This window comes from Pyrus communis, chromosome 3 (genome assembly GCF_963583255.1).
Source record: "Pyrus communis chromosome 3, drPyrComm1.1, whole genome shotgun sequence".
In the NCBI taxonomy this organism is placed as follows: Eukaryota; Viridiplantae; Streptophyta; class Magnoliopsida; order Rosales; family Rosaceae; genus Pyrus; species Pyrus communis.
In genome coordinates this window covers 10581435-10653523 of record NC_084805.1, presented here as the reverse complement: position 1 = coordinate 10653523, position 72089 = coordinate 10581435, and the positions used below count along the sequence as shown (strand labels likewise).

Below are 72089 nucleotides of genomic sequence, written 5' to 3'. Positions count from 1 at the left end.
TAATAAATCGTAATCTGAGACAACACCAACCTGCATCAATAGTGAATAACCGCACAAATCAAGGTGTAAGCAAGCAACAAAAACTCACAAACACAAAAAGTTTCAGAAATTAAGACAATACCAAGTTGTTAACCAGAACAAGTAAACGTCTTTCCATACACCTTGGTAAACCAGTATCTTAATACAATTTTTGTACAAATGGAGACTCTAATCACATAATTTATATATCAAAAGGGAAACAAAAAAGATAAGATTTTTTTATCATGAAATTGATTAACGTAGGGATTTTACTTACAAGTTTCCAGTCATCGTCAATCACAGGAAAACCGGTGATTCTCTTCTCAACAAGAGCATCCAATGCTGCAAAAAGAGAAAAACCAATGAATCATCATCAGTCAGTATGTAAAGGGCTTGAGCTTCGAAAGCTTGAGGGTTTGAGCTCACGGCAAGATTCTACCTTGGCTGACGGGGGTGGAGGGCTTGACGACGTGCAAATGCTCCCTGGTAGTCATGAAATCGCCGACGGTGTAGACCCCATTTATGGGGACGGAATTGGCGGCGACGCCGGCGGCAGAGGAAGCGAGAACCAGGGGGCGCAAGTGGAGGCGACGGCGTCGTTTGGAGAGAGCGAGGAGAGGGAATCGACGAATGGGAATGATTGAAGGAGAAGACAGAGAAGAGGGATGCGGGAAAGCGATTGCGGCAGGGATTGAGATTGAGCCCGTCATTTCCGAGCTGAAGCAGCAGCTTTTGATGAGATGGAGCTAAAATCTCAGGCTAGCAAAGAAAAGTAATATTATTATAAGGTCGTTTTAACGCACCCCACAATTTTCTGAAAACACTCCACCACCAAAAAAATTCCTCTAAAATTTCAACTTCGTCCCTCATTCATCTAAAAACAAGCCCACATTCCCACCTCACCCCAAAAACAAAGGAATATATTGACATTGGCATGGCTGATAACTCCCGTTTTTAGTGCAACCTACCTACCCGTTCACCTTTATCACCCGTCACTGAAGTCGTCGACCTACACTGACCACTACGTCTTGGCCTACACCGAACACTACGTCTCAACCCCTCTTTGTCTCTATATCTAACAGCTCGAGTTGCTAAGTCAAGGAGCTTGTATGAATTAAGAGAGGTTTGAATTGCAAGGCAGAAATTTGCTTTGAAAGGGCATTGTGAGATATCACAAGAAGATATGACTCTTAGAAAACAAAAACAAAAAACAGCCAGACTTTTAATCAGAAGTATGATGCGGGAGAGAGAGAATGGTGCCATGGTGAGTGGTTTGGTTTGTCCACCCCTGTTTGTAGTTTGCCTGAGGTGTTGCTAGGAATAGTTAGTGTAGGAACCAAATCCGTACCACTATATGTGGAAGAAGTGCACAAATTCAAGCAACTTGCAAGACAATAAACTAGCAAGCCTAGGACCAGGGGAGGGGGTGTGCTAGCCAAAGTCTCTTCGATGGTCGAGTTAGTGAACAAATTTAGACTCAAGCAGTAGGCAAGAGAATTAAAGAATGATGGTTGCATTACCAAAGATGAACCATAGATAGGTGTATTTAGACTGTTGGGAGAGAGACTTTTTTAGGATATAATTCTTCTTCTAAGCTGAAAGAATCCCAGAGGATATCTAGAAGTAGATATTGCACCTCTTAGAACTTGTGATTACCTATGCGCACGCCAATTCTTAGATTGTAAGAACTAGATTTATAACGATCTGATTAAGTTCATATCTGAATCAGATCGCCTATCTTGTGGAACATGGTTCTCTAGCGGAGTCACTCGGACTTCGCCTATTGCTCCAAAACAGGGTGATGGTGGCACCATTATTCCGTCTTATCCAACTCTACTCGGAGCAAGTGAGTATATGACCAGACTTCTGAGGTAACAGTATTCGAATCAGCCTTACTCTAGCCCTGAAAAATCGTGGTCTCACAATTGCCCTAACTATGCATCAGAGTGGTAACTTGTTCCCCTTGAGAATGGATAGTTACTCATAGACCATGCCTCTCAGAATAAGCTAGAATACGTACCCTTTCGTCTTCTATCTTCATGCATTGATTCGATCCTTTATGGAGTAGTAAAGTCATTTTAGATTCAGACATGCAATTTCAAATGTTGCGCCATATATTATATAATGATGAACCTTTGTGTTTTTTGTGTGTGTTCGAAAAACAAGAAACTACCTCTTATATTCTTCACTAATTTTAACCATTAGATTCGTTGATCCCAAGATAAGTTAGTCTATTTCAGCTGGAATATACTGCTAAGTTTATTTTAATCAAATCGTTAAGCCTGTTAGAGTAAAACACATAGAACTTTTCAGCTTTTGCTTCCTAACTACATAATATAGTTTAATTCGTCAATCTTTTCGAAGTAAGTCAACTTCGAAGTAAAAAGTACTAAGGCAAAACACAAGGAAGCATGTAGGCCTAGGATAGAGCTCAAAAGCCCCAGTGACGTTGATTCAGAAAACGTCACCTCCCAAAGTTAGTATTTATAAAGATTCCCATCGCAATATCCAAAGTACCAGCTTATTTCGTTACCAGGTATTAAATATTAAACTCATGGAAAACCTTTTGCCTCAGACTTGCTATAATGCATTAATCGTATTAAGGATGAGAAAAAGTCAAATTATACATCAAATGGCCTCCAGATTTTAATGTCGGTCTGACATGTTTGAGTTATCTCGTTTTTTAATTCCTTTTGCTCTGTCACCTTACCCTAATTCTAGGTCAAAGGATTTCAATTATGCAACATGTAACCAAGAATGGGTCTCTTTCTCAATCCAAATTGCGTGCCCATCCATAGTGAATCTGAAACAAATGTTCGTTAGGGACTTGGTGACCTGCAAGTGGGTTGGAACTGCTTTTTGAATCCTTTTGTCAAATCATGTGCATTGGACCTTAGTATTTCCAATTATACTTAACTTAGTATGTTGGTATAGGATAGAAGTATTCGATAGGGTCAGAGTTCAGAGCCATCTTCGGATGATTTTTGGATCGCTCTTCCGACTATTCCTTTGAATGGTGTAAAGCACAAGTTTGAATGTTATAACCGATAACCTTTCTGGTTGTATAATCTTTACGAAGGGCGGATGGTGCACTAAACTTCAGGGTCAAAGCATTATGTGCTCGTGCCCGTAGCTCGCCAATCGTAACAACGCTTATTACAGCTCAAGTATCTTAGGCTGCTAACTGAAGCCCCTTAGAGTAGACTTTTTGACTACTTTGAATTTTTAGACTTGTAGTCATGCGAAGTTTCAAAGTTCTTCATTATCCTAGAATTTAGGGTATTCCATGTACTGGGATAAATCGTGTAAGAAACAACAAACGATGGTGAGGATTTGAAATCATCATTCCAGCTTTGGGTATTTTGTCCTGTGCATACATTTAATCATATATATAATAATTAAATAATTAAAAGTACTTATTTATCGGAGCACTACCATGGTTTGGACAAAGGTTGTTCACCCGTCGAATGAGCTTTCTTCATGTATGGGTATCCGGATTCATAACTACCATGTGGTGTAGGAGTCATTCAAATTTCTCCTTACTCTATATAGTATGCCATGTGGTGTATGTGCTTCTCCTTCCTATTGAGCATAGAGCTCATAGCCGATGGCATAACTGCATTGTATTCATAAAATAACTCGCCGTTCTCGGGTTTAGATAGAATTGATGCTTAGCCAATGTGCTCCTTCAAATGGTTGAATGCTTGCTGGCACTCTATCGTCCATTCAATCATACATGCAGCCCCACATAGTGCCTTGAAGAAGGCAAGCACCAGTTTATTGATTTCGATAAGAAACGGTTCTAAGCCGTCACACGAACGCTAAAACTCTAGATCTCCTTCTTTGTTTGTGGTGGTTCCATATTGATGAGTGCTTGTACTTTTTCTGGAATTGGCCTCTATCCTTCTTTGGGTCGCCTGAATCCCATAAACCTCCTGAAGTTGACCGCAAGGCACATTTAGCAAGGTTTATCTTCATTTTGTAGGCTTTAAAGATGTCAAATTCCTCTGTTAATTCTACCACGTGCTGGTTTTCCTTTCTGCTTTTCATGAGCATGTCATCTACATAAACCTCCACCGTTTTCTTAATGTGGTCAACGAACATTTGGTTGAGTAGTCGTTGGTATAAGCTCCCACGTTTTTTAGCCCAAAAGGAATCACGTTCCAACACTATAGTCGTCAGCTGGTTATAAAAGTCGTATTGTCCTGGTCGGCATGATGCATGTGGATCTGATTATACTTTAAGAAAGCATCGAGGAAAGTTACAAGTTCGTGACCTGCCGTAGCATCAACAAATCGGTCGATATGAGGTGGCGAGAAACTGTTCTTCAAGCATGTCCCATTGAGATCTGCCAAGCGCTCGGAAGTGAGCTAAAGCCCTGTCTCTTGCTCTTTCTATCCTGTAAGCCCCTCGCCTTTGATATCTTGTGGCCTTTTCTTCTTCTTTCTTGACTATCACGATGCTTGGTAGAGTGTTGCTGCTTCATCATGAAGTGTCTAAATCAGTATGCAACAACATAACCAAATTGTATGTGTTTCCCACAGACGGTGCAAAACTGTTAACGCTCAAAACTTGTAATTTAACAATTACATAATAAACCCTTGGTGGGCTTGGGATATGTACTGAAATGAAATGGGCTCAAAGATTTAAGTGATTCATCTCTCAAAACTGGGCTAAAACCACTATGTTGCTTGGATTATATTAATTTCAAGACTAAAAATAGCACTCGGCCAATACATGAACTCTCTCTCTTTTCATTCGTTCGATCCCAATACAGGGGATTCTTCCCTCTTTATATAGGCCCTCAATGAATCCCTTAGCCTTAGTTTTCTCAACATTGCATTTAATGTTACACCTATGTAGATTAGCATACTGACACATTTTCATCATTAACCATACATTCATTTGTGAAGTGACATGCGTTTACTTGAGATGGCACGGATTACCAAAATGATGCGGGTCAAGCGTCATGCTCAGATTTAGTTATCCAACCCTGTTTCTCCAAGTGCCATTCTGATCCTCGTTACATCCTTATCCTAAGTCTCTACAACTGACTATGAGTCGCCACATGGTCTGATTGACATTTTTTTACACTTGTCCTTTGAGACTTATGTCACAAAACTGTCAATCTGCCCACATGCCCTTGGCAGTCGGAAAGCTCTTCACATATTTTGGTTGAACTGAGCTCATAGGCGATTGACTTTAGTGCTCGAGGGTACCCTTTTCTAAGCCTATTGAGCCTTAGGCTTCTTAATCTCCCTTGGCTTTTTGTGGCCTTGTTTTTGGCCAGCGCTATTATATAGGCAAAAAAGTGCCCATCATTAACAATACCAGGACCAATTCAACTTAAACCCTAAAATCCCAATTCTAAATTCCAAAACAAACAATTATACAAAAAAAAATGGCCGTTTAGATTCGATTGCATACCATTTCCTTGGTATGTAAAGCTTGGTGGCAATTCCCTTCTCATTTTGCATATTGGCGATCGAGATTACGACCTTAGAAACCAAAATCGGACAAACACAAAAAAAATTCTAAGAATTTACACAAAGCCGTAAGGAAATTTGAAGATTCCTAAGCTGATATACCTAGGCCACGTTGAGTTGTACCTGGGTGAGAGAGCGCTACGATAATTTGGGATTTATTAGCCAGTTCCTAATCTACCACCCCAATTTTTCCATGTATCACGGACGGGTGTATCTACAAAATAGTTCTTTAGCAAGGACTTTTATCCTCATTGAAAGTCGTCCTTTTATAGCTGAAGGCTTTCAGCGAGGAAATTACTTGTAGTAGGCCCATCGAGGAATGTGTATAGCAAGGAATTGTTTCCTCGCATAAATGATACAGTGAGAGTGAAACTTCTTTGGGTAGTAGAGTTGGAATGGTGACAACTTTCTCGCTAAAGGGGTTGGAATGTGGTAACCAAAACCTTTTGACAATGTAAATAATGACATTCCATAACTTGTGCGAGGACAAAATTCCTCACGAAAATAATCTAATTTCTCGCTGTAAACATCTTTTGGTGAGGAATTTGTAGGTAGTGATTTGATAGGAGCATATTTATGCGATTTTATTAGCTTGTTTCTTTGCATTTATTTAGTTAGTTTCTATTTATTATAGTAATTTAAGCTATTTTCGAGTGTTTGTAGATCCAATTGGCAAAAGGTGACAAGAAATGGCATTTTGGAGCAATTTGGAGCAGTTTTGGGCTAAAATGGATAGCTTGTGTATGAAGCACAAGGAATGGATGTTTTTGGTGCTTACAAGGTGCTAGGAATGTGCAAGGAATCAAGAAGAATTTATTAAGGCTTAGAATCAGCTGAAAACAAGGAGACCTTATCCAGTCCTGTTTTATCTAAACCTTATCCAAACTAACCTTATCTTATCTTATCTTATCCTATCCTAATCTTATCCTACCTTAATTCCAGCTGTAAGGGGGAATCAATTTTACATTAAATCACCTAAATATCTGGTTCTAAAAGCCCTATCCCTTACCCTAGATTTGTGCCGCACAAGCTAACCCTTTCCCCCTAGGAATCTGCCATAGCACCCTAGTCCTTTTCCTTCTTGGTTTGTCCCGTGTAATCCTTCTCCTTGACAGCCTTTGCCATGCCCCCTATCCCTATAAATACACTACACATCTGCCACATAAAGAGAGAGCTTTAGAGAGAATTTCAGAGATAAAATATAAAGTGTGTTGTAACTTGCAAGGGAGGAGAGCTTGGAGCCGTGCTTGCCATCCGAGGCCCTTGGATTGTTGCAGCATTTCTAGGTGTATTATATCTTTAGTTTTTAGTTAAATGTTTGTTTTAATTTGGTTTTCAGTTATGATAAACATGTGGAACTAATTTCGTTTTACGTAGAGGTGAATTCAAAGCCATGAACATATGTGTGATATGAATTGATTACATCCAGTTATTGTTTCATAAATCGTGAATGCAATTTACTTATCTGTTTGATTGATAACTTATTCTTGTATGTTGATTAAGGAGGCCTACTTAGTTTGCATGCATGAATTTGATGCTAAAATATAAGGGAATTTCACCTAATAGTTATGAACTTATATTCACAAGTAGTAAAAGTCACTAGTCATGATTGTGTTAAGTAAATCCATGGCAGGAGTATCATGCAGTTCATAGTTACGAATGCCTTGTCAATGCTTATGATTTTCATAGAACTTAATGATCTTTGATATGTATCTCTATCATGCTGTTCATATAGGGAACTTGATAAGAATAATTTGATTGCGTTGCTGAGTCCAATTCAATGAAATTAGGAAAATCTGAGAGTTAACTAGTGTTGTTCACGATTAATTTGGGGCATTGTCATTCATGGTTTATAGGAAAAATAACTGGAAATCGATTTGTATGCATATGGTTCATGTGTGGAGAAGAATCCTCTAGCTAGCCTTTCACCCCTTAAGTCACCTTAATTTTGTGCAAGCTTTACTTAGTTCTGCAACTTATTAGTTTTAAGTCAATTTTCGTCAAAACACATTCCCCTTTAATGTTTTGAGTCAAGTTAGTCAATTTTTGTTCAAATCACCCTCTAGTTCCTATTTTGAGTCAATTTAACTTAGTTTTGTGTTATTTGAGTCAGTCTAGCTTAGTTTTGAGTTGTTTGAGTCTAGTTTTTTGTTTTTGAGTTAAATAAGTGTAGATTAGCATCCATTCTAATCCCCGGCCTAAAACAATCCCTACTTACAATACTACAATTGTCTAAAAAGGGTTTAATTTGTGTGCTAGTTTCCACCACATCATGATCAACATATTATTTCTTGCTGCATATCATATATTGTGAGAATGAATTTCCTTATTAATAAGTATCTAGGAGACACTCGTTTCCTTGTTGTAGCAAGCCTATAACCAGAACATTAATGAAGGTAAAATTCTACGATGTAATTTGAAGATAATCATTCTCATAAGTAACGCATTGCAAGAAGTTGGTTTCTCCCTATAACTGGAATTTAGTGCCAATAATTAATGATGAAAAATACAAAAAGATAATTCATATTAGTCCAAAATCAAAATAGCTTAGAATAATAATTAATAGGCTATAAAATCAGTTAAGCTTAGTGGTAACAACTATGAAAGTTCATATTATATTCACAAAAAGTTCACATATTCTAGCAAATCGAAAGGACTACTTGTGGAAGTGTTTTCCTGCCCTTCCATTATTTTGTGTAGGAGTTTCTCAAATTTCTTTTGGTTCTCCTTCAATTCTTTGATATCTTGTTTTGCTTCACCAAGCTCTTGTTTTGTTTCAACAAGCTCTTATTTTGTCATCACAAGCTCTTGTTGTTAAGTCTCTCAAGTTTTTCCTCTACATGTTTCTCCAACACAAAGTCTTCAGGAGAGACAAACTTTGAAGGACCTTTGAAGTACGAAAACTTGTAACCAAGAACCCCTAAAATAATTTCATCATCTGTCAATGTCAAAGTACCATCTAGAAAACTTGTTTCGTTTTTCATACCTATCATTTATTCCTATAAATGAAAATATTGCAACTTAATTGAATATACAATCAACATGTGTCTCCTAGAATTACAAAGTGCAAATGAATTTCGACTTCAAACGAAGGCTAATTCATTCAAGAAATATACACAAACATAAAAGGTGTATATATCATAAATAGAAATTTTGCACAAAAAAAAAAAAAAAAAAAAAAAAAACAGAAGAAGAAAAAAAAAAAAAAGAAGAAAATATCAGTTTGGCTCCTTCATGTACACAAATAGAAAATCTATAATGTTTAGCTTCTTCATATATATATATCATAAACATAAAATCTAAACAGAAAATATATACAAACAACATGTACATAACTAAGCTAAACCCACTTCAGTTTAGCACTTTCATCCCAACCATTTTTGGTGCTTTTGTGCACAGCCTCAAAGTAATCAATTGCACTTAGTTGCTTCCTAGTTTTGGCTTCCTAATACATGGCTCACAAATTAAAATTAACACCTTATTATCCACCTAGATTCTAGATTATAATTATGAAAAACACATCTTACAATCTCTTCTTCATAGGCCCTAAAAGATTTTGACCCTCCTTTATGTTGTAAGTCAAATGAGACCTATTAATTGCATTTTTATCTAAGCGTTCCTACATAGCAAAATAAATGTTGTGACTTGAAGAAGATAAACAACACACATGACAACCACAATTCAACTCATTAATATACACGTGTACCTTGAATTGAACACTCGCGTAACGGTCACAAAGAAAATTTCATTCCTCTTTACTAGTTACATCCTCATATTTGTTTTGTTGTGCCTTCTACATAGTTGACAAGGAATCAAAATGCTTCTTCAACTTGTGTCGAAAATCAGCAAACCACGTTTGCAATGCATTGCAGAATTGCAGATTGCTCACAAAATAGGTAAAGCATCTTCATAAAACAAGCAAGAATTGCAGATTGCTCACAAAATAGGTAACAAGCCCTATATTTCGGCCAAGCAAGGGAAAGTGGTTGAAATCAAGACACAAAACACACCTAAATTCTCCCATGGACGAATCAAGACACAAATCAAAGCCAAATCCATCCAAAGGCAAGCTTTGAAAGGTCTATAAATACAAGGTCCTTAGACAAGCATAAGGGTCGACAATTTCTACATTGAAGGGCCGAAATTTTCACAAAAGGAGAACCTTTACCAAGTCTTTGAAGACTAATATACTGCTAAAGCTCTCTTCGAAGACCGTATAACCAAAGCTGAAGCTTTCTTTTGACCAAAGCCGAAGCATTCCCTTGAAGAATCAACAAGCACTTGTGCCGATTCCTTCAAGACTTTGTTGCAAGCTTAAAACTTGTAACGACGTTCGATTCAAGATCAAGTCGCCAAGACCCTTGAATCAACAAAATCCCACATAACATCACATTTGCCGCATGTCATGCAAAAACCTAGAGGTGAAGACTATCCACACATTGTTTCAAGCTCAAAACTTGAAGCAGTCGTTCAATCGTTCGTCCGAGATCAAGTCATTGCGACCCTTGGATCAACAACCACACATCTACATCAAATTTGAAGACTGAATGAGAGGAAAATTGTAAACAGAGATTGTAACCCTACAAATTCATCAATACAAATCTACTTTGTACATGTTCTCGTTTCATTCGTTACAGAATTTTCGTGTTTACACAAATGTTAGGAGAATTTTAAATGGTATGCATTTCTTTACTCCAAAAGAAATGGTTCTATCCATTTTTAAACTTAAAAACCTTTTCAGATACATAGTTAGGGGCAATTGTGAGGTCATGATTTTCTATAACCGGGGTAAGACGGGTAGGAATACGAATACATCAGAGGTTTAATCATGGACTTAACAACTCCAATCAGACTGAGGTGCACAAATGGACTAACGATGCTACCATCATCCTATGTTCTGAAAAGGTAGGTGAAGTCCGTCAACTTCACTAAGATTGACATTCCTATATTCTTGGAGATTCCTACAATCTAGGGATTCATGTGCGCCATAAGTAATAACACTCGTAAGAGGATGAAATATCTACTCCTAGATATCCTTTTAGATTCTCTCGGTTTAATACGGATTCTATATCCTAAAAGAACATTTTCTCGACTAGTATAAAAATACCCTTGTAGGGTTCATCTCTGATATCGTAATCTTCTCATACTCTATTCTCTTGCCTACTACTTGAGTCTCAAATTGCTTACTAACTTGACCGTTAGAGAGCCTTTGGTTGGCATCACACCAGTGCCTAGGTTATCTTAAGCTTGTTTGTTTTTTTACAGGTAGTTGCATTTGTGCATCTCCTCCAGACATGGTGGTGCGCAAATTTGGTTCCAACAGAGAAGGAAGTGTAACAACCTGTCCCTAATTTTACTACTTTATTAATTGTAAAGGTGTGGCTTTATTTTGTGAGCCACTGGGGCCCACATCCCACTCATTCCCTCTATTCTGTGTCTTCCAATCTCCTGGACCTCTCTCTCTTTCAACTCTCATGTCCCTCACTCTCTCTCATCTTAAACTCTCTCTCTCTCTCTCTCTCTCTCTCTCTCTCTCTCACACTCAAACTATCTCTCTATCTTCTCGATAAGACATCATCGACGCCACTACCTTGCCTCACCATCTCCAACCACCATCTGACCCTCTGTGTCTCGAACCCAGGCCAAGACCATGGAGTCTCGATAGTGGCTAGGTCACTATTCATTGTCTTCCTCGATACGCTTTGGGTGAACTCTCAAGATTTCCATGCAAGGTCTCAAAACTGATGTAGGTTGTCTTAGATCACATTTTCATGTTATTTCTGGCCTCATTATAACATTTGACACAGAGAGACACCTTGGGAAACTTTTACCCAATTTTTCAGCAAAGGATCCGACAGCTTTCGAGCCATTTTTTTGGCTAACTAGCCACGGCTGGCCATGAGATATGTATATTTCTCTTCCTTGCATTTGTAGCTTTAAAACCATATATTATGCGTTGGTTTTGGTTGAGTTTTGACCCCTATCAAAGCCTCTAAAGTTTCAGCTTTCTTCCTCTTTGATCCAGCGACTACAACCCAGATCGGGTTGACCCGACCCAAAATAAAAAAAATAAAATAAAACAAAATAATATATCCAAATGTTGAAGTTCCTTTCGAGTGCAAATATAAGGATAATATAGTTGCACAAGTAAGGGTGTCGAACCATAGGGACTAATAAACAACTTAGTAAAGCCTTTGACTCTTACATATTAGCATCAGTTAATGACTCCTATACTTTAAAATTGGGGGGTTTAAGTAATTTTGGAAAAGAAATAAAGACAGAAAGAAAAGGGAAAAATTAGAACTATCTAAAAATAAACCTAATACATGAAATAAGTTAGAAACGTTTTTAGGACATAAATCTGACTTAAAATAAGCTAAGGCCTTCCCCTAAACATTCATGAATCAATGAGATGATCTTTTAACTTATCCATTTCAAATGCACAACTAAGATGTTCACATATCTAGAATGGCATATAACTAGATTGTATGAATCCTCACTTTCTTTGCATGTTAAATGCATGGCATATACATCAAACTTATATTTTTAGGTGCAACCTAGCATGGCGTATACTCAGATTTAGCACCTAGAAAATCATTAAGAACAAAAAGGATTATGAACATCACATGAGCCGTAGAACATGGCATTTATCCAAGATTTTCATGCAATCAGCTTGCATGATTAGTTCTAAACCTAACCACATGTTGCTAAGGAATGAAATAAGATATGGCAATCATCCTTATCATTCTCAACAGAAAGAAAACATAAACAAGGTAGCTAAGCTTAGAAATATGTGTTGAAACAATTGAGACAGAAAACTGATTCTACCTTGCAAATGAAATTTATAAACTAAAATTGCATCATAACATTAATTCAATCATGTCTAGTGCTGCAAAGCAGCCCTAAGTATCCATGACCTAAATTAAAAAATAACAAAATACATAAAAAGTTAGGAAAGCTAGAACCTAGAAACGGCTCAAGGTGGAGGACTCCTCCTCCTCTTTGATGTTGTGTATCTCCTCCTTTTCCTCCTTTAGATTCTGTGTATTTTTCTCCTATTAAAAGGCTTAGGAGTTTCCTAACATCTGACACATTTACATCCTTAAATTGACTCTCATTTATAGCTCATTACAATCAGCTTTTAGTATAGGAGTAACTGAAAACTAGTTGTTATCAGAATTTGTAATTGAACAGCTCCTCTTTATTCTGTCATAATTTCTTGTAGAAACCTACAAATTACAAGCTCTAAAGACCATGAGAAAGAAGACTTTCAGGGCTTTCCAACCATATATGGCCCATTTTCTAATTCATTCTTAGCACTTTGGGGCAAACCTCGCAAGTTGGCTGTTCTACAAGGGCCTTTTATGGCGAATCTTGGGCCACTTGTGGGCTATGGTCTGGTCTTGTACAAGTTGGGCTTCAAACTATCCATTCTACGCTTTTAAAATATTCAAAATAAGAGGATTTCTTCAAGCCCTTACTTTCATCTTGAAATACAATAGAAACAACAAAATTCCTTGTGATGCATAGAGATTTTACGTAAAAAACCTAAATAAAAGAGGGCATAAAAGTATAAATTTATGCACTTAACACCAAACCCAGATCCAAGGCTAGATCCAACCGTCCTAAACAGGATTTGAAATATTCTCTGAAATATTGCCTATGTTGGCTTTTAAGAATTTTTTCTGGGATTCCTCCTAGGCTAATTTCAATGCCTTGAGTTTGTTTTTTAACATCCATTTAGTGAAATTCCAAAGTTTTAACATTGCTAACCAGCTCGGTGTCTTGGTTGACTTTTTGGGTTAACCGTTGACTTTTTACGAAAATTTCTCGGCATCTCCCTTAGCGTATTTCAATGCCTTAATTCCAAATCCGCACTCGATTTTTCCAAATTTAATCGTTTTATGTGATTTTTACTAATAGGTCCCAATATTATGCTTAGGTGCAATTACTATCAGAGACTCCGGCTTTCCTAGTTCGAACGGCTGCGACCTTGCAAGTAATTGTGAGTGGATCTTTGCTTTTAAATATTATATATTTATTTAGTTTCCATTTATATATTTGATAAGGAAATTTCTATGTTACACCTAGAATAGATTAACGTTTATAAGAATTAGCGCATAGACGGAATTTATGAAATTCTTCTACGTCCTACGGGATACACTTGTATGCATATTATTAAGGGATGCCTTAATTATATTTACAACCATGAGTAGTATTATGTTGACTAGAATTAATGATCTTATCGTTGCAAGATCATATTTATGTTAAATGATCATTATGTGCTGCACTGGTGTTAGTACTCGCCCAGTGTTAGGGCCAGTCTTCACGTGTATATTCACATCACACCGTACGCTCACTTTGGATCCATTTTAGGTGCCAGTTCTGTCCTAGATTGCTATAGGCAATTAGGACTTGTATGTGATGCGCGTAGCGCCAATCTTCACGTGATTGTAGTACTAGAGCGTAAATCATTATTACAACCAGTCATGTTCATGTCATAATATCTCTACATGAGCTCGTGTGTCAGCATATGTCGATGAGCACTTGATATGATATGTTTGTTTAGGCGAGATATTGTGATTACCAAATTTTAGATGTTTATTTACAAAATATTGTGAATGATTGCAATTGGAGATATTACTATTTACAGTAAGTGTTTTCATACTATACGTAATATGTTATATTTGAAAACTATACTTGTTTTATGGCAAGGGATTATTACACTTTCGAAAAGGTTTTACAAAGCTTTATTTTTAGGCCCACTCACCCTTGTTTTTCGCCCCTCTAGGTTTTAGTGGCTGAGCTTTCGTGTCGACGAGGATTCTTGGAAAATCTTGGTATAGGCCTTCCACAGTATAATTCTCATTTTACTCTTACTATACTATGCTTATGCTTTGACATTACGTGTGAAATTGGTTCATTCCCGCTCACATGCGCACTCTTACATTTAGTCACTTATAGGTTTAAATTTACTCACATTTTCCACATCAGTACACGTTATGGCTTCATCACCCGTCTCGTGTCAGCTAGCACAACTTGATTTGTAGTCCAGGTAGACAATCCGAGTCAGGATGTGTCAAGAAGAGTGAAGGGTGGAGAGAGAAGAAAGGGAGCCGGTCCTATGAGATCTAAAAACCCAAACAGATTAAAATAAGAAAAGAAAATGTCTAGAAGATAGTAAAATTACTAAAACACCCTTGAACTCTAAAGTTCCGTAGAATCTTCGTTGTAGTTCCGAATTTCCTTCCGCTTGCACTCACGCGTTCGTTCGTCGAGTACGAGAAATACAAAGAGAATAATTCATACTTGTCAGAACACGATGGTCAACAAAAGTCAACACTTTCTCTTCCAGGGGCATTTTTGTTATTTCTCACCTTCAGAAATTAAAATAGAATTTTTTTCGAGACAGGTCGTAGCAATAACAAAATGTGCCTACTATATGTCATAATACATGAAAAATAATTTACCTACAAAATAAAAGAATATTTGATTCAAATTTAATAACCTATGTTTTACTTTAAAATGTAGGTAAATTATTAGGACACATATATAATAATAACAAAATGTGCCTAATACATACATGCCAAATAAATGGAATACATGAAGACAAGTGTAAAGGGAATACTTTTGAATAGTAATGCACTTATTTTCCATAATTATGGTCAGTAATTAAATTCATTAAAATAAGTAGGATGTTGTGGTACAATTGTAAGTATATTGGTAAGTCACTTATTTGTGTGCATGGAAATTTATATGAAATTTGAGTTTTATTTGGATGTTTACTTAGTGCATAGATAAGGACACAAAAGATAAACTAGAGTTTTCAAAATTTAGGGAGTTTTAATGAAAAGGGTTTGAACTAAATTTATTTTAACGAATAATTATCTAGTAACTTTATTTAGGGAGTTTTAACGAAAAGTCTACGGTACTGTTCATTTTAACGAAAAACCATATTTTTACACTAAAAAGTCAATCCTGGTACTATTTACTTTATCCTTTATTTTGTCCTTATCATTAAAACTCAAAGTTTTCAAGCTCTTTTCATTAGTTTTCCTCTTTATTTAATGTAAAGATCTTAAAACTTGATGAAAATGACAAAGTACAGTAATAGGACAAAAACTAAAATCTCATGAGTAGGAAAAAAGGCCACATGCAAAACCATTTTTTTTTCTTTCAAGCCGATGCCCCTCAACTCAATGCTGAAAGTGAAACCCTCGCTAGGTTGAAGAAGATGTGAAACTGTGCAGCTTTTTTCAGAAGTCTAATCCAAATCGCCAGAGTTTTTTTTTTTATCCTAAAATTTTCTTTAAAATGAAACATGTGGTGCACATTTTGGGTTGTTGTTATTGCATTTTCATATCTTAATGAAGTACTTGGGCTGGTAAGTCATACGAGATCCATATATACTTGCAAATATTTAGTCATAACGTGTGCGAATAATTTGGATGAGAGACATAATGTACCAAACTAGTCCAGTGACAAATAGGGCAACTCGGGAAATAATAGGAGATCTGAAAAACGAAAAACTCTAGTTGGTGTTCATATCATAATTCACTCATACAATTCAAAAAGGTAATTGAAGATGTACAAAGGATAGAGCCGGTGAAAAGACTCGGAGGAATGAATTGTGTGTTTCTTCAAGGTGCCCCTCTGCTACAGTTCTCCAGGTACGAGGAGGGAGGAAATGCAGCATAGTAGTTTTACTATACTGTCGAGAAAACATCTTGATCCTTCATATAATGGAGTTAAATAGGTTCTTGGGTGCTGAAGACTTTTAGCCTGCACTTGGGTGCTGAAGATTTTTCAAATAAGTACGAACTTCAAAAGGCTGCTGATGAAAGAGCATGAACCCTACAAAATAGTAGACTTTAAGAACCGCTGTCTATTTCTATAACACCATAGAAAGGTCTGAAGCATGGATTTTGTGTTTGGATTGTTTATAATATGCAAGACCGAAAGTATATATATACAGGGACAGAAAGACTAAAGGACTTGTAGAGAGAGTTTTTTAATTTACTTATTCAAAAGTTCTTTAATTTACTAAACAGTGGTGCTATCACTATTTCTTAAACTGAGCATTGACTATTTTTTTTAAACCGAATATTAATTATTTTTAGAACTGAACACTGATTATTTCTAAGAAGCTCTAATGAAACGGGTCTAGACTAAATTTATTTTAACCAAAAACTATCTAATAACATTATTTATTGAAAAAAAACTTAACTTTAATGAAAATGACTTAATTTTTAATGAAATTTTAATATAATAAAAAATAAAATAAAAATAAAAGGTAATAAAAAAAACTTACGCGCATGAACCCGTGCATCAATCTCACACACACACACACACTCTCTTCCCCCTAACTATTTATTAAACTGAACACATACTATTTCTGAAAACTGAACACAGTTACTATAATAAGTTTAAGTTTATAAATTAAACATTGACTATTTCTGAAACTGAACAAGGGTTTTCTACTATTTCTTAAACTAACTCATTTCTAAAATTGAACACGGGTATTATTTCTAAAACTTGGTGTGCCCTTTGCACGTATGTTTGCTCGAGTTTTTGTTTTCCTTTTCTTTCTCTTTTCCTTATTATTAAATAAAGTTATTAGATGACTTTTGGTTAAAATTCAAAGTTTTGAAGTCGTTTTCATTAGTTTTTTTTTATTTTTTTTTATTTGTATAACTAAACACTGATTATAATGAAAACTAAACACAGATATTATCGCTATTTCTGAAACTGAACAATAACTATTTCTCAAACTGAGTTGTGATAGCCCATCCCGAATTATTTGTATCGATAGCGTGAAAGGACGATTGTTGGTGTAGTGGGTGATATGTTTTGGTTGTGGTCCAATCTATGTTAAGTCCTAATTGTTTGGACCCAATTGGAGCTAAATTTGTCCTAGTTTGTGGTTGGTTGTTTTGTTGCCAGCTAGGACCACACACACACACACCCATACCCTTACCCGTTGACTCACTCTCTCTCATTCCTCTCGCATTTTTTGGCATTTCCATACAACCCGTATGGACAAACCTTCAACCAATCAATTCAGGCACGGATCGAGGTTTTAAAGTTAACATTCAAACTCCTTGCAAGCCTAGGAGTTGATCTATACCTTTGTTTGGACTTTAAACCTTCGAAAACCCTAGTTTCTCGCGAGCTCCTATTCATGCAATCATGATTGTGAAGTTTTTAGAAGTTTTTAAGCTTCTAGGGAGCTTTAGAACGTCTTCACGAAGCTCGGAGAAGAAAAACGAACTGTTTTGGACGTCGGGAAGTTGAGTTTGGCGAGTTTCAAGTTTGGTCTGATTTTCGTGGTTTTTTTCGGCAAGATTCTGTTAGATTTAAGTCCTAAAATTAGTAAGGTTTTGTTCTACTCATTGTAAGCTTCATTTTGGTACAAATTTCATGGAATTTGGTTGGGAAATGGAAAATATATGAAGTTTTAAAGTTTTTCCAGAAACCGGCGAAAATTCAAGTTGCAGATGGCGGCGCTGACGGCGACGGACGGCGGCGACCGGCGAGGCTCGTCGGAGAAGGAGACGAATATTCCATCAGAGTTGACGGAATATTCTAACGGCGTCAGGTAATGCCGTTAACTTATGTTAAGGTTTTAACAGAATATTCCTAATTGCAGTTAACTGTTCCGTTAGGGTTGGCCGCGTGTGGGGGCACGTCTGGCCTTGCCTTGGCCAGCGCGTAGGTGGTCGGAAAAATTTTCTAAAAATATGGGGATATTCCTGAGGTTGTGTAGATCATGGTGGTATATTCAAACACCCCATTTGAGCATTGTATGAGAAGTTATTACCTATTTTCGCTTATGTGCTTTAAATTAACATTTATATAGTTGTTTCACATATAGGTGAGACCTATCCTCAGGACGAGCGCAGTCCATCGAGACTTAGGGACTACGACCCTTCCACATACCAGTGAGTGGCCTTTTGGTTTTCTATATATACCTATATACTTGAGATTTTTTCCAGAAAATTGATTTAAATGAAATTGTGTTTGCCATGCCTATTGATTTATGCTTAGACTATGAATTGGTATGATATGTGCATATTATGATTTGACGCGGTGGACGCTCAGGTAAGTACCAGGTGAGTTATAGATTGTTTATGTGAATTGATGATTATGTGAGATGTGTTGAGAGTTCGTAAACCTGCACCCCGGTGTTAGTGCTCCTGCCCGTGGTTAGGGCACAGTCCCGCCCGTGAATTGATGATTATGGGAGATGTATTGACAGCTTTCAGGACTCGTTATGGTCATTATGAGTTTTTGGTGATGCCATTCAAATTTAAGAATGCATCAGCAGCTTTTATGGATTTGATGAATCGAGTATTCCAGCCATATTTAGACAAGTTTGTCATTGTCTTTATTGACAATATTCTAGTATACTCTAAGTCTAAATCAGAGCATGTTTGACATCTCACTTTGGTGTTGAAGAGATTGAGGGAACACCAATTGTATGCTTAGTTTAGCAAATGCCAATTTTGGTTAGATCATGTGGCATTTTTGGGACATGCTATATTCGCCCAAGGTATTCTGGTGGATCCTCAAAAGGTAGCAGCCGTTGAGAATTGGGAGCAGCCACAAACCGTCATGGAGGTACGGAGTTTCCTTGGTCTAGCAAGTTATTATCGACGGTTTGTTAAAGATTTTTCAGTTATTGCTTTACCACTAATGAGGCTAACAAGGAAAGATGTTAAATTTGAGTAGGATAATTATTATGAGTGGAGCTTCCAGCAGTTGAAGTATTGTCTTACTCATGCACCTGTTTTGGCGCTTCCAGATGATAGTGGTAATTTCGAGATCTATAGTGACGCTTCCTTGAATGGTTTGGGATGTGTGTTGATGCAACATGGTAGGGTGATTGCTTATGCTTCACGACAACTAAAACTTCATGAGATGAATTACCCTACTCATGATCTGGAATTAGTAGCCATTATCTTTGCTTTGAAGATTTGGAAACATTATCTTTATGGTGAAAAATGTAAGATTTATACGGATTATAAAAGTCTTCAATATCTTTTTACTCAGAGGGATCTTAATCTTCGGCAGTGGAGGTGGATTGAGTCGCTAAGTGATTATGATTGCACGATTGAGTATCACCCTGGTCGTGCAAATATGGTGGCTAATGCACTTAGTAGGAAGACTCCAGTTAGACTTAATGCTTTATATGCTTGTCATATTCCTTTTCTTATTGATTTGAGGTCCACTGGAGTGAAGTTAGGGGTGGAAGAACGAGAAGAAGCTTTACTTGCTAATTTCCAAGTTAGACCAATTTTAATTGATCATGTGCTCGAGGCTCAGATGATTGATGAGGAAATCCAGGAGTTAATTGAAGCCAGAAGTCAGGGGAAAAAGAAAGATCTTAAAGTTCGGGAGAGTGATGGCATGCTTATGCAGGAGAACAGAATGTACGTGCCAAATAATGCAGAATTAAAGAAAGAAATTTTGGATGAAACACACTGTTCGGCTTATGCAATGCATCCTGGAGGTACTAAAATGTATCATACCATTCGACCATTTTATTATTGGCCGGGTATGAAAAGAGAAATTGCTGAGTATGTGAGTAGATGTGTCATTTGTCAGCAAGTTAAATCTAAAAGGAAAAAGCCTTTTGGGTTGATACAGCCACTTCCCGTTCCACAATGGAAATGGGAAAATATTACTATGGATTTTGTGTACAAGCTACCTCGTACACATAATGGTTATGACGGCATTTGGGTGATAATTGATCGGCTTACTAAGTCAACACATTTTATTCCAGTGAGGGAGAAGTATTCTTTAAGTTGATTAGCTGAATTATTCATATCCAAGATTGTGAAGTACCATGGAGTTCCAGTTAGTATTATCTCGGATTGTGATCCCAGGTTTACTTTTAAGTTCTGGATAGCATTCCAAGAAGCTCTTGGTTCGAGGTTACTTTATAGTACAGCATATCATCCTCAGACAGATGGACAATCAGAGAGGACTATTCAGACGTTAGAGGATATGCTAAGATCTTCAGTTTTACAGTTTGGTGACGCTTGGCATAAGCGGTTAGATTTGATGAAATTTTCCTATAACAATAGTTTTCATTCGAGTATTGGTATGGCACCATTTGAGGCATTTTATGGTAGATCTTGTCGTACACCTTTATGTTGGTCAGAGGTTGGCGAAAGAGTTTTGGAGGGCCCTGAGATAGTGGAGGAGACTATTCAGAACATTCAAGTGATTAAATCTAACTTAAAAGCGGCCCAAGATCGACAGAAGAGCTTAGCAGATAAACATGTCACTGACAGAGTGTATAAAGTGGGTGATTGGGTATTTTTAAAGCTTTCAGCGTGGAGAGGTGTGGTATGGTTCGGAAAGAAAGGTAAGCTAAGTCCTAGGTACATCGGACCATATATAATCACTGAGCGAGTTGGTGAAGTTGCGTACAGGCTTGAGTTGCCTTCAGAGCTGTCTAAAGTGCATAATGTTTTTTATGTGTCTATGCTTCGTCACTATGTTTCAGATCCGTCGCATGTGATACCTCCTCAACCTTTGGAAATTAATCCAGATTTGACTTATGATGAAGAGCCAGTAACTATTATGGATTGGAAAGAAAAGGTTCTGAGGAACAACACTGTGAGATTAGTAAAAGTTTTGTAGAGAAATCACTTAGTTGAGGAGGCTACTTGGGAGACAGAGGACTAGATGAGAGAAATGTATCCATGCCTATTTTATGATTACTAGTGGTTTGTTTGTTGTTGTAAAATTTCGGGACGAAATTTTCTTAAGGAGGGTAGGTTGAGACAGCCCGTCCCGAATTATTTGTATCGATAGCGTGAAATGGTTTGCCCTTGGACGATTGTTGATGTAGTGGGTGATATGTTTTGGTTGTGGTCCAATCTATGTTAAGTCCTAATTGTTTGGACCCAATTGGAGCTAAATTTGTCCTAGTTTATGGTTGGTTGTTTTGTTGCCAACTAGGACCACACACACATACCCATACCCTTACCCGTTGACTCACCTTCCTCTCGCATTTTCTGGCATTTCCATACAACCCGTACGGACAAACCATCAACCAACCAGTTCAGGCACGGATCGAGGTTTTAAAGTTAACATTCAAACACCTTGCAAGCCTAGGAGTTGATCTATACCTTTGTTTGGACTTAAAACCTTCGAAAACCCTAGTTTCTTGTGAGCTCCGATTTGGATATTGTTCATGCAATCGTGATCGTGAAGTTTTTAGAATTTTTTAAGCTTCTAGGGAGCTTTAGAACGTCTTCACGAAGCTCTAAGAAGAAAAACGAAGTGTTTTGGATGTTGGGAAGTTGAGTTTGGCGAGTTTCAAGTTTGGCCGGATTTTTGTGGGTTTTTCCGGCAAGATTCCGTTGGATTTAAGTCTGGTAAGGGTTCATTCTACTCATTGTAAGCCTCATTTTCATACAAATTTCATGGAATTTGGTTGGGATATGGAAAAGATATGAAGTTTTAAAGTTTTTCCAGAAACCGGCGAAAATTCAAGTTACAGATGGCGGCACTGACGGCGGCGACCGGCAAGGCTCGTCAAAGAAGGAGACTAATATTCCATCAAAGTTGATGGAATATTCTAATGGCGTCAGGTAACGCCGTTAATTTTTGTTAAGGTTTTAACGGAATATTCCTAACTGCCGTTAACTGTTCCGTTAGGGTTGGCCGTGCGTGGGGGTGCGTCTGGCCGTGCCTTGGCCGGCGCGTGGGTGATCGGAAAATTTTTCTAAAAATATGGGGATGTTCCTGAGGTTGTGTAGATCATGGTGGTATATTAAAACACCCCATTTGAGCATTGTATGAGAAGTTATTACTAGTTTCGTTTATGTGCTTTAAATTAACGTTTATATAGTTGTTTTGCATGTAGGTGGTTCCGACTCGTAGATCATGGTGGTTCCGACTCGTAGGTGACCCGCGATTATTCGCACAATCTTCACGTGATCGTTGATAGGAGCATATTTATGCTACTTAGTTATGTTGTTTCCTTGCATTTAGCGAGTTAATTACTATTTATTTCAGTCTTTTAAGTTATTTTCGTATGTTTTTAGGTCCTAATGGCAAAAGGAGCAAGAAAGGGCATTTTGAGGCTATTTGGAGCATTTTTGGGCATGGATTGGATAGCTTAACCATGGAGTAAAGAGGATGGACGAAATTGAAGTCAAGAAGGGCTAGGAAAGGCTACAAATCTGGTGGAAGAAGTCCTAATGCAATGAAGATAAGGAAGAAGTAAGAAACAAGGAACCTTATCCAACCTTATCTTATCCTATCCTAGAAACCTTATCCTATCCTAACTCTAACATTATCCTATTCTATCCTATCCAAATCAGGTTAGGATTTAAACTTAGCTACTTAGAGGGAATTAATTACACATTTAAACACCTATTTCAGTTTCTAGAAGCCTTATCCATTTAAATGCCGCAAGAACTCAATTCCTTGTAGGTTTAGGAATTGCAATCCTTCCTCTACACCTATATCATGAGTCCTTACCCATTTAGGTCCAGAAATCTACCCTTTAACCCTTCTAGAAGTCTAAATTCTGCCAAAAAAATACCTAGTTTCTAGAAGCCCTTAATTTCTGGCGAAAATTCCCTATCCCTTTCCCTTTTGGTTTCTACAAAGACTTAACCCTTTTTCCATGGGATTGTGCAATCCTTGTCCTTCACTAAGTGTGCATAATTAGCCTATATAAACAGCCAATGCCTCACTATTTAATCCATCCACTCACTCATTCATTCATTCATACTTTCATCCATAAAACACCACAATCCATTCTACACCACCCTAGTGCCGCAAGCAAGGAAGCAAGGAGAGGAGGACTTGTGCAATCTGCCATCCAAGGAGGGTTCGAAATCTGCCATTGGAGTGTGGAGAGTTTCTAGGTGTATTCTATCCTTAGTCTTAGTTCAATGTTTAAATTTAATTATCTTTGTTTTGCGAACATGAGGAACTACTTTTTAGTTAGAGGAGAATTTGAAGCCATGATTATATGTTTTATATGAATTGATTACATCCAGTTATTATTTCTTAAGGCATGAATGTGATTTGCTTATCTAAGTTATTAAAACTGGTTTATGTATGTGGGTTGGGGGTTAACACTTAATTTGCATGCTTAAACTTGATGCTAGAGTATAGGGGGGTTTCACGTAATTGTTATTCACTTATATTCAAAAGTAGTGGAGGTTGCTAGTCACAATCGCGTTAAGTAAATCCTTGGTATGAGTCTCATGTGTTTCATAGTGATGAATGCCTTGTCAATGCTTATAGTTTTCACAAAACTTAATGACTTTTGATATGTATCTTTGTTATGCGTCTCATATAAAGAACTTGAAAAAGATAATTTGGTTTAGATGCGTATTCCATCTAATTCAATGAAATAAGGAAAACTTGAGGGTTAGTTATGCGATGCAACTAATTTGGGGCGTTGTCATTCGTAGTCTAAAGGAATAATAACTGGACATTGGTTTGTATGCATATATCATGTGTGGAGAAGGACCCTCTAACTAGCCTTTTACCCATTTATTTTACCTAAATTCGTTTTTCAAAAGTGTTTTCTATTAAGTTTTTGTTTTGAGTCTAAAATTCGTCAAAAACAATCCCCATGTTATTTAGTCTTCATATTTGAGTCAAAACTTGTTTTCCTTGAGTCTTTTGAGTCAAGTCAAGTCCTATTTTCGTCCAAAACCTTTATTGAGTCTAAAAGTGAGTCTTTTTGAGTATCGGTTGCTGTTTTAAGTGTCTAAAGTTAGTTTTGAGTCCATAGAGTCTAGTTTAGTGTTTTCGAGTCTTATTTACATAGATTAGCATCCCTAGTTAATCCCCGGTCTAGAACGATCCCTACTTACATATCTACTACAATTGTCACAAATAGGGTTTAATTTGTGTGTCAAGTTAATTTTCACCTCAATCGTAGCACTTGAGCATATTTATTTACGCCCAGTCCTGTCGTACAGACCACTTTAGGTAGTTCCGACTCGTGTGCCGTACAGACCACTTGAGCATATTTGTTGAGATGTGGATTTGAGCCGTACAGGTCACGTTAGGTGACTCCGGCTGACATATCATTTGCATTGATTTATATCACTTGGCTTACATGTTTGTGCTGAGATATTTGACATGACATATATGTGGATTTTGATAATTCGAGAATGGTTTCGATATATGTATGTATTCTACTTTCTGGGAAATTATACAAGTTTTATGGCGAGGGGTTAGAACTTTTGAGAAATGAAATGATTTTGAAAAGCTTTGTTTTTGCCCACTCACACTTTATATTTTGCGCCCCTCCAGGTTCTAGTTAGGAGTGCTTTTGGTGTCTTGCGAGGAATCCACGGCAGCTCTGACAGATTATCACCATTGTATGGTCACCCTTTGGTGTTGTGTAATTAGTATTCGTCCTGCTGGACTGCACTTAGGCTACTTATGCTCTGGTTGTGAATTCACACTTATTTCGTCTTGCACTTGTTCTTATTAGTGCTCTAGTTAGTTTGGTTTTTATTTATTCGCATTTCTTATATTATTATTTCTTCCGCACTGTGCACATGGCTACGTCACCCTCACGTGACAGCCAACATGCCTTGATTTCGGTCGAGATGTGTCAGAATACTGGTACTATCATTATTTTTTAAATTGAACATTGATTGTTTCTAAAACTGAACGAGGATAATATCACTATTTCTTAAACTGAACGCTAACTATTTATAATATGGATACTATCACTATTTCTTAAACTGAACACTGACTATTTTTTATACACATGAAATAAAAACACAATTTCAAACTATACTCGATTAAGCCAATCCAGATTTCAAAAGTAAGATTTTCTCTTTTCCTTGAAGTATCATAAGTGAAGTGGAATAGATTGCATGTTGACGTTAAACAATGACAAAGCCTATGCCTCCGCCTCCGAGATTGAAGTTGTATGGGGCTTCCTCGTAGCAGTATAATGTCTTCAAATTGCTGCAAATGCAATATCCAATCCATGTGCAACTCTCTTTCCACTTATGTGGAATTGTCTCAGAGGATTATTTGTTATTAGTTTTGCGAAATATTTTCATTTTTTCTTTTTAAACTGGATTAAATAGAACTAGTAATTAGTAGTTTAATTATTTTGATTATGTGTTTCTGGGTTGGTGCAGTAATGATGTTGCTCTAATAAATGTCTGGACTAATGAAATTAAAAGAGTGATATCATATGCAACCCTTCTGAGCGCCATTTGTAATTTGTCGTAAAAACAAAATTATATCCAACTATTTGAAATTAGTCACAATTATTTATTTATTTAGTCAAAAAATAAATAAATAAATACATTTGAGTAGACATTTTTGACAAATATATTTGATCATATCATAGAGATCATGATGTGAGAGAGAACATGTGCGAGGGATGTGGGTAGGTGTGAGCATGAAGTGTAATGCTTATCAGAAAACCAATATTTGTGCTTTTTATGAATTGAGGAAATGCAGAAGAGGTAGGGGGGAGGGTGTTGTTTTGCTGACAGGGGTTAACTCAAAGGAGTGGATGAGAGAGTGGATGCAATTTATTATTGGTACTTCTAGTTCCAAACTCAAGTCTTCCCACCTTCCCAAACAGTCAATTCAACCATAGGTCCAAAGTAGCACCATATTTCTAAACTTAATGAATCAGAGAGAGAGAGAGAGAGAGAGAGAGAGAGAGGGCAAAATCAACAAATCAGCTCATCGAGTCGACAATTTGAACAGACAAACGATAACACAATATGAGACGGCGACGACCATCTAGCATGATCATGCTTTGAACTCCAGCAAGATCCATGCATTTGACAAGTAACAATGAATATGAAATTGTCAATCTTACAATTCAGCAAAGGCTTCATAAATCCAGAAACATTATTCAAATACATTCATTACCGTCACGGTCATAAAAAAGGAAGAAAAATGTATCCCTTGCTATCTGATATATAAATCCTTCATGACGCACGCAGCAAAGTTTCTTCTTTCTATTTTTTTCCAGCAACGGGTGCTCAGTTCATGCACAAATAAAGTTAGTTTCAGACAAGAAGGGAGGACTAGATTCTCCCCCAACTTTCAGTTTTAATGATATAGCATCAAGAAATTCAAATTTCAGGCTTGGTCATCAATGGTTTTCCCTTTCAAGTAAGCAGGGCTGTCGTTTTACAAATCGGGCACAGATTCTTCTGGATTAGCCATTGTTTGATGCAACTGGTGTGGAAGTCATGCCCACAATCTAGTGTGCCAATATCATCCTCATCAGCAAAAGCCTCCTGCCATGATAAGGTTTTATACAAGGTAACAAGGACAAGTAAATCAGCTGCATTAACTAATTGAAAGCAACTAGTTGTGTTCTTGTGCGGATAGCGATAGTTGCATAGCTCATACCTGACAGACACAGCATGGTTCCACATCTGCAGGGGATTTTTCTGAAATACAGAGAAATTTTCGCTGTTTCATGCACTTCATAATAGTCTCCTCACTCAGTCCAGTGCTAACATCTCCTATACGTTCCCCCAGTGCCAGCAGTTCCTATTGTCCAAAAGTACAGTAATAGGAACTGTTCCGAAACAAACAAAAAAAAAAAACATGGGAAAAATACTTGTCCCCATCTTACCTCATAAGACATGTTATCAACATCAAGGCGCATGTCTCTATGCCTGTCGTGCATCTCAGCCATGCCATGATATATGAATGGGTCAAAGAGCATATAATCCTGACATTACCACATGAATGTTGATTGTCAAACATATGTAATACAATGTATTTAGCAATAAGATAAGCTACTTTCCCCTTGTTCAACAAAAGCATTTAACCGTAAATACTAACAGAAAAGAACAATTAAGCCTGTACCTGCTCATAAACATACCCAGATGCTTGCAATTTAATTATGCTGCCCTTACAATCGTTAGTTTCATCTTTCTCCCCAACCCTATAATTTTTTCCCACATACCATTTAATCAACCCCATCAAATCATAGTCCACACCATGGAGATGCAGATGATTGATTATCCAGATATTTTATATTCTTACTCGAGAAAAAATCCTATATAATGCTGATGCACAAAGAACAACGTCCAATGTGCCGCACAAAAAAAGGAAAAAAAGGGGGGAATGAACAGTAGAATAACCAGTATTCCGTGCTACTTTCTTCTATAGGACATACTTCTGCTATGTTTGCATGTTAACCCAGTAAAGTAGACTGACCACCTTCACAACACATCAGAAGGTTGTTTAGGTAGAAATTGTTGTACAAGATTTATTTCGAACAGGCTTTTTTCATGTCACAACTAGTATACCCCTTACTCAAGGTGCACGTTGGCAGCTAAACTGTAACCAGATTTGGCCATAGAAATGGCACAAACAAAGCTCAGTGTCTTCTATGGTGCTCCAATGTACTTACAGAGAATGAAAAATCAAATTTTAAATCAATCAGAATATATGACAGCACCTGCATTGAAGATATCTAACCTTGTACCTCCATGTTTTTGTACTTGTCAAAAGACCATGACTATTAGCCTAAGCCAGATACCAAAACAGCCTTTTGCAGTTGCAATAAAACTTATAGATTCGAAGTTAAACCAAACAGAAATTAAAGTAAAGGTCAATAGCAAACCTCGGCGCGTAAGTTCTCACCCCTACGCATAGCATTCAAAACTTGACGAATCTGCTACACATGACAATTATAATGGTTAGTTCCCGAGGGAATGATTCTTTTGCAAAATTTAGTGGGATATAGAAGAATAAAACTTGAAACACGGATGCCATCGTATAACCAGTCCGAGGCAAGAACCATTAAGTAAAATGCAAAATAATTCCACTCAACCCCACATCCAACCATAAAACTTAATGTGCAAAAGTGAAAGAATATGACTATAACAAATATCAAAATAGTAAAGAATTCAGGGACAAAGCCGGAGATCTATATGAATGGGGGCATCCTCAAACAATGAAGATATAATTTAAAAAGCTAAATAATTTACCAAACAAAATACTTATATATTAATCAATCAGATTTTTCATACAACATATTACAACATCTCTTCATGCGTTTTCATGTTTTAAAAGCATTGCATGACAACTTCATTACCAATACAATCAAATATCTCTCCCTATAAAAATAACCATGTAATCATCCATCCATTAATTTCCCAGCCAATTTCTCAACCGAATGTTTAGAAATTTCATGGCCTAAAATGCTCCTTCAATGTTGGCAGTAGCAACTGGAAGAGTTAATGCTAATGTCACAAGCAAGTAAACTAGTGAAACACCTTACTAATGTCACAAGCATGTACATTTTTATTCTACCAAAAAACCTGTGTAGGGGCATCTGCCCCCTGTGGGCCCAAGGTGGCTCCGTACATGAAAGAATAGTTTAATTTTCCCAATCAGAGGCCAAAGTTAAATACTACGTGCTTTACTGTAGCAGTACAAATTAGAATTAGCTCCCTACACACATAAAATGTTATATTATCATTAACACACCTATTTAGTACCCAGTCAACGCAGTACATATTCACTCTGGGAGTTTCACCTTACTCGTAAGAAAAGAGTGGCACCATTGTCACCCCTATTTTATTTACCCAGCGACCTTGTTTTGCCACCCCTACAAAATTTTGTAAACAATTTTTTTTCTAAATTGCCATTATTCCCACAATATGTCTATCTTAACAACTCCACCACCCACCATATAAACACTCTTTGTAACCCTCAAATTTTCTCTTGATTTCAGATAACAGTGCTGGCCCTTAGCAAAAGAAAAAAGGCCAGTGTGTGCTGGCCTCTTCTTGTAATGGTCTCCCTTAAAGTTATTTTGTGAAATGCTAAATTTGCAATAAAGAGTTATGGGGTAGGTGAAGTAGATCGCGCCGGGGGGGGGGGGGGGGGGGGGGGGTGGGTTGAAATAGAGCCCCTCAAAAGAAACGGGACAGGACAGAAGTATCTTATTTAGCAACCACAAATTGAAAAGTGGAAAGTTAAAACCTATATTGTTCATCAACTACTGTGGAGAATATATACAATATTATCACAAGAAATGTGAATACTCTCATTCAAGTAAAGCATGAAAAAACTTTTAAGACATGAAAGTTCCAGTAACTAAGAGATATTCCAAAAAGGTGATACTAAGATTTACTCTGAATATCAAAATGATGACAGAAACTGACAAAAGCCATTGCAAAATTAATTCTAAAGATGTAATATCCAAGATATACAGTCTCCAAAGAGTACATGTACAGTGAGAGTGTACTTGAAAAGTAGGAAAAAAAAATAAAAACACAAACCTCAGATATAAGTCGGCGCCTCCCTTCGATGTCAGCTGCTAATGCCCGCAGTGACTGGGGCATATTAAGAGCATCATCACCATGTCTGTCCAAGAATGTGGACCTAGGATGTGGTAAGTGACGAGCCTGGTTATTAGACCCAGAAGAACTTCCTGAATCCTGTGCGGAAGCAGGTCCTGAAGGTACTGGGTTATAATGACTATGACCTCCGGGTTGAGAATCAAAAGAAGGAAACAAAGACCAATCTATTGTACTTTGATGATTTTCAGATGGAGGGTTGTTGGCACGGATCAATGCAGGAGTAGCCACAAAACGAATGCCAGAACTGGGGCCACTTCTTGAAGAGGAAGGGGCACCTACAGAAATGCTTAATTCTCCAGAGGCCAGACCCCAAATTGTGGGATCCTGTGCTGAATTTCTCATATCATTGGCAGTTGCATAAGTCGAATGCTCCACATTGTTTCGGGGAATGCTTCTTAAGTTTGCTTCTCCTCTTAACTCAGCACCTCTGTATCCAGACAAAAGAGAACTTGGTAAGCTGCCCACTCTTGAACTGGAAGCACCATTCCAAGGAAAAGGAAGCATGTTTCCTGACGAACCATTCATATGCATTGCAGGAAACTGGCTTTGGGGACCAGCCGAATTTGTTGCAGCTGCAGTTATTGACCTCCCTTGTGATGATAAGTTGGATGGAGCAGATTCTTGCTGAGGCCCAGAACAAGCCCCCCTACAAAAAAATTCCCGCAGTGAGCTTGCTCCATTTCCTGTTGCATCTATTGAAGGAAAGGTATCAGATGCCCCAAGTCTCAAACCAACCCTGGTTCTTGAGTTTTGTTCTGAAGGACCACCACTAGGAGAACTACGCAACAGTGTAGATAAACTTAAATTACTAGGACTACAACGAGCAGAACCAGTATTCCAAGCACTAGTTTCAGCTTGTGGAAGGGAGCTAGAACTTCCACCAGAATAAGCCTGGCCTGAAGTACCCTCAAGGGCCTTTCGCTTGCATGATAAACCCCAAGATCCAAAAGAAGAACTTGGGTTGCCATCATTTTCCTCAACCAGAAAATCAGTGCTTCTGGATAAAGTCCCAACAATATCGGGTGAAGCACTACCAGAAGATGTCTGTTCTGTTTCTAATCCACCTGAAATATCATCCTCCATGCCAGGCACACTATTACCACTACTTCCCACATATCCAGAATTTATATTTTCATTTTGAAAGCCCTGAGAAAAAAATGGCCCACCTTGAATCTGATTGCCACTGATTCCAATAAGAGCTCTCCCAGGAAAAAGGATATTTTGTTCAACTCGTCTTTCTTCTGAACTTTGACCAATCACAGGACAAGCACTATAAGGAGATGAACAACCTTGTCCCAATTTCATCCCATCATCATCAACTGGACCCAATCTAGAGCTAGGTTCACCTGAACCACTCAAGTTCTGGTTACTAGAGGCATTTAAACATGGAATCTCACCAGATGTTACCATATAACTTGACAACCGGTTTTCAACAGGATTTAGCATATTAATCAAAGAAGTCTGCTGACTCATACTAGTGCTGTTTGAGAGAGATCCAAGCTCAACATCTGTGATTTCAACAACAGTATCAATACCACTCCCTTGACCTTGCATTAGGGTCAACAAATCACACCAAATAAACCGGGCTCAAAAGACACTATATGGTGTTCACAGGTGGTTCAGATAAAACCCTAGTGTAAAAGATCGGGAATATTAACTTAATGCTGGTACTCTGAATGTAAGAAAACAAAATTGCAAACATTAGTTCAAATTCATATACAAATAATATAGCAAGAGATAAGACAGGATTCAGATTTACTAATGGGGATAAGATGATATAAAATCAATTTCTTGCATTATGTGCATGCCTTTAACTGAAAACCCTGACCCTGGAGATTGATAAAATAATAATAAAAAAATCAAAATGGTGGCAAAAATAAGAAGGTGCATGAAACAGTCTGAGACTAGTCACGTGGTGTAATTCAGGAAGATGTAAGCTCATCACTAGCAGAGCAATTACAGCAAAAACACCTAAAATGAAAACGGTATGAGGAATTTAACCGGGAGAGAGAGGGAGGGGGAACAATAAACAAACGTAGGACAAAGTAATAACAGAAAGAAAATTAGAACACAGAGAACAGTCAGCTATTTCTCAAACAATAAACTTAATTAATTTTGTATGGCATAAACTCTCTTACAAAATAGCACCTTAAATATCAAAAATATCCTAAACCCTAATATAACTTAGCACCATAGTATTACATGTAAAGCCAGTTGACCATCAATTCTAATCCACATTAGTAATTTAGTAGAAACTAAACAAGAAGCTTCATACTTGGAATGTTGATATACTTCACCCTTGATATGGTCAAGGATGTCATAAACTATAAGTTTTATATCTAAGAACTCTCAGCCTAGCTTACTCCAATATGTGAACTTTTACTCGCAAGTTTAATCATGCGATTCTTACACAGTCAAGTGTGAACTTTTTAAGTAACTGTATTAATGTGCTCAAGTTAATTTAGTTTTGCACCAAAATAAAGTTGAACCGGGTCTGGTTGACCAAGAATCAAGTGTACAACACTCTTTCTCAATCTTACTCAGGCAGACTTAATTACTGGAAAGAATTGGTCGGAACAGGTTAGAATTTGGTTGAACTCAATAAGACATACTGTAGCGAAACTGATCACTCAGTTGCAGCTTGGTGCGAATCAGGCTAGCTGAATTAACCCCCTCTATTGGATCAAAAAGACTAAATCAAATGAACTTAACTTAATTCCTAAACACTCGTGCTTCTACCGAACAATTTACGAATAATGAAAATCTTATGCCATTATCAATAGCAACAAAAATGATATTAAAATCCACCACAGAATCAAGAACAAATAAGCCTTGATATCAAAATCCAATAACTGATATTATAGCCGTCCATCACATGTTTAAACCAATGCAAACGGGATTAAACATCTCCAATAGTAATGTTGTTAATGCAAAGTAATTGACCAGCTCATAAAACCCAATAAAAAAGATGCAAATTAGAAACTTGTGAAAAATCGCCCAACCCATTTCTTCAACTGGGTTCGAATTTTGAACATATCCAACTCAGGATCTTTGCAATTCTGGCCAAAAACCCAACCAAATTGATTTATTTTCAAATGATTCGACTCAAACCAGTAAAACAAACCAAACCCAGAACGCATAATCAACAGCTAAATTCAGGTCATTTGGGTCCGTTCCGATGCTCCTAATTCTCTCCAATTCGGAAGAAATTAAAACCACAAAAACAAATAAAATTAAAAAAATTGAAAAAAAATGTAAGATGACAAGCCAAGGAATTAATGGTGGGGAAAGAATGAGGAAGAATAAGTACCGGAGGGTAGAATGGGGAGGACGAGAGATGATAGACGGAAGCGGCAGGATCAAATGGTATGGTGAGAAAACGTCTCCCACACACTCTCTCTCTTCTGTCTGTGTTCTGAGTCTCTGATTTTCCTTCTTCCTTCAGTTACTGGTTTATATTATTAAACCAATTTAATGCGAAAGAGATAACCCGGAATGCGACAAAAAAGCCCAACTGAGAGCAATGGATGAGAGAGACAGAGGGAGAGAGGATGCAGGAGTAGACTTGGTATTCGTGTCGTTTTTGTGTAATACTTGATAGCTTAACAGATTATATCGTGTAATACGCATTAAAATAAGGGAATTGTTATTAACACTCCAAAAATCTCATTCCACACTCCAAACTTTCTATATTTGGAAAGAAAAATACACTTGTGAGGAGTGTAGAATGAGATTTTTGGAGTGCCAATAACACTTCCCTAAAATAAATAGTTAATACGACCCAATCCAAAATCAACCTGTTAATATTATCAGGTAATATGACCCGACCCGTTATCTGTTAAGAAAAATATTTTTTAAATCAATAAAAATGAAAATGAAAAACATAATTTGTGACATCCCGTCCCGAAATTATCGAAAACGTACGTGTGAAATGACCACTTTGCCCCTAGTTCGTTTCTTTTACGTTATTGGTTGTTTTGGGTGGTGTTGGCATGTGTTGGGCCACACACACACACACTGTCACTCTCCCTCACCCTCTGTCTTTTCCCTGTCTTTCCCCCCGAGAACCCCATTCCTTCTTCTTCCTTTTGAAAACGTACAGACAAGCCCAAAACCCCTCAAACCTCTACAGATCGAGGAAACCAAGGTCACAGTCGAGATCGTGAAGCTCGTGGGAGTCCAGTCGTACCATTTTCAGGTGAGAACTCCGTCGTTTTCACGTCGATTTGACGATGTCCGTTTTGAGTACTATTCATGCAAAAATAATTTAGCAAGTTTTTGGGATTTTCAGCTCGTAGGTGACTTGGTGAGGTCCCAGGGAGCCTCGGAGTGCTTCGTTGGAAAAGTTTTGACGTCGGAATCACTGCGTTTGAAGTTGACCGGAGTTGGGAGGTTTGGACAGGTATGATCTAGTAGTTTTTGACCCTTAAAAATTGTATGGTCGTGTTCTACTAGTCTTAGGCTTCATTTTGGTGCAAGAATCGTGAAAAATGGTTGAAAAACGAGAGAGAAAACAAGGTTTGCAGGTTTCGTGATTTTCCGGCGCCGGCGATGGCACCGGAGGTTCGCCGGAGAAGGAGACGGAATATTCCGTCAAGTCTGATGGAATATTCTTGACGCCGTTAACGGAATCTGTCAAAACTGACGGAATATTCCTTACGGCGTCAGTTGACGCCGTCAGCGTGCCAGGCACGTGCCTGCGCGTGGCCGGCGCGTGCGGCGGTGGAAAATTTTTCTAAAAATTTGGGTGTGATCCTGAGGTTGTGTAGAGCACGTTGGTATATTCATTTGTCCAATTTGAGCAATGTATGAGAAGTTATTACAAGAAGTTGGTTATGTGCTTTAAAATTGACGTTTTTATAGTTGTTTTCGCATATAGGTGATACGTATCCCGAGGACGAGCATGGTCACTTGAGGCAGGGGGGCTACGACCCTTCCACATATCAGTGAGTGGGCTTTTGGTTTTCCGTATATACCTATATACATTTATTTTCCCAGAAATTATTTAAAAAGGGTTAATTGTTTTATGCCATGCACCATATTATTATCGTTTGTGCATCATTACATGCATTAGTAGTGGCATACATATATATATATATATATGCATATTTGGTGTTGTGGAGCACAAGTAAGTGCCAGGTAAGCGTTATTCATATTTACTTTCAGTAGTGGTTTGAGATGCTTAGAGAGCTCATAACCTGCACCCCCGGTGTTAGTGCTCCTGCCCAGAGTAGGGCACAGTCCTTCACGTGATGTTCACCTCCCGCACCACACGCTTAGCTTGGATCCAAGTTAGGTGCACAGTCATGTCGTACAGACCACATTAGGTGGTTCCGACTCGTAGGTGACCCGCGATTATTCGCACAGCCTTCACGTGATTGTAGCACTAGAGCGTATATATGTATTACACCCAGGCCTGTCGTACAGACCACTTTAGGTGGTTCCGACTCGTGGGCAGGTTCAGTTATTGAGTTTGAGATTTGAGCTCTATATGCAGCCGTACAGGTCACGTTAGGTGACTCCGGCTGCCAGATTATGTGTTATTGATATGATTTATACCTGAGCACTTACATTTCATTATGAGATTTTGACATGGCATATTCTTGAGCATGATTGGCATATCTATATACATACGTATATATATGTTTATTTTCTGGGAAGTATACAGGTTTTACGGCAAGAGGTTAGAACGTATTTTACTAAATGGTTTTAGAAAAGCTTTGTTTTTGCCCACTCACGCTTTTGTTTTGCGCCCCTCCAGGTTCTAGTTGCTTAGCAGTTTCGGTGGTTTCCCAGAGGGCTTTTCCGGCATTTCTGACAGACGCTCACCAGCATAGGGTCACCCTCGGGTGTACTATTGTCGTATCATTTTTCTTTGGACTGCTGTAGACTTATTGCTCTGAATTTAGCGTCTCACTTACGCTAGCACTTGTTTTTAGTACTTTGTATGCTAGTTTTTAATTATTCGTACTTTTTATATTACTACTTTATTAGCTTCGGCACGTGCACATGGTTACGTCACCTTCGTGTGACGGCCAGCACGCCCTGATCTCGGTCGGGGTGTGTCATAATTTGATCCAAAAAATGTAAAACATAATACTAAATTAGTATATACATACTAAATTTCTGAGTTGATCCCTTCATGAAAGTTGTAAAGTTTTTCATTACGAGTGATTACATTTTTCACACTTCTACAATAATTATTATTAATTTTGCACTCAAATAAAAAACATTGTTCAGAGATTTAGAGGGTTTTAAAAATCTAAACAACTATGTAACCATCGTCTAAACGTTGATGATGAAATTATGAACGTTTATTATGCTTTCACATCTTTCAGACTTATACATTAATGATTATGAATTTTGTTTAATTTTGAACTCCCTTAAAAATACTATTCATGAGAGTTTGTATGGTTTTAAAAATTCAAACGATCATATACCTATCCTCAAAGTGTAAAGGATGCGACTACGAGCGTTTGCATATTTTTTTCATATTTTTCGCACATGTAAATTAATTATTATATACTTTTTAATGTGTATGGTATTTTTAATGTGTTTTATGATTTTTTGTCACATCCCAGCCTGGGCCCCCACCACATCCCAGGCTCGACTCCACCGTAGCACGATATTGTTCGCTTTGGCCCCCGACCACGCCCTCACGATTTTGTTTCTGGGAACTCACACAAGATATTCTCAGTAGGTCATCCATCCTTGGATTGCTCTCGCGCGAACTCGCTTAACTTCGGAGTTCTTACGAAAACCCAAGCCAGTGAGCTCTCAAAATGTCTCATGCTAGGTAGAGATAGGAATATACATATAAGGCTTACAGAATCCTCACCCTGGGTGATGTGGGATGTTACAATCCACCCCCCTTAGAGGCCCGACGTCCTCGTCGGCACACCTAGAAGGTAACGAAGCCATAAAGTGTAGTGATGTGGAAAGTGTGAATAAATTTAAACCTAAGAGTGCCTAAATACCAGAGTGCGATGGTGAGCTGGAATGAACCCATTCACACGTGACGTCAGAGCATAAGTAAAGTACAATAGAGTAGGTAAGGATTATACCCTCAGAGGTAGCCACTTATACTGAGACTCGCCAAGAATCCTCGTTGATATGAACTTTCAGCAACTAAAACCTGGAGGGGCGCAAAACAAAAAATGTGAGTGGGCAAAAACAAAGTTTTTGAAAAAACATTTCTCTTTTTAAACATAATAACCCCTCACCGTAAAACCCATATAATTTCCCAGAAATAGTAATACATACCTATGTAGAAATCATGCTCAAGAGTAGTGAAAACCAAGTATATGCCATGTCAAGTATCTCAGCAATAAAATAAGTAAGCTAGGTGAAATAAATCAATATACTTGATATGTCAGCCGAAGTCACCTAACGTGACCTGTACTGCTGAGCCTAAAGTTAATCTACTAATTCATGCACACGAGTCGGAACCATCTAATGTAGTCTGTACGACAGGCTGGGTGTAAATAAGTACGCTTAAGTGCTACGATCACGTGAAGGTTGTGCGACGAATCGCAGGTCACCTATGAGTCGGAACTACCTAATGTGGTCTGTACGATAGGCTGGCACCTAACTTGGATCCAAGTTGAGCGTATGGTGCGGGAGGTGAACAATCACGTGAAGGCTAGGCCCTGGCCTCTGGCTTAGCACTAACACCGAGGTGCAGGATAATGAGCACTAAATGTATCTAAACATAACCATACTCACCATAATCACTATTATCGTGATATACTCACCTGAAACTTACCTGGGCCTTTGCAGCATCAACAAATATTATGCATACGTATACTAATACATATACTATATATATAGAAAACCGAAAGCCCACTCACCTAAGATCTGCTCTACACTCCCTAACACGAATATCGAAATGTTTGGAACGATCATCACCTAAAACAAATATCAAACCAAGTAATTTACAAAAAACACATCCCCAAGGACGCTCTAGAATGATTTAAGACCCATTGACCAAAAGTCAATCGACGGTAGGGTCCACAACCCTATATAACTCGATCCGGAAAATCTGCATCTCAGATTTCTGATCCATAAGTTCCAAAGATCCACATTATGCTTCTAGAACAATATACTAAAGTTTCATTACAATCCAACGGCTAGATCTCCACCAATTGCAAATTCAAGTGACGGTTAACGTTTTATTTTATAAACTTACAATTCCAATTCGGGAAGATCCTTACGTCGGCTTCCTAATCTGTAAGTTTCTATGGTCCTGAAATATTACGTACTATAACGTATTAAAGTTTAGTGATGATCCAACGGTCGGATCGTCGATTGCTATAATCTTCAAGTGGCAGACCTTAACGAATTTCACCGGATTCTGCAGATTTTGTAGATTTTTTGGGCAATCTTTGGAACTCTATATCTCACTTGTTTGTCAACCAAATTTGACCCATAATTTACCAAAACGAAGCTAGAGAAGTGTAGAACAATATTATATCTGCTTGGAGTCTAACTGGTCGCTGGAGATGGCCTGAAAGACGACTGTCCGCTGGAAAACAGGGAAATTCGCTAGAATTTCTAGGCAACCTTTCAACGTCCATAACTTTGTCAATACTCAACGAAATCAAGTAATTCAAAAATGGAAATCATAGTTCTTAACGAGACAAAGAGATTAGTACCTTACATGATGGCTATATCATCGTGTTTTGGCCATAAAATGCCTCGAAAGTGGCGGAGGTCGCGGGAAACTGGGCAAACTTTAAATTGTTATGACTTTCTCATTTCTCCACCAAATCACACGATCCAAACATGAAAATTTATCTACACAACATGAGGAATCGATTTATACCTTTTTTGAGTTCAAAAGATGGCTGGGAATGGTCTGCATCACACCTAGAAGTCTCGGCCCAAAACCTTGTTCTTCGAACTCGAGGTTAGGATTCGTTTTCAATGAAACAAAACTCAAAATTGGGTTTATGGTGGTGAAGACATGCAGATAATGGTGGTTTTGATGTTCAACAAGCCAAAATCTTTGGTGATGATGGTGGTTTGTTTCACAGGAGAAAGGGAGAGTCGAGAGAGAGAGAGAGAGTTGGTTTGTTTCACGGGAGAAAGGGAGAGCCGAGAGAGAGAGAGAGAGTTAGAGAGGAGCTATGGAAGAAGAAGAAAAAGAAAGAGAGAGAGAGTTCCAGAAAAGTGGGGGTGGCCCCACGTGGCACTCATCCAATGGTCAGATGTGTTTTAAATGTCAAATTACCAAAATGCCCTCTACGTTTAAAAGTTCGTGGAATCTTTGTTATAACTCCAAATTACATTCTGCTTACGCCCACGCATCCGTAGCTTGATTACTATGAGGATACACTAAGAAAACAAGTCTTACGTGACACGACACAGCAGTCGATAAAAGTCAACGCATTTGCCTCAAAGGGCATTTTCGTAAATTCACTTATTAAAATTATAAAAAATCGTAAAATTGGGAACGTGTCGTTACATTATTAATCTCAATCTTTGCCTATAATATACTATAAACATAAATAAATGAATAAAACTTAAATTTTAAAATTTATATAGAATAATAATTAATAAACAATATATACATATTCATTGTATCTATTGTATTTTATAGTATGTTTTTTTAGTAGTTTAAAAAATTAAAATCATCAAAATAACTTTTTTCTTATCGTGTCGAAACAGGTTACCCGCGTATCACTCTCGTGTAAACCTGTTAAGGACCTGTTATTAACGGGTTATTATCGTGTAACCCGATAATTACCTGGTTAGTTATCGTGTTGATCCGAAACCTGTTATTTTCATGTCGTTTACGTGTTGTGTTAATGGGTCGTGTAAGAAATTGTCAGGTCTACGCAGGAGAGAGATTAGAGAGAGTAATGTAATGAAAATGCAAGAGAGAGAGTGCTGATGTTTAGAGATTTTTGCTGAGGTGGGCCATCAATGAGATGGGTGGGGCTCTCGTCTCTGTTTTCTGGATTTAGGTCCACATAGCTTGCATGCACTCGTTTTATAGGATCTCTTTCACCAAGGCCACCAGATCAAGTGATCTGGATCCTTAAAATTTAATCCAATGGTTAAAGTTATTATAACTTTTAAAGTAAACCTCTGTTTTTAGCCGTTGGATCAAATTGTAAGGGCCCGAATCACTTGCTCTGGTGGTCTTCGTGGAAAAGATCTAGAGAGGATCATTTTCCCGTGTTTATCCCACTTAGCATCTCCAATGGAAGTCCATGTTTAGGGACTCTCACTACTATTTTTGAGTACTCACTGAAGGACTTAAATAAAATCTTTGTATCTTTAAAGGAATATTGCCTCCAATGAAAGAGTCTTTATAGTTGAATCCTTATATTTAAAGTTTTTATGATTTTATGTGATAATTTGATTAGGTGCACATTTTTTGTTTATGTTAACATTTTTTTAATTAATTTAAAATATTAAAATTAAAAGCATTAAAATCATCAATCAAGATTGTAGACTTTGTTTTCCACTCAAGGTGCACATTTATTTGTTTATATTAACCTTTTTTAATTAATTAAAAGAATTAAAAGTATTAAAAGCTTCAATCAATCACTTAGTACTACGGTCTGGTGCTATTCATCTTCAATTGTAAGCGAGAGGTCTTAGGCTTAAATCTCATGGATGGCGAATTCGATACCAAATTAGGTTGTCCATTGTGTACTTATGGATGGCGAAGCTGAACTCACCTCTTCCCTTAGTTTAAAATATATCGTTGTACTCAGGAAAAAAAAAACTTCAATTAAGATTGTGGGCTCCATTTTTCATTCAAAGTTGTCCCTATGCAGTCTCCATATGCGAGGACATACACCATATATCCAGTGGGTCCCTATACTTTAGGAACTCACTTTTCGATCTATCGGAAATTTATTTTGTCTCTATATTTGTTTTATACCCATTTTATACAGTGGTTGTCCCTATTTTGAGACTCTACGGGAGATGCTCTTAGGTTAATTAAATAACAGTATGACAAAAAAAAGTTGATTAAAAAATAGAATAATGTTATTGTAAACACAAAAATCTTGTGACAAATGACAAGAGAACACATGTGTACAAAGAAAATGTTTGTATTAATGAATTTGTAGGGTTACAATCTCTTTACAACTTGATCTTCTGATTCAATCTCTAATAGGAGCATATTTATGCGACTTTGTTAGCTTATTTCCTTGTATTTAGTGAGTTAGTTTCTATATATTATAGTGTTTTAAGCTATTTTCGTGTGTTTGTTGGTTCAATTGGCTAAAGTGGCAAGAAAAGGCAATTTGGAGCATTTTAGAGCAGTTTTGAGCTTGGAATGGATAACACATGCATGGAGCAAGGTGAATGGACGAATTTGAAGTTCAAGAAAGGTTAAGAATATGCTAAAGAGATGGAAGAATTAATTCAAGACAAAGAAGATATGGATCTCAGCAAGAAAGAAGGAAACATGAGTCAAACTTCCTTATTTTGTCTTAGTTTTCCTAATCTTTTCCTACTTAGGTTCCAACAACAAGGAGGATCCCTAATTAATTTAGGACACCTAAATAAATGATTCTAGAAGGCCTAATCCCATTCCTAAAGGCATGCCACACCTTTCCTTCTAGAATACCCAAATCTTTGCCGCAAATCCCTTTCCCTTTCTCTCAAGGATGTTGCCGCACCCTTCTTTCCCTTTTCCTCTTGGATTCTAACATTTATTTACCCTTTTTCCTTGAGGATTTGGAGAGCAAATATTTCCCAAAATTAATTAATTAATGCCTTGCCTTTTCCCTTTATTTTGAGACTTTCTGCCGCACAAAAGAGAAACCATTCATTCATTCAGCCATCCATCGCACAATTCCGCACCAACCATCCATCTCACACCACAACCCAATTTCATACACACACACCTTGTGCCACAACTTTGCAAGGAGAAAGGAGAGGAGACCCTTGGAGCTGTACCTACCATTCAAGACTTTTGGATTGCTGGAGCATTTCTAGGTGTATTCAATCTTTTGTTTTCAATGTTTAAATTTAATTGTTCTTGTTTAAGTGCGAACATGAGGAGCTAAACTCGTTTTGGCTAGAGGATAATTCAAAGCCATGAACATATATGTGATATGAATTGATTTCATCCAATTATTGTTTTGTAAAACATGAATGCAATTTGATTAACTGCTTGATTGCTAACTTATTCTTGTATGTTGATTGAGGGTGCACACTTAGTTTGCATACATGAATTTGATGCTAAAATATAAGGGATTTTCACCTAATCGTTATGAATTTATATTTGCAAGTAGTGGAGGTCGTTAGTCACGATCGTGTTAAGTAAATTTCTAGCAAGAGTATCATGGTTTTCATAGTTACGAATGCCTCATCAATGCTTATGATTTTCATAGAACTTAATGATCTTTGATATGTATCTCTATCATGTTGTTCATATAGGGAACTTGATAAGAATAATTTGATTGCATCGCTAAGTCCAATTCAATGAAATTAGGAAAATTTGATAGTTAATTTGTGTAGTTCACAGTTAACTTGGGGCATTGTTATTCATGGTTTATTGGAATAATAATTGGAAATCGATTTGTATGCATATGTGTCATGTGTGGAGAATGACCTTCTAGCTAGCCATTCACCCATTAAATTACCTAATTTTGTCCAAAGTTGTTTAGAGTTTTTAAATCTATTTGCTTTTTACTTTAAATTTGTCAAAACCAATCCTCCCTTCAATATTTCGTGTTTTACTTAGTTAGAACCTATTTTAATTTGTTTCATTTAGTGTTTTGAGTCAAAGTTAAGTTATAATTCGTCCAAAATCATTCTTATTTTTGTTTTGAGTCAATTTGCTTGTTTGTGCTATTTTGAGTCATTCTAGTTTGTTTTGAGTTATTAGAGTCTAGTTTTTTGTTTTTGAGTTTAGTTTAGAGTAATTGAGTCTATTTTGAGAAGATTAGCAATCCCTCCTAATCCCCGGCCTATAACAATCCCTACTTATCCATACTACAATTGTCAAAAAGAGGGTTTAATTTGTGTGCTATTTTATATCACATCAATCTCCAAAATGTAAGGTGTAGTGTTGTTGATCCAAGGGTTGCGATGACTTGATCTTGGATGAATGGATGCTGCAATGTTTTGGCTTTTGGCAATGGAGGAACCGGCACTTGTAGGGCTACTTGGTGGTTCTTCACAGGTTTGACGAAGAATGCGGAGGGTTTTCCGAGTCTTCTTGGGTGTTTGGCGGGTTTAAGTGCATGGGAGCTTTAGAGTTTCAAAGCTTCAGCATCTGGGCGTGAATGATTTTCTGGAACCTTTTCTGTATCTTAGAGCCTCCTATTTATAAACTCTCCAAGCTTTGCCCACGGATGGATTTGTTCTTAATTGTGGGCTTGATTAATTGATGAAAGAACCAAGAGTTGATTTGTGGGCCAGTTCGTGATTTGTCTCTATCAATTAATATTTGATTTAATTTAATTAAAATAAAATAATTTCTTTCCGCCAAATGTTAACACATGTCTTTCTTGATGACTCGTCTGATTTTGATGAGTCATATCCATGTGTACGATTTGTGAAGACACATAGCGCATGCCACGTATGCCTTAGCATGTTGAAACTTTAATGTGTTAGTGAACATTTATTTCACCGAAATTTTGATATCTTCAAATGCCCCTACTTCAAGGTGCGTCGTATGCATGTGCTTGTCACATGTAGAAGATGTGTTTTGAAGTCCCTTGTATAGTGAATGCATTTGACCACTATGCTTTGAAGTACTTCAACGTAGATGTCGATTCAAGGGACGTCGAGGCTTGATCTTAAATTGGGCTGGAAGTTTCTTCAAAGGCCATAAAGGCTTGGTCTTGAATGAAACAGGACCACGAGGAGTTTCACGTGGCGGGTGATCTTCAGCTTTGGTAGTGGATAAATCGGCATGTGCTTGTTGCGCTTGTTGATTCTCTATGAGATTGATGAAGAACATGAGTGTTTGTTTTTCCCAGAGAGTTTTTTGAAGTTAAATTTGATTCAAGGGTGGTGCACACTTGATCTTGAATTAGAATTGTGATTTCTTCAAGGGCCGTCGAGGCTTGACCTTGAACAAATCGAAACACGAGTAGTGTCACATGGCTGGTGATCTTCTGCTTTGTTGGGAATGAGCCAGCACATATTTGTTATGCTTGTTTATTTTCCGCAAGCTTGATGAAAAACACAGGTGTTTGCTTTAACCAAAGAGCTTTATAGTTTCTTCTAAAAGTCTGAATTTACTTCATTTATCTTGAGCTAAATTTGATTCAAGGATGATAGACACTTGATCTTGAATCGAACTTATGATTTCTCCAAGGGCCGTTGAGGCTTGATCTTGAATGCAACAGGACCACGAGCGGTTTCAAATGATGAGTGATATTCGGTTTTGGTGGTGGAGGAATTGGCACGCATTTGTTATGCTTGTTGATTCTCCACGAGTTTGATAAAGAACACGATTGTTTGCTTTAGCCAGAGAGCTTTTTGGTTTCCTCCAAAGGTCTGAATTTACTTTATTCCTCTGGAGCTAAATTTGATTCAAGTATGGTGGATACTTGATTCAAAAATCACTGAGGCTTGATCTTGCATCTTTCTCTTAATGGTTAGAACCCACATTTTTCATTTTGATGTGACTGAACTTGACCTTCGTTTTCAAGCTACCTATGTACCCTTTCAAAAAAGAGATCAAGTCATAACATAGTTCAAAAGGTCAGTTTCTTTTTTGTGTCCTAACTTTTGCTTGAGTTGCCCTTTCGAGTTTTCAACTCAACGAACCTGATTTTTTTATGTCCTAACTTTAGCTTGAGCCGCCCTTTTGGGTTTTCAACTTAACAAACTTGATTTTTTTTGTGTTCAACGCATTTTAGGCTCTTGCGGGACATGAGCATTTGTTGTCGCCTTTTAGGCTCATGAGGATGAGGAGCTTGGGTATCACCTTTTAGGCTCGTGCTTACGAGGAGCATTTTGGTGTAGATTTGGTGTTGTTTGCAGTTTCAACTCGTGCAAGCAATGCGCGTTTGATGTGAATTTGTCAAGCGATCTTGGATAGGTGTTTTTCGTAGACTTCATAGCAAGGAGTCCTGACCAAATGATTCTTGAAGAATTCTTCGGGGAAGAAGCATCATGATGAGGATAAAATATCTTTGTATTAAAGTTTCATCATCTTTAACCATTTTATGCCACTTTAAAGGTTGACGAGAGCTTCTTTGCCTCATCCTTGATTTGTCAACTTATGGACAAGGCGTATGTTTCTTGCACAATGTTTCTGGAGTAACATGACTCCATCCTTCAACTTTATTTGGCTTGACTGGCATGGTTTTGGAGCATGCCCCCAGCAATTGAGGTGAAGATATTGAGTTAGATGAGCCAAAAGTGATGGTGGTATGGTTTGACTCCATCACATCATTAAGACCCAAGTCGATGACTTCTTTTTGGGCCAGCTTTATAATGAAATCTTTCAGCATAAAGCATTTTTCAACCAGATGATTGATGATGCGATCGTACTTGTAGTATCTTGGGTTGTCGATACGATTCATCTATTCTGATCGTTTGCACTCGGGTAAATTGATCACCTTTTTGTCGAGCAAGTCCTCCAACATGGCAAGCACATCGAAGTTGGGGAATGGATAAGACTTCTCCTCAAGATTCTTCAATGTGCATTTATGCCTCTCCTGGTCCGCTTCACCTTATCTTGTGTAGAGATTTTGACGAAAGCTGTGTTAACCACCATTGTTTCCTTAACAGGCTCCATCACGGATTTGTCCATTTTTCTGCCCAAAGATTTTATGTTTTCTGTAGTCAGTAATCTGGTTTTTCTTCCTATAATGGGCGGTGCTCAACTCTATGTCGTGGGCACGAATAGTTAGCTCTTTGAAAGTCCCGTGCTTGATGCCTTGGAGAATATAATGTAATCCACAATGCATGCCTTGTATGCACATCTCAATTGCGGAAATATCTGAAGGCCTGTCTTTGGAGTCGAGACTTAGTGAGCACCAATGGTTGATGTAGTCAACGACTGGCTCGTCCTACCACTGTTCTGTATTTGTAAGCTTCATCGTGTTGATGGTGTGATTGGTGCTGTAAAAACGGTTCAAGAACTCTCTCTATTTGATCCTAATTGTTGAGGGACTCAAGCTTTAGGTCTGTGTACCAATCAAATACATTCCCTTTCAAAGAGTGGACAAATTACTTCAAAAGGCAGTTTCCCTCCTTCCTCGAATTGTTGCAAGTCTCGACGAAGTGGGCAACATCCTGCTTTGGGTTCTCATTCCCATCGAACTGCATGAACTTAGGTGGCTGGTACCTCGTCGGCATCTGCAAACCATCAATTTGCTTGGTGTATTTCTTGAAGTACATCATGCATCTTGCGAAGAATCTTCGTATTGTGCCCTAATAGTGTTTGTGATCAAGTTCTGAAGTTGTTGGATGGAAAGAGAGATCATTGATGTTATTTCAGACTCTTGTTTTTGTTTCCCTTCAGCTTTGTTAACATGATGCGCCTTTTCCTCGCCAGACTCCTCATCATGATGATTCTTTTTTGGGTCAGGGTTAACTTCTCCATCATGCTGCGACTCCAACCTACTCATGAGCGTAGTGATCTACATGTTTTTCTCCTTGAAGATCCTTGTTAGCTTCGCGATCGCATCATTCTTCTGTGTAAGTTGCTCCTCAATGTAGTTGGTGCTGATGGTCATGACTTCTGCAACCAAAAGATGTGACTTTCCTTCAGACATTGAGGATGTTGACAAAGTCTCCGTGTGACAGTTACTGGTTGGTGATCTGCAGTAGGATCCTGTGCTTGAGTTTGCATTTGATGCCAGTAATAAAGAGTGCTCCCTCGAGTTCTTTGAAGACAAAGAATCCCGATGGCGGCTTTGGGATGTCATCCTGCGTGCCATAGCAGCATGCTTCGATGCCCCTAGCAAGGCTAGGTTGATAACTAGTGTGTGCCTCTGACACTCCCCTTGCTCCCTTAATGTCACCAACATCGAAGTGGCGCATTAAATGGTCACCGCCTTTACTTTGCTTCGAGTCATGATGTCGAATGATTTTCCATTTGTCGTGGAAGTGTTGATGCTCCTTACCTTAGTTGCGAAAGGAGATTGATTCTTCTTCGATGTCACTGATTTCGTTGGTTTGTTTGGATTTCAAATAAAGAAAGAGGTGAGAGACAGAGATTGTCCCACTGGTCGTGCCAAATTTGTGAATACGGAAATCTTGTGACAAATGACAAGTGAACACTATATAAAGTAAATGTTTGTATTAATGAATTTGTAGGGTTACAATCTGTTTACAACTTGATCATCTGATTCAATCTACGAAATGTAAGGTATAGTGTTGTTGATCTAAGGGTCGCGATGACTTGATATTGGAATGGATGCGGCAAGGTTTTGGCTCTTGGCAATGGAGGAATTGGCATGTGTAGGGGTGCTTGGTGGTTTTTCACAGGTTTGACAAAGAACGGAAGGTTTTCTGAGTCTTCTTAGGGTTTGAGTGCTTGAGAGTTTCAGAGTTTCAAAGTTTCAGCGTCTGGGCGTAAGTGATTTTATGGACCCTTTTCTATATCTTAGAGCCTTCTATTTATAGACTCTCCAAGCCTTGCTCACTGATGGCTTTGGCCTTAATTGTGGGCTTGATTAATTGAAGTAAGAACCAAGACTCGATTTGTGAGCCAGTTCGTGATTTGTCTCAATCAATTAATATTTGATTTAATTAAATTAAATTAAAATCAAATAATTCATTTCCACCAAATGTTAACATGTGTTATTGATGACTGGTCCGATTTTGATGAGTCACATCCATGTGTATGATTTGTGAAGACACATGGCGCATGCCACGTATGCCTTGACATGTCGAAACTTTAATGTGTTGGTGAAAATTTATTTCACCGAAATTTCGATGTCTACAGTTATAGCGATCAATTTTTTTTTTTTTTTAAATTAAACTTATAAATCATATGATGTGCCATTAATAGAAATAAACACATTAATCAATACTTAAGTTCTAATTCAATTTTACACCACATCATATAAGTTGTAATCTAGCTACTATAACCTTAAATAATAATAAACACAATTTTTCCAAATAATAATCATTTATTAATTTTATTTTATTGAGAAAGATTTAGCTATTCAATATATCATGAGCCCATTGTGAGACTAAGTTCACCCCCTCTCCTGTAGGGTAGATAATATCGTTTGTTAAAAAAAATCAAATTTAAAACAAATATATCATTGCTTATTCACAAAAAATTGTATTTATGATCGAAACTATTTATATTCTATACTTAAATGTCAAAATTGTCCATGTGTATTACATGTTCGGTCAATTTAGTCTCCGTATTTTCAATTTGGCTGATTCAGTCCTTGTGTTTTAAACGTTAGACAATTTGATCAATTTCATTAATTTATTATTAAATATTTCATTTAAAATAAATTTAAGAAATATGAAAATCTCAATGTAAAATTAAATAAAAATACTTTTAATACGCCATTAATTTATAAACTCTCTCTTTTCAAAGAAACTAACTTAGTCATTGGAGATTTATTCGCCAAACCACCCCCCAACCCACTTCTTGGGAGCATGGCTTTAGTCATTTATCAAACGTGTTTAATTGTTTTGTAGTACAAATTTGTCTAGTCATGGACTCATCAGCTCCGAACGGAGCTGCATCAGACGAAGCAGCGGTGCTGACATCACCCTGTTTGGGGGCAATGGGTGGGATAACTTTGCTGGATGACCATGCTTGTTTGGCAAGACACGATCTGATCAGGATATGGACTTAATTAAATCCCATAAGTCTTGGAGTTCCTAAAATCTAGAGATTAGCTTGCGTAGCAACTAATCACAATTCCTATGAAGGTGCTACTTTTTGATATACTCTAGGATTATCCCGGTTTAGAATGAGCATTCTATCTTAAAAAGGTCTTTCTCCCACGGTATATACATCCATCTAGTGTTCATCTATAGTAATGCAATCTAAACACTTCAATTCTCTAGCCCATTGCTTGACATTCAAATCATTCACTAACTTGACCGTCGAATAGCCTTTGGTCGACACATCATCCCTCATTGGCCATAGCCTTGCTCACAGTTCTTTACTGTTTTGCACGTTTCTTGAGTTTGTGCACAACCACCATTCACGGCGGTGCAAATTTGGTTCCGACAATTGGTGCTTCCATTGAGAGTGAACTCATGTTCCTCTTGGCCAGATCATTTTACCAACTAACATGTATGCTGAAGAAATCTCAATTAACGCCAACGTTAACCCTACTGGTAAGCATAATATGCCTTTGGACGTATCCGTTATTCCTAAAATGGGTAACCCGCCACCTCAAGTCATTGCAAACCCTAGGGCAAGTAACAGCCTGCAGAGAGCAACAAGTACACCAGGAGATGGTGAAGATCTAGTTAACAGGCCACCTCCCTCCATAAACTAGATCTAGGAAACCTAGACAAAGATCAACGCCTTTGTCGACAAACTGTAAAAAATCAAATCTTCGCTCAAGCAGAAAGTCACTCCAACTTTGTGGACATCGAAAGATGCATGAAGAACCTGGAAAATTCAAGCGGAACGACCCCTCCAAATCAAATCCCTGTTTTCGGGTATGGAAACATAAGCACCATAACCCCGAAAGGAAACCCCTTGACATCACCTGCGGTCCTGACATCAGTAAATGTCATTGATCCAAGCAAAGGTTTGTTACACAATGGTCAAATTGTTAACGTAGTTTATGAGGGAAGACCACTAACCCACTTAATACCCCTCCAGATACAACAAGAACACAAAGAGCGAAGACCAGTTGTTTGAGATTCAACGAACCTGAATCTTCTGAGGGCTAAGAACGGCAACACCTTTTGGATAAAGCAATTCGTATAAGCTTGGTTAGAAATGATTTGCCTTGTACCCTAAACAAACCAATAGTCCGAGTTAGGACACTGCTTTCAATGACAATCAAAGATGTGCCATCGCCATCCAGTTTCAAACTGTTTCGTGATGATTTCGATCCTAATTACCACATCATGCATTATTGGAATGTCATGACGCTATACAACAACAACAATGCTTGGATGTGCAAGATGTTTCTATCTATTTTAAAAGGACTAACAATGAGATGGTATTCAAAGCTGCTAGCTAGATCCATCGATTGTTTCGAAAGCTTGGCTGACATGTTTACAAACACTTATTCAGTGTACTAAGACATTCGCAAATGTCACAAGGCCATGTTCAGAATGGTTCCTCAGTCTAAGGATGAAAGCCTCAAAACCTACTTGAAGCGCTTCCGAGCAGCGCTGGCGGAGGTGGAAAAACTTGATGATAAGTTGCCCACCACGACATTTAAACGAAGGCTATACGTCCATTCACCTGTTTTTTAGAAATTGAACAAAAATAAGTACGACTACGTCACTTTGGTGGAGTGCTTTAATATAGCGGAGGGTCTGACTGATTGCGATGAAAAGAGCAGAAGAACGACAATCGAATCATATTATTCTAAGAATATTGATAGAGAGGAGAATGTAAGGATAAACAAGCCTCACCAAAGTCAAAACAATAAACTGCTCTTAACACCACAATCAACATCCTCCACAATATAAAGGACAAGCCATTCCTCAGGCACCCAAAGCCATTCCTAGAGCACTTAGCAAAGAAGAATCCAAACGAGTACTGCTCTTTCCATAAGAGCACTGGTTATGCCACCAAAAGCTACCACGTTCTAAGGGACCACATCATAGAGTTCTTGGATCAAGAGCACTGTTAGGAATTCATCAGAGACAAAGTAAGAAAGGAAGGCTCAGTTGAACCCAAAGATAGGGAAGATCGATGATAAGTAAAGAAGCCTACCCTTAACATAAACTGAATCTATAGAAGGCAGGAAACTCTAAAAGACGGAGAAGCAACAAGAAAGTCATAAGAAATCCAATACCGATTGTTTTGAGATGGTTCTCCTATCAGTGCCTCCAAACCAAGTAAAAAAAAGGTAATCTGAAAAAGCAGTTTGATTCCCTTCATAGGATATTTAAGCAGTTCACTTCAAACTCAACCGCAATGCTGCCGTCTGCACGAAGACATGTTGATGGAGAACACATCTTTTAATGCCCCACCCTAGACTTATCGCCAAAAGTGATCCTTGATGTAATTTTTTACACCATATCATAATTTTCTTAGAACTATGCTAGTGATTTAATTCTCCATCCTAGAGATATGTAGACAACCATTCCCGAATTCAATCACACCCTTCTATCAATCAATCCTATTTTGGTCATGAATAACGAAGTTTTAGATGTCTTAATTTCAACGATTGTTATTTCTTTTTCCTTTTTTGTTTTGGTGATGTAGGGAATACCTTACTCGTCTCACACAAATGCATAAACTTTGAAAACTTTGCACGAATCCAAGTCTAAAAGTTCAAAGCAACACTCTCAAAGGAGTTTCTCTTAGCCCAATTTGTCTCAAACTATCAACTGCTTAGGAGATTCAAGCCATAAAAAGCGCAGTTACGATCGACGAGCTACGGGCACAGACACATAATACCCTGACCTGGAAATCTAGTGCACCAATTGGCATCCGAAAAGTTTATACAACTAGAAAAGTTGCGGATTATAACATGGAAATCCAGGCTCTACGCTATTCATGGAATAATCGAGAGGCAATTTGGAAATCATCCGAAGGTGGCTCTAAACTTCAACCCTGAGTATGACTACTTCTACCTTGAACCAACATATTAAGTCAAGTATGTTCTGCAACATGGTATTCTAGCAGGTCCAAAAAGGGCACCCAGACTAGGCAATCCTTAGGAGGAATTTTATTCCAAATGAGCTCCTATACGCGGAAATGCTTTGGCTAAACCAGCCAAGGTAGTCCAATCGGAAACGCTCAAGTCCGATGCATAGTTTGACAAAAGGATGTAAATAGTGTTTACGACCCATATGTAGGTGGCTAGGTCTCCAAAGAACTTTCGTTTAAGATTCACTGGAGAAGAACACACAATACGAGTTAAGAAAAATGTGCTTTCTTGACATCATGTTGCAACTAAAGGTCATTGGATCGGCAGCTATGAGAAGGCAAAGGCAGAGCAAGGAGGTTCTTCAAGGGTTTAATATTTGAATACCTGGTACCGAAGTAAGCTGATACTTTGAATATTATGATGGAGACCTCTATGGACACTAAGTTTAAGAAGTGATGTTCTTCCGAATCAACAACGCCAAATGGGGCTATTAAGCTTTCTCCCAAGCCCACAAGTTTACTTGTGCTCTCCTTTGTCACTTGCTATTCCAAAGTTAGCTTACTTTGAAAAGTTTGATGGATGAAGGCATGACCAACGAAGCAGAACCAGAATCTGATCATTCAAAAAAATGAATATGGCTAAGTTAAGCGTGCATTGGCAAAAGAGAGTCATAGAAAGGATCTAGAACCCACAATTGGAGCAACAGGCTTCAAGTTATGGATGTGATATATCCTTATCCTAGTCAAGCAATAAAAGCAGAAAGTAAAGACAAACTATTCCTCATTAATGGCATTGACCGCACCATTGGAATTTGTTGGGGCAAAACCAACGAGGGCAACTTCGGAAGCGGCTCATGTCACCTTCTTTTAACGGTTCCCTAGGATAAGAGGAAGACTTGTTTCCTTTTGATAGCACGAGCATTATTGCATCAACTATAAGTGAGAAGGACATATGTAGACCAACTTCTTGAATTTCCTCAAATAGAAGATCGGAGTTCCATCATTCACGGTGATCCTGGCTTGTGTAACCATCGAGGTAGCCCTGATTATATTTCTGCATGATATCCTCCTAGTATGGGTGGGCAGAAAATTAGATCGTTAGGTTTGGAGCTTCAAACCTCTAACTTTCTATGCTAAAAATAAACATTTCCGTCTTGAAAGTTTTTCGTCTGCCCAGTATCTATAACATATCCAAATTTCAAAAGGATCCAACAGTGTAATCATCCTAGATGTCTAAAAACCCAACCTAGCCTCCATTTCCGCAGAAAACTAGATAGCAATGTCATGAGGGACACAACTCTATTTTTTGTATCTTAGATCGAGACAGTTCCTTCACGAAAGTTGTTCGTCTGATCGAGAACTATACATGTCCAAAATTCAGCTCCATTGAAGAAGAGAAGGGCTTGAAGAATACAGATGGAACAAGGGAACCGGAAGGGAAAGAAAGAGAGGGAAGAAGAGAAGAAAAGAGTGTTGTGTTATTTGGTAGATGTGGAAAGAAAAGATAAGTGTTGTGTAGATTGGATGTTGTAAGAAAGAAAAGAAAGGTTAGTGGGGTGTGAAAGGTAAGTGAGAAAGAAAAATGACAAGAAAAGAGAATGAAGAGGAGGGGATCCATTAGAGAGGAAAAAAAAGAGGGTTGGTGTGAGTAAAATGGGAATTAATGTAGGAATAGTAATTATGGAGGATATGATGCTAATGAAGAGAATATGATGAAAATAAGGAGGAGAAACGGAAGGAAGGATGGGAAGAAGAAAGAGAAGGAAACATATAAAAGGAAAGGAAAAGTAATACATAAAGCACTACAAAGCCTGAATATTTATTCGAGCGAGCTACCCACAAAAACAATGAAAAAAGGTGGCCAAAAAAAGGAATAAGACTCGAAAGGGGGAAAATGGGCAAATTTCTACGTTTAGGGTTTCACTATTTTCCCTCAATTATTGTTGAGTGGATTATTATTCATCCTAGCCATTACTAAGTTAACTAGTTTGCTAATTGAGTGGTTGGAAATTACTAATTGTTGCATTTGCAGTTTGAAATTAGAAAGTGATAGGGTTTTGAGATTTCGTCTTGTTGGGATATCAAAACAGATGGTTAACTGGCAATCTGAGAGTGATGATCTTTGCTGTATCAAATTGGATAATGGGAATATATAGGGGCAAAAAGACCCCCAAGGTATCAATCATGGTAGATGACGTCGATTAATGACTGCTGTAATTGGGGTATTTTCCCAAGATGGGCGTGCTTAGGGCTGAAGGCTTTCCCAAGATATCAATCATGGTAGGTGACATTGTCGATGGATGACTGTTGGAACGAGGGTGATTTCCCAGGTTGGGCGTGCAAGGTATATACTCTTTCCAAATGGTGGTATTACAAGAATGTTAATTATGATGCTAGAGGGAAGCTAAAGGGTTGCTATCTATTGTCTGGATTCTTGATTTCTAATTTTCCTTGTTATGGTTTCGAAAGGGTAATTATTAGTTTATTTGTGTGTGTTTGGGTTAATTTTCTGTGGCTCGAGGCTCAACAAGCCTATTGTAGAGTTTGTATTAGGCCGATTAGGATTTTGATAATTATTGACGTTGAGTGCTTTGGTGCATTTGTTGATCTTCCCATGATGAATATTTGATGCATATTCCAGGGTAGGTGGTGGGGGTTTACTGCAGTTCTCATCCCAACCTTTAGTTCTCCCTGCTTGAGTGCCATTTGTTTAGCCATGACGATCGTCTCTCAATTTGAAGCCTCATCTTCTAGGCAAGCTCACTTTCCTACTAGCCCTAGGATTTTGTCTTGAGCTAATAAGTTTGACAACCTGTTACCTAGTCAACCTCTTGTTGTGGTGGAAGGGGCTTGTGGTAACTTCACATTGGAGAGTGGTGTTACTAGGGTCTTAACTAGCCTTTTCTCAAACCTAAATGTTGAGTACATGGAGAGTAGGGCCCTGATGGGTAAGCTTGTGGGCAAGTAGCTAGATGCTAGAACCATTAAGTGGAAGCTCGGTCTAACTTGGGGAGATAGAGTAAAAAACCCCTTTTATCTTGATCACTTTGGGCATAGGTGGTATAGTGTTGAGTTCACGGATGGGGAAAAATTAGAGTGTGTGTTGGACCATAGGCCATGGTATGTTAGAGGGCAAATTTTTCATTTGGTAAGGTGGAGTATCCATTTTCGTGATACTGACTTTATCTCTAACCTGAGAGTTTGGGTAAGAATTCCAAGGGTGCCAGTCCAATATGGGGATGCGAAAATTCTTGAGGTTATTACTTAACCTGTTGGAAGCTTCATTAAGGCTGATGAGGCCACCCTATTTGGTCTGAATGGTTTATTTGTGTGTGTCCTGCTATAAGTGGAACTTTGGCTGCCACTTAAGAGATTAATAATGGTGAATGATGATGAGGAATGTTTGTTTCTGTTAAGTTATGAGAAGCTTTTTGAAATCTTCTTTTATTGTGGAAGGATGCGCTCTGAGAAACACTCATGTCCTGTAGATTTTGATAATGATGGCTGTTTGCTAGTTGATAGGATTTTTGATGATGAGCCGGTAGTTTACCTAGAGAATTTCCCAGTAAGTGAGGAGACTAAAAATGATCTTTAGGAGGGGGTTATGTTGTTGTTTCCTCAACAAGCCTTGCTGGATGAGTTAGGTCTTACGGAGGGGGATGGTCTGTCCTGTGGGGCTAATGTTCAAAAGTAGCGTGAGGAAGATGAAAGGTGGTCTGAGGTTCCTGTAAAGAGAGGTAAAAATAGTAATAGGGGTAGAAACTCCTCTTGTAAGGATGGGAGAAGCTATGATAATGTTGTCAGGGGCAATAAGACTTAGGTCTCGAGGGCTGACTTGGTTTCTAAGAAGTGCCCGATGGCTGATAGAGGTTATAGGTCTGGTACTATAGGTGGTAAAAGTGATGCTAATGAGTTGGGTAATGGCAGTAGTAACAAGGCGAAAAGTGTTTGATCTTGAGGCTGGAGATGATGCTTTCATGGAAACAGGGGATAGTGTGATTGAGTGATAGGAGCATATTTATGTGACTTAAATGGCTTGTTCTCGTACATTTACGTATAAATTAAACCCTCTTTTTGTCAAATTATAGTATAAGTACAAGTAGGGATCGTTCTGGACCGGGGATTAGGAGGGATTGCAAATCTCTTGGAAACTGACTCAAAAACGTAAAATAAAGTTTAAAACACTAAGACAAACCAAAAACAAAAAAATACTTTAAAACATAAACTAAACAGATTCTAAGCACTAAAGAACAGGAAAGTAAAGGGGGGGGGGTTTGATTTGACGAAATTAGCTAAATTGCACAAATTGTAATTAAAGGCAAAACGTAAATATAAATGTGATGAAAATATGGATGATGGAATAGCCAAGGGGTTCTTCTCCACACATGTTACACTTGCATACAAGATTGATTCTCAGTTGGTCTTTCGATAAATTATGAAACTCAACGCCCCGGGTTAATTAGGTCCGCTTAAATTAACCGTCAAGTTTTCCTTAAGTTAATGAATTGGATGGGTTAGCGCAACGCAATTCACCACATTCTCCAAAAGTCCTTTACGTGAACAGCACAATAAAGACACCATCAAAGATCATTAAGTATTATGAAAACTATAAGTGTTGACGAGGCATTCGTTACTATGATGAGCATGAAACTCGTGCCAAGAATTCATTTAACGCGATTGTTTATAAGCAACCTCCACTACTTGTGAATATAAGTTCATAACGATTAGGTGAAACTCACTTATATTCTAGCGTCATATTCATGCATGAAAATTAAGCGCGCATTCTCAATAAACATACATAAATAAGTTATCAATCAAACGGTTAAACAAATTGAATCCACAACTTATGAAATTCCAACGAAAGTTAATCAATTCATATTGCAAGTATAAACATAGTTTCGAATCACCCCCTAGCTAAAGGGGGATTAGTTCCTCATTACTTTGAAATCAAAGAAACACCTAAACATTCCAACAACTCAAACTTGAATTGTATGAACGTTTAGGCATTCTTCTCTTCCATTCCTCATACGTACAAAACAAAGAGAATTGAATTTAAACTTTGAAATCAAAGAAACACCTAAACATTCCAACAACTCAAACTTGAATTGTATGAACGTTTAGGCCCTCTTATCTTCCTCGTTGTTGTAGCACAAGGTCTAAGGTGAGGTTTGGGGAATTATGGAAATGGATGAGGAATGGTGGAATGGGGACTCACGGTTTTGGATTCTAAGGGGAAGTGTTTGTGTTAGTTGTGGTGTGTGAAATGGAGAGATGGAGTGGGGAGTGAATGAATGCAAGGGTATTTATAGGAGTAGTGGAGGGAACATATGGCTATGTCATTTGTAGGTGAAGTAGGTGGATGTTGTAGGTGAAGTAGGTGGATGTTTTAGGTGAAGTAGGTGGATGTTGTAGGTGAAGTAGGTGGATGTTGTAGGTGAAGTACATGTGTTTAAATGGTTGAAATGTGTAGATGATTATGAGTGATAAGTGATAAGTGTATGATATGTTAAGTGATAAGTGAATGATTATGATAAGTGATAAATGAATGTATGATATGATAAGTGGTGAATGATATGTGGTGAATGATAAGTGGTAGTGTTTAAGTATTTAAAATAGGGAACAAAGCCCTTCCTTGCATGGCAAGGAAGGGAGACACAAGGAAACACACGACAATGTCCTAAGGTTGCTAGGAATGTTGTTTTTGTGTTCTAAAATGCGTAGGAGTTTTCAATGATGCTCAAACATGAGGTCTTTTTAGGATTTAACTTTCCTACTTCAAGTCTTCAATTTCGTCCATCCTTTTGGCTCCAAGCATATGATATCCATTCCAATCTCTAATTTGCTCCAAAAGGCTCCAAAAGGCATCCTTTTGCATACTTTGCCCTTAGAACCTGAAAACACACAAAAGAAGCATAAAGAACTAAAATAACTAAATAAACATAACGTAAATGTACGAGAACAAGCCATTTAAGTCGCATAAATATGCTCCTATCATTGAGCAAGTTCAGATTGGGAGAAATAAGAAGAGGATAAGGAGTGAAGCTAAAGATTGAGAGGGTCCGAGCTACAACCTGGATGAAGTTGATTGATGAAGTTGATGCATTGGAATTGTAAGGGGTGGTGCAGGCCCGAATTTGCCAGCCAGTTGAATTTACTTTGTAGTTTAAATATTTTAGATGTTTTTTGTTTGGTTGAACCAAAGTCTGACCTGGATAGAGGTCTGAGTGCTAAGCGTTACAGTAATTTGTTTTTTGCTAGAAGGGATGGTAGGCTGGTGGCCTTTGTTTGTGTTGGAATGTTTTTAATATTAATATTAATGTTATTGCCCATAATTCTAGATTTATTCATTATGAAATCAATAAGAAAAGCTCAGGTAAGCAATTCTTGTTTACCTGTGTCTATGCGTACCCCCATAAAAGTCTCCAACCTCAGCTTTGGAATGAAATTATTTATTGATTTCCAAATAATAATCCTCTTCTTCCTTGGTTAATGATAGGCGATTTTAATAACATTGTTAACTTGGGAGAATAATTTTTTTCGTGGGGGGGGGGGGGAGGGGGGTGATAGGAATGTCAGTAAGCATATGGTAAATTTTAATAATTTTCTTAATGAGGGAAAATTAATCTCAATCTCTGCTACTGGTGTGCCGTTTACTTGGTGTAATGGTCATAAGGATAATACTATTATTTTCAAAAGATTGGATAAGGCCATTGCTAATACGAATTGGATTAATTCTTTTCCGGATGCCAATCTTCATAACTACCTTATCTTTGGGTCTGACCATAGTCCCATTTTGCTTGATACCAATAATCTTAGAAGTAGTAATAATCAAGGGGTTACCACCTTTAAATTTGAGGCCATGTGGTTCTTTCACCCGGGGTTTAAAAGTGTTGTTGGGAAGGCTTAGGATCAGACTATCAATGGCAGTGAATGTGAGAAAATTAGAGGCTACTTAGGGTCTTTTAAGTTCCTTGACAAGAATTGGAATAAATAGGTCTTTGGGAATTTATTTGATAGAAAGATGAGTCTGTTGTGGGATTTAAATAAGGTATAGGAAGAGATTATGAATAACCCTAATTCTAATAGCCTATTTGTGAAGGTATGGAAATAGTGATCATTGAGGATTTCAAAGTTAGGTTTTCGACTTCTTAAAGACCTACCCTTGACTCTCTGGTGAACTTCATTGATATTCTTGTTCCTTGTATAAGTAATGAGCAGAATGACATACTTAATAGGCCTATTCTTAATGCTGAAGTGTTTAAGGCGGTTAAAAGCATTGGAGCCTTGAAGGTTCCAAGGCTGGATGGTATTCATGCTTCTTTGTATCATAACTACTAGGAAATAATTGGCCCCTCAGTGATTAATTTAGTTAAAGATTTCTTCTTGAATGGTTCAAGCCTTCATCTGATAAATCATACCAATATAGTGCTTATCCCAAAGGTGGAAAACCCTGAAATGGTGTCCAACTTTAGACCAATTAGCCTATGTAATGTTACCTATAAGATAATTACCAAAATTTTAGTGAGTAGAATTAAGCCTTTGTTAGACAGTTGCATTTCCAAGAACCATTCAGGTTAACATTCTTATAGCTCATGAAATCTTTGCCTCTTTCAAGACTAAAAAAGGTAAAAAAGGTGTTATGGGCATCAAGCTTGATCTGGAAAAGGCTTATGATTTTCTCGATGAGATTATATTAAGGAAGTGTTGTCTAAGTTTGGTTTTAATGATCACTGGATCAAGCTGATCATGGAGTGTATTTCATTGGCGTCTTTCTCAATTCTAATTAATGGCAAGTCTCATGGTTATTTTTGCCCGTCCAGAGGTATTAGACAAGGTGACCCACTTTCCCCTTATATATTTATTCTTTGTATGGAGCCCTTAATTAGACACCTAGATATGTTAGGAAACTTACCTAAAATTAATGTTGGTAATTTGACTGTGCCTAGAGGCTACAGAATTTCTAATTTGATGTTTGCGGATGATTGTTTGATTTTTGCTCATGCTACTGGCACTGCGGCTAGGAATATAGCTAAAGTTCTTGAAAATTTTGCCCAAGCTTCTGTGTTGGAGAACAATTTAGAAACAACAAAATAACAGAAATACAGAATCAAAGTACTTTTACTTTATTATTGAAAACCACTTGCAATACAGAATACAATTACACAATAAATACAAAGATTATAATAATACTAACTTGAATGAATCGAAGGTAGAGGCTAGCGCAAAAGCTATGTCCTTCGAACAGTATTTCCGTCCCACTCTTGTGCTTGTGGTTCTACAACGTCTGCTCGACCACGATACAACTACCTAATTCAGCAACCCGCACTGGATTATAGAATTCTAGCGAATTGCTTTGTGTGTTTACTCTCTAAGAATTTTGTACAGAAGAAAAAGATGAAGAAATGATATCTATCAATGGAATTGAGGACTCTAGTTATATAGGCTCTTTCATACCTCTTCAAATACCTTTTGGATATATCTGAAGCTATAAAACTCTTTCCAAAAAGTTGTGTCTATTAATCAAATCATTTTTAATTAATTTAATTAAAAACTTAATTCGAAATTAAAACTAATTGATAAGATTAATTTTAATTCCTTGGCCCCAAGTGCCCCAAAGCCCAAGGCCCTTGTGTCACATCCCGGCTCGGGGCAGATCACTTCCTGGGCCCGCTCCACCACCATAGCACGATATTGTCCGCTTTGGGCTTACCATTCCCTCACGGTTTTGTTTTTGGGAACTCACGAGCAACTTCCTAGTGGGTCACCCATCATGGGATTGCTCTAGCCCTCTTCTCGCTTAACTTCAGAGTTCCTATGGAACCCGAAGCCAGTGAGCTCCCAAAAGACCTCGTGCTAGGTAGGGATGAGAATATACATATAAGGATCACTCCCCTGGGCGATGTGGGATGTCAGACCTTGTCTTGATTAATTAATATTAATATTATAGTATAATCATCAAGCCTAATCCACACAATTAGTGGCCCAAACCTCAATCCTCATTCCAAATGGCCGAACACCTAATCACTAATAAAAAGGACTTGACCTATATAAAGGTATTTGACAAATTGTTGTTTCCCGATGTGGGACAATGGGAGCTCAAAACTCCATCATTCAGTCTAAAAGATAAACTTTCATAAGCCTTCTTTTTATTTTTCAAACAATACTCCTAACAATATTAGAAATGACGTTGTTAATATTCTTGCTATCCAACATAAAACTACAATTGGCAGGTATTTGGGTATCCACAATATTATCTTCTGGAAGGACCAAGTTAATTCCAAAGAGCTTATTATCAAAATAAAGAATAAGTTAGTTGGCTGGAAAACAAATACCTTTTCTAAAGCTGGAAGATTGACTCTTATCAAGGTTAACCTGCTTGCTGTGCCAATCATACTATGTCTTGTTTTAAATTTCCTGAGAAATTATCTGAAACCTTAGATAGAGAGAGTTTGAGGTTTTTGCGGGGAAAATATAGTAAGTTGGCCCCTATGGCATGGAATAAAGTTCGTAACTCTAAGGATATTGGAGGTTTGGGCATTAGGAAAAGTAGCCATTTCAACAATGCTTCCCTAGCTAAGCTTGGCTGGAAAATTTTAACGGATAGTCTAAACTGGTGGGTTCAAATTATTAAGAATAAATATCTTTAACAAGATTATTTTCTTAATGCAAAAGTCAGGCAACATCACTCGTGTGCCTGGAAATGTATCCTTAAGTCTAGGAATATCATTAATTTAAGGATACGGTGGATTATGGGAAATGGCGAGAGCATTTGCTTCTAGACTCAGAAATATTAATAATAATAATGTAAGTGATCTTCTTAAAAAAATGTGGAAGCTTAAGCTCCCTCATAAAGTTAAGATGTTTAGTTGGCTGCTTATTTTAGGAAGATTGCATAGAAGAGACAGATTATCCAGGTTTGTCAACAATATTCCATCCTCTTGTCCTATGTGCAATGCTGAGGAAGAGAATAGAGCTCATTTATTCTTGAATTGTAACTTTACAAGATTAGTCTGGAATGGTCATGCTGTTCCTAACACTACGAGGTTAAAGCAAAATCTTCATTTTATTGATTGGCTTAATGAGCTTGAGTTTAAGGTTGATGCAGGTATGTGTGATCTTAGTAAAGCTTTACTTATCTGCTAGCAAATCTAGAAGGAAAGAAATTAGGTGGTTTTTCAGAATAAAGTGCCAAACCATTATTAGATTGTCGAGACTACACTTGATCTTGGAAGGGATTTTGTTGAAGCCAGTAATTTAAGCCCTGTTAGTTATAATGGTAACATACCTCCCTAGTGCTCTCCTATTCGATGGCGACCCCTTGATGCCAGGTTTGTTAAGCTCAACTTTGATGGATCTGTGATGGACCAAGGTTCAACTTCTGGTTTTGTGATTAGGAATGAATCGGAGGATCTTGTTGTGGTGGGGGCTAGATTTACTGGCCAAAACATGATTTCTGTGGCAGAATGCCTTGCTTTGCGTGATGGCCTTTAGTTGGCTAATGATAGGTTTGTCCCGTATCATGGTGGAGGGTGACTCAAAATTGGTGATCGAGGCTATTAAAGGTACTTACAACCCTCCTTGGAGACTAAGGACCATTCTTGAAGATATTCGTTGGCTGGCTGAATTGTTCTCGGAGATTTCCTGGAATCATGTCTTTAGGGAAGCAAATTTTTTAGCTGATGCTATTACTAGAGTAAGGTTTTCGGTTGCTGATTTTCATGTTTAGGATAATTCTATTCCTGTGGAAGCCTCTCTGGCCTTTCTCTTTGATTGTACCCATTGTCAATTTAATTTTAGTCTCCTTTCTATCCAAAAAAAAAAAAAAAAAAAATCATTCGAGGTGCAACTATAACGATTTAGTTAATGTTAGCCCATGTGGCCTTATTTGAGTACGAACACGTCTCACTTGAGTACAGACTAATACAATTGTATCTAGTAAGTATCATTTCAGAGGTGTGAAGTCATAACCCTCTTCGTATTGTTATAGATTTATTTACGTGGATGGTGTTGAATCATAGCCTTGTCACGAGTTTTATATATTTGAGTAATATTATCTATTACAATGAATTTGTTATGTGTGGTATTGAAGTCAGGTTTACAATGAGTAATAAGTCCCGAGCGAAATGAGAAGTTTGATGATGATCTTTCATGCATACATCATTCATATATATATATATATGCTGGCCGACACTTGGAGGGTGAGAAAGTCATAAAGTGTAGTGTAGTGAAAAAAAGATGTGAATGAATTTAAACCTAAAAGTGCCTAATCAAAAGAGTGTGCAGGTAAGCAGGATTGAACCCATTTCAAACGTGATGTTAGAGTATAAGACAATATAGTAAATAGGATAACGGTTATACCATTGAAGATAACCATCTCTTAAAATTTACCAGAATCCTCGTTTACACGTAAGCACAACTACTAAACCTGGAGGGGTGAAAAACAAAGTTTGAGTGGGTTAGTAAAACAACGTTTGTAAGAAAACCTTTATTTTCGAACATAGTAACCCCTCGCTATAAAACAAGTATAGTTTCCGTAAAACATACTACGTAAGTATGTAATAAAAGTACAACTGCAATATAACTAGAATTATGTCAAGTCATGATATATCAAATGCCACAGTAATAATATAATCATGTGATAATCAAGTATAACCAAATGCTCATCCACCTAAACTGACACACGAGTTCGTACAGATAATCTCTGACACGAACAGGACTAGGTGTAATCAATACGCTCTAGTATTACAATCAAGTGAAGGCTGGTACAGAAGCACGGTCACATACGAATCGCAATTGCCTAATGCAATCTGAATGACAGGATTGGCACCTAACTTGGATCCAAGGCGAGTGAATGGTGCGATGTGAACATACACGTGAAGGACTAGCCCTGGCCCTGGGACGAGTACTAACATCGGTGCAGCAAGATGAGCATGTACAGATATGTATGAATGTCATGACTGTAATATCCCAGCCACATAGCAACATTTATCACAATTTATATCACAATAACAAATGCTTGGCAATATAAGCGTAAAAGTGAAGTAACTATGCATTTAGGGAAACTATAATATGTATAGGTATAAAATAAACTACCCATTTACAGATACGCGGTCGAAACGAAATCTCCAAACCTTGCTTGATCCCGTACATCCTTGGGTTACGTTTCTGTTTATATGTTATTAAACTAAGTTAATTAGTAACGTACTTAGAAAGTTTGTGGATGTCAAGCTATGGGCCCTAGTCCATGTAGATATTGCACTATTATATTCGTGGGTTACCGATCCTTGGGTATACATGCTTTAGAATTCTGAAAGTTTAAAACTTAGCATGATGTGACCAACCCGTTAGTGTGTACAGGGGTGTCCTACATATAGTCCATTATTATACCCATCAGTGTCTAAACGAGAATCCTGACAATTTGGGTATACATATTTTGGAAATGTGGAAGTTTAAACCTTAGTATGATGTCAGCTTGTCAAGTGCACACGAACCTGTATTGTTTTGCAAGAATTACGGTGAGATACATGTTCAATATACATGTTTAAAGAGATCATGCTCAATATACATGCACCTGTATTGTGTTACACGAATTATGAAGAGGAGATATATGTTCGGTGATACATGTATTATGTTGTAGGAATTACGAGGAGGATACATGTTTATCATACACGTCTTGTACTGTGTTACATAAATTATGAGAAAATACATGTTCGGTATAAATGTCATCCACCTGTATTATGTTACAGAACTTATGAGAAAGATTGTTGGGCCCATAGCTATATCGACTAGGGCCCATAGCTTCACATCCACGAATATCATAGTGCAATATCTACATGGACAAAGAGTGGCTATGAAACAAATAGTGGTGGCTTTGTACTCTAGAGGAGTTACAAGAAGTATTTATATATTATGTCATCGAGGTAATAATCCATGCATTTGTATTGTGCTATATGATTTGCGAGGTATGTGCACGAGTTTTTATATTAAGTATTGTCAAGTTATATTGACAAGGAAATTGAGACATCCCGACCCGAAATATTCACTAGGATCTTGAATCGAGCTGTGCTGGCCGACACAAGGAAGGTGACGAAGCCATAAAGTGTGATAATGTATAAAATGTGAATAAATTAAAACCTAAAAGTTTTTAAGTACACGAATGCGCGATGAGCGGGTCTAGACCCATTTCACGCGTGATACAAAGTATAGGTAAAGTATAGTAAGATAAGATAATGATTATACCATCATAAGAAGACATATGTACTGAAAAGTGCCACAAATCCTCGTTAATACGGAATTCTGTTGCTGGAACCTGAAGGGATGCCAAAATAGAAAATGTGAGTAAGTGAAACAAAACTTTTCAAATCAATTTCAATTACCAAAGGCAGTAATCCCTCGCCGTAATACCTGTATAATTTCCCAGAAAATAACAGGTGTGACTATAACTCAAAACCATGACCAAAATAACAGTCTCACAGCTATGCCGTGTTAAATATCTCAACAAGAATAAGTAACCTAGGTGAACTAAATCAATATGAAATGATATGTCAGCCGGATCCACCTATTATGGCCTGTACGGCTGAACCAATAACTTATCAACATGCTAGCCGGAGTCACCTCATGCGGCTTGTACGGCTGACTCAATAACTCTTCAACATACAAGCCAATAGCTCATCAACATGCTAGCCACTAGCTCAATAAAATGCTAGCCAATAGCTCAATAACATGCTAGCCAATAGCTCATCAACATGTTAGACAATAGCTTAATAACATGCTAGTCAATAGCTCATCAACATGCTAGCCAATAGCTCAATAAGTATACTTGCACACGAGTCAAAACCAATTAAAGTGGTCTGTACTACAGGACTGGGTGTAAATAAATACGCTCAAGTGCTACGATCACGTGAAGACTGTGCGAATAATCGCAGGTCACCTACAAGTCAGAACCACCTACTGTGGTCTGTACGACATGACTGTGCACCTAACTTGGATCCAAGGTGAGTGTAAGGTGCGGGAGGTGAACATCAAGTGAAGGATTGTGCCCTGGCCAGGGGTGGGAGTACTAACACCGGGGTGCAGGTTTATGAGCTCTCAATGCATGTCAACATAACATGTACGACTCATAGGCAACCTGTACGACAGTGTCGGAGTTTCCTATCATTGCAACATGTACGACAAGGTCGGAGTTGCCTAAAGTATAAATATAGTCATGCCATAACTCGATCATTTCAAGTAACACCATAAACTTACCTGAACTTACCTGTGCGTCCTACGTTCCTCTTCGCACATTAAAGCTTTCACCATAATTCCTTACAGGTAGTATACATATGGATATGTCATGATGCAATCTAATACTCAACCATATCATAGCATTTACTAGTATATACATATATATAACATGGCGAAATATGCATAATTTGTAACACTCCACTCCCGAACTATTTATTTCGGGAATAATTATTGGGAACAAGTCCAACTAAATATTAGTTTAATTAACCATCATTATTTACGATTCTTTACTTCACTCTCTCAATGCCTCACACATTGATTTATGACCAACATTTAACCACCAAAAACATAAGGTTAAATTTCACCTTTCCACCAACTTCCTTCACATTGCTCAATTTCCCAAATAAGGCTTTTGTCTCAAATATATTATGGCTGCATCTAACGTCTCGTTAGACTGCTTACATACCCTAAATAGGGATCAAGCCATTCGTAGTTCATATTAGTACTTCAAGCATTCACATTAATTATATGAAGGTAATATACCTAAATCAATTTAAAAGTGTCGATGGAACTATCAATAATATGTACGATAAAAAGAAAAAGATCTACTCACCTGAAGTCCACGTTATGATTCTCTAGCGCATGCATCAAGGTGTCCCGAATGATTGGCGCCTGCCACGAAGTCCAAAAGTGGACAGAAGATGGTCAATTTTGCCCACAAAGCCAGCGGTAACTAAAACTTCCTGGTGTCAATTCGTCGTCTACGGTGGACCAACTGGGTCAAGGTTGGTTGGGATTTGCTCCTGGGATGATGGGCTACAAAGCCCAAGTGGCCGGGGGTACCGTGAGACTTTCATGGCCTCAAACCACCACATACAGAGGTTAATTAAAGTGGTTTTGGGTGGATTTTGTAGAGGGGAATGAGAGCTTCAAGATGGTGGTAGTGGTGTCGAAAAACTCCATCGGAGTTGGCTGGAATTGGCCTTGGAAGATGGGTGGTCGTGGAGGTGTACGGACGGAAAATCCACAGAAAAAGCATAGCTTTTTCCTTTTTTTTTTTTTTTTTCTCTGATTTCTGATTAGGTTGCTGCCCTTTTCTTCTTTTTCATCTAATTGGTCATTCTTAATCTTTTAACTAACTCTCAATAACCAACTTCAAACGTTCATAACTATACCGTTATAATCCGGATTCGTAAACGGCTTTTGCTTATGCGTTCGCACCAACGAGTACTATAAGGATATGCTAAAATAATAAGTCATACGTCTCTCTAGACGATAGTCAACGTTAGTCGAAATCTTTGCCGCTAGGGTATTTTTGTAAATTCATGCTTTTAAAATTAATAAAAATGAGAAATTTGGAATGGATTATCACAGAAATACTAATACACCCATCTCGTGTTGCAGGACTTTTAATGAGTATTGTCACATTATGCACCCGAAAAAAGTATTATTCTGTTGCAGTTATATTTTACGTGAGAGTCCACTGTACTTTTTAACTTGAAGAAACGAAAATTGATAATGTTTTTATTCTAAGGTAGATTGTGGTTTCTCGACTCACGCCGCAAATTCTTGTGCCATATTCCTACAATATAGGCCTTGAGTTTGGGGGTGTGACAACAGTGAGATGAAATTTGTTCGGAAGGGATAGGATGGGTCATTATGGGGGCGACTCATGGTGGTTGGAATGTTGGTTTTGGATAGATTCGATGATGGTGGTAGGTGCTATTATGGGAAAAGTATGAGGCAGGAGAGTTTCAATTTATTTTTTTATTGAAATTATATTATTTTCTTGTCTTTATTTTTAAATTCTTTTATATTTTTTTTTATTTGCTTAATTTTAGTATTTTTCTTTATCAATTTGAAACATGTTGTAAATTTCATTCTTAATTTTATAATATGAATGGTTTTGAAGCATTAACTAATTGAGTTAAACATAGATACTAAATTGGCTAAATTGAAAACACAAAACCAAATCGGTAGGAAGAGTAACACACAAGGACCATTTTAAAATAGACGGATTTTGTAAAAACATTATGAACAGTCTATCTATCTGTTATAATTGTTTAACTAAACAACATTATGAACCGTCTATTTATCTGTTATAATTGTTTTACTAAACAATCTTAGTCTTAATTATTTTTTTTGCGAAGATGTGTATAGAGTATTTATAATATGATCGATTTCGATTATAAGTATGAAGTTCTTTGAATAGATCACAAAATATTTTGGGAAGCTAGGAACTTATCTTTAACCTTAAGCAAGCCAAACTTTTCTCTATTTTATTTGTATAATTTTGTTTATTTATTTTATGTGCAAGTGCAGGTGCACGTGGTGTGCTCCTTTGTTGCAAGTGTGCTCCCTTGTGATGCAGTGAGTCTTCCTTCTGTCACACTATAATTCTGAAATTAATCAAAGGATGATGTTGTTTCCATGCATGGATCTATTTGCAATATACCCCAAACATATCCTTACTATTTTTATGAAGGAAATCCAGTTCCGCAATATTGGGCCTTGTTAAAGTGAGTTAAGAGTTTGTGGCCCACAATGCTAATGTCTTTAAGGGTATTTCTAAGGTGTGGACGAAGCGTGGGGACCATCTGCGCAGACAAGGATTTAACGACTGAGAATGGATGAGCTCATGCGTAGAACTAGGTTTGTTGTGATTTGGTGGATTTAGAAAATTTTCAACTTTTTTTATTCAACTGGGATCTTTTGTTTGACGGACGAAAATAGGAGCAAGCAGGAAAGAGGGGTTGGGTGTTGCACGCGTTCAAGAGGGAAAGAGAGGGGAAGAGAGGTAGAGAGAAGGAGTTGGAGTTTCAAACGGATTTGAGGTGTATTGAAGCTAGATTGTGGTTGCGGTCCGATAATCCAATAACTTTAATTTTATTTTTGTTCAGTTTAGGGTTTAGGCGTGATAGATTAGGGTTGTCTCTCGCCATGTGTGTTTTCCATAAACATTCACAAGCTTTCATAACACATAATGGTTGGTTGCTAGAACTGTCACAACTCCTTAATAATTAGTTTTTGATTCATAAACATTCACAAGTTTTCATAACACATAATGGTTGTTTGCTAGAAATGCGATAGCTTCTTAGAAAAGTTCCTGATTTATACATGTCCACAAACGTTCATGACACACAGGTGGTGGTTTCATATATTGTGATATTGTGACAAACCTTCATTACCTAATGTTTGGTTGAGCAATTGTGACACCACAATAAAACATAAGGGATGGTTTCAGATATTGTCCCAAACAATGTTTCAATATATAAAAGTGTGAGGGATGTCACTTAAGAAGTAATAATATAGAGAAATCAGTTACAAACATCCATAATGAACTAGTTGTCGAACAAACATAATTCATTTGAACAAACTACAAACTATCTCAAGAAATTAAAAAATTATCCAACACCAAACACAAACAATGTACTATTTAGTTACAGACTACCATTGTTCTTTAGCAGTAAATGTACATCAAATTGTTTGTGAACCATAAGTTTGATTCATGCACCACGCACCATACATTGTGAAGACCATGCAACATGTCAATCGCCATCCTTAGTTGGTATTCGAGAACGTTGGCGGTCATAATTCTATCCAAAAGAAGGCCACATGATAAGAACTCAATCACTTTTAAAGTGAAAATACCGCAATTCCTCCTGTTGCACCCAATAATTCAACAAGTTTGAAAACCAATTCATAGACAATTCAATTTAAACTGACTAACAATGTAATTAAATTTTCACTCACCCATTGGCTTGTTGTGGGGACTTTGGACTTGCAATGATGGGCCAAGGTATGTTCTTCATCTCATTCATAGGCTTTGGAGGACATCCGGCAACACGGAAGTGAGGGGAGCCAATTTGGCAATCGCTTTACGTGGGTTGGTTTGTAGATGTCAATGATTCGAACACCATTATTCTCCAAGCTGCAAGATTCATCTCAGCGACAGTCCAATGGTGATCAAGGTTGATGACCATGTACACCTTTTCCACATCCACCAACCATGATGTAGAAACTAGCTCCCACTCACAATATGTTTGTCCATAATTAGAATATAAATCAAAATGGTTGTACAACACTTAAAACATTCGAAAACACACCTAATATTAGAATTTCCAAACTTTAGATTAGCAGAAATTTGGTTGGATACTTTACCAGAAACCAGTTGGTTGTGTTCGTGGTCAACACTTTGCCTACCCTCTGAGCCTTCTCGGTATGTTTCCTCATGAGAAACAACTGCAAATTAATGTGTTGAGATACACAAATTGTAATTAAACTATGACACCAATGCAATCCCAACACATTTATACAACTCCAAACCAAATAGGGTTTAGTCACTTATACTGGTTAACAGCGACCCTCCCATTACAGGGAGCTGCTTCCAAAAATCAGTGTTTCTAACCACCACATTCTCCAACTCAGCAACCGGACTAACAATGTAATAAAAAAACAACAAGGCTGCTTTTTCATCGTCGCCCATCGAACAATTCTTGAGATGGTTGTAGGATTAGTCATCTTGCAATACCTTAATGGTTTATCCAGTTGGGGAATTATTTCATATGCCCACACTTGTACGTAAATTGAATTAGTACTCAATCACAATAATTTAAACAATATTAGCGCTCAATGGAACCAAAAAACAGTACTTGAAAAGCAAAACTAAACCCTTTGTAGCCTCATCTTGATTTCTTCGGCCTCTTTCTTCTTATCCCTTCCTCCTCTTTCTCCTCATCATCTTCTTCCACATCACCATCCACTCTTCCTCTCCCTCTCCTAGATGCAGCAAAAGAGAGGCTATCCTCTAGTTGTTCAAAAGAAATTGCACCCCATGAATAGTTGTTGAACTTATCTATGTCATGTATGAACTTTAAGTACTGTAGGTTAACAGCCGCATTACTCTTCGCCCCTATCAAGACACCCTTAGTGAAGTACAGCAGCCCCAACTTGAACGCATCATCCTTAATTTTGTATTCTTGAAAAGCCCTTTCAAGCTCCGCACAAGTCACTGAAACCTTTTTGCTACCTTTCTTTAGGACAGGCTGTACTTTACCCTTGCCCTTCCTACCTTACTCTTTCCAACAAAATCCAGTTTGTGAGGAAAATACTTAGTCAAAAGCCTAATGTTGGAAGGCTCAACCTCTATTATCTTAGGGTTCATCACAACGAAGCCCTGTAATGAGGCAAAAGTCATTCTTCGTAACCACATCATTTTGTAACCAATTAAGTATGTCAATCCCTCTAAATATTTCACCACTTGTTTAGCCATTCTATGCAGTGGCAATTCATGCACCAATTTCCCACTAAAGGTTAGTTGATCGAAACTCTCTTAGTGTCCAAAGTATGATGCCCTAAAATGAGCAAGTTATGCATCATTAACTTTTTCCGCATGACACCTAGCACATAACTTGCTTGCGAAAGGTCGTTAACTCTTCCCCTATACGATTCTTCCTCTTTTGTTATTAGTTGAACCTCCTGAGTAGCCATCTCTTATACACATGACAATACAAGCATTCAACATAACCATATTGAACAAATTATACTATGATAATAACCAAATTCATCAATTCAGCACAACAGGTTAACAAGTCTTCATAACCTTACATCTATGGTGAACAAACCTTGATGACTAAAGTAATATCAACTCAATTTATATGATTAACAATGATTTCATCAACATAAATCATTTGCAACTAAACAATACAACTAAAAGAAATGAAAAACATAACGACCTACCCCTTATACACAACATGTCAACAATATTTCATAAACCCACATCCCACAAAATTTTTCCCAAAATTCCACAAATATCCAATACTTCCAAATAATTTCATCAACGCTAAACCCAAATTCAACTTATTTCCTCAAAAAACTTCCATAATTAACAAATTAACATAAATAACAAAATTATTTGTAGGTTTGGTATTTCAAAACTCACCAAATTTGAAATTTAGTTTGAGGAATGAAGTATGCCATCGACTATTTAGGAAGCAATGACTCTGAAGCCTGCGGAAATGAAGAAAACAGCATGTATTGTAACACAAATGACGAGAAGCAAAACAAAATAACGACTGCAAGGATGTTTGAGAGCTAACGGAGATGGAGGGTTTTGGGAAGAGAAGGCAACTTTATGATGTAACTATTGATGTGGGAAGGGGTAGGGACAGTTTATATTCCCAAAATTTTGAAATGATGCCGATTATCATTTTTAATAAGCGACGGGTCATTTATGAACCGGTCACACGGGTTGGACGGGTGGGTGTGCGTCGGTGTAATTGAAACAATTTTTAA

General features: G+C 37.7%; 3 protein-coding genes across 5 annotated transcripts in view; 1 reads left to right on the top strand and 2 right to left on the bottom strand.

The window, feature by feature from the left end:
* LOC137728696 (CBS domain-containing protein CBSX2, chloroplastic-like) overlaps nucleotides 1–825 on the bottom strand; it is a 3716-nt gene extending 2891 nt beyond the window's left edge. The window contains exons 1-3 of the mRNA XM_068467437.1: nucleotides 458–825; nucleotides 296–360; nucleotides 1–30 (exon numbers count right to left, since the gene is read on the bottom strand). The exon at nucleotides 1–30 is cut by the window's left edge and continues 31 nt beyond it. Of these exons, the coding sequence (XP_068323538.1) occupies nucleotides 1–30; nucleotides 296–360; nucleotides 458–728 (366 nt within the window). The 5' untranslated portion in view covers nucleotides 729–825. The remainder of the gene's footprint in view (nucleotides 31–295; nucleotides 361–457) is intronic.
* Nucleotides 826–18001: 17176 nt separating this feature from the next.
* LOC137728155 (uncharacterized) lies at nucleotides 18002–21155 on the top strand. The gene is made up of 3 exons (XM_068467030.1): nucleotides 18002–18102; nucleotides 19559–20016; nucleotides 20416–21155. The coding sequence occupies exons 1-3, from the start codon at nucleotides 18002–18004 to the stop codon at nucleotides 21153–21155; spliced, it is 1299 nt and encodes a 432-aa protein (XP_068323131.1).
* A 5029-nt stretch (nucleotides 21156–26184) lies between these two features.
* LOC137728748 (E3 ubiquitin-protein ligase MBR2-like) lies at nucleotides 26185–33309 on the bottom strand. 3 transcript variants are annotated; one of them, XM_068467503.1, is made up of 6 exons: nucleotides 33180–33309; nucleotides 29789–31541; nucleotides 28123–28176; nucleotides 27124–27222; nucleotides 26895–27038; nucleotides 26185–26779 (listed from the first exon to the last, which is right to left on the bottom strand). In XM_068467503.1, exons 2-6 carry the CDS (start codon nucleotides 31421–31423, stop codon nucleotides 26648–26650), a joined length of 2064 nt encoding a protein of 687 aa, XP_068323604.1. In that variant the 5' UTR covers nucleotides 31424–31541; nucleotides 33180–33309; the 3' UTR covers nucleotides 26185–26647. The 3 variants fall into 3 exon arrangements, with proteins under 3 accessions (XP_068323604.1, XP_068323605.1, XP_068323606.1); XM_068467504.1 differs by having other exon boundaries at nucleotides 28123–28173; XM_068467505.1 differs by having other exon boundaries at nucleotides 29789–31377; nucleotides 33180–33296.
* Between the last annotated feature and the right edge of the window lie 38780 nt (nucleotides 33310–72089).

Bases quoted from the DNA above. Each gene is read 5' to 3' on its own strand.
- LOC137728748 (XM_068467503.1), bottom strand. From the start codon at position 31,423: ATGCAAGGTCAAGGGAGTGGTATTGATACTGTTGTTGAAATCACAGAT. The intron at 28,177-29,788 runs GTTTGTGTTTTT...TGTCATGTGTAG, and splicing joins GGCGCCGACTTATATCTGAG to CAGATTCGTCAAGTTTTGAA. The intron at 27,223-28,122 runs GTTTGCTATTGA...TGGTAATGTCAG, and splicing joins GTGAGAACTTACGCGCCGAG to GATTATATGCTCTTTGACCC.
- LOC137728155 (XM_068467030.1), top strand. From the start codon at position 18,002: ATGGCGGCGCTGACGGCGACGGACGGCGGCGACCGGCGAGGCTCGTCG. The intron at 18,103-19,558 runs GTAATGCCGTTA...TTTTACTCAGAG, and splicing joins GAATATTCTAACGGCGTCAG to GGATCTTAATCTTCGGCAGT. The intron at 20,017-20,415 runs GTACTAAAATGT...AGTTCTGGATAG, and splicing joins TTATGCAATGCATCCTGGAG to CATTCCAAGAAGCTCTTGGT.